Source organism: Mercenaria mercenaria, chromosome 15, assembly GCF_021730395.1.
Source record: "Mercenaria mercenaria strain notata chromosome 15, MADL_Memer_1, whole genome shotgun sequence".
Lineage (NCBI taxonomy): Eukaryota > Metazoa > Mollusca > Bivalvia > Venerida > Veneridae > Mercenaria > Mercenaria mercenaria.
The window spans coordinates 56848892-56916787 of NC_069375.1; the positions used below are offsets into that span (position 1 = coordinate 56848892).

Consider the following 67896-nt stretch of genomic DNA (forward strand, 5'->3'; position numbering starts at 1 on the left):
CGCACAAAATTAATATATTCCCAACTTCTGCCTTTGATAAAAGCTACCTAAACAGAAAGTTTGCTGACAACAGATGTACCCAAGCGTAGATTTTTATAGATATTTATGTGTTTTTAGTAACAAAGACCTCCAATACAACACAGAACCAGTTTCATATAAGCTTACTGTAAGTCAGGTTTAATAGCAGTAAATACATCCTTATTAAAGTTATAAACCGGAAACCACCTTTTTACTGATCACAGTGAAAGAAAATCTATTTTAGTAACAAGGACCTTGACCATGACCAAATGACATCAAAATAATTATTAACACAAAAAAGGTTCAGCCCTAAACCACGACCCATCCGTTCCACAGCGCAAAAGGTAACTTTGGCCAGACGCTCTGTGCCATGGTAGAATTTTCAAAGTATGCAGGTTTATTAAACTATACTGTCATTCAGCTTGATCCTACTGACCTCATGTAAATCACAACCTTGGTTGTTTTATAATCTACTTATAAGCCAGTTTGAATGTCAGTACATCAATGCTAATTAAAATTATTGAGCGGAACTGTTTATATCTTTAGCAATTGTGACATTGAATTTAACCCTTGTGACTCTATCTGAAATCTAAAACTCTATCTACTTGCAAATTATATACAAAGTTTCATTGCAATAGGTCCTTTCTAACTCAAGGTGTTGAGCGGAAAGCAAAAGTTGATGCCATCCGACCGCCCACAAATCGAAATTTACAAGTTTAATGAGAAGCTTTATTTTTTGAAAACCTGAATACAAAAATCCCTGACACCATAGTGTTAAAAAGGACAAAACAAAAGCTGATATATTGGTAGAGTAGCATTCATCCTTAATGCCATTTTCAAATCTCCATAGCACAGACTAACCCTTAATAAATCACCAATTTTCCACTAAACAATATTTTCATATCATTTTGTTTACCATATATGGTTAGATATTTTACTCTAAAAAGCAGTATTTAAAGATATCATAGACATAATCCCTACAATCCCTGTACAAATATATATGATGATCTAGATGTTGCTCCAACCTAATTGTGACGATAAACATGTTTACAAAAATAAATTTGACATGAAAACTTATATCCCCTATCATGTGTACCCTTTTTTAACCTTTAATGACTAAACATAACGTTGTGGTAAACATATAAGATGATATCTCTAATCGAGTTGAGAGCTACTGAATATTTGTCTGAAAGGCCACAATTTAGATTCCATGTACAGTTTCTACTGTAAAATTCTGTTAAAAGCTGTTGCGTTTTGCCTTTTAAGCCGTCCAGTATGTGTAAGTATAACTTAACTTGTATAGAAATGAGTCAGGCAGTTTTCAAAGATCATTCATGTAAGGCTTACCAAGTTGAACTCTGAATTGTCCAAAATATAACTTATGAGTCATTCTAGAATGAATATTTCACTTTCTTCCTACCGCTTTAAAGTTCAACTTAAACATAAAACGCAAGCACCATCTCAATGTTAAATATTTATATTTTCAAAACTTGCTAACTATGACAACACAATTAGGCCAAGCCACACAAAGACCCAGCTACACAATTAGGTATGAAGGCTTTAGTATTGCTACGTTTCGCTTCCCTAAGCATTGTCAAATATTTGCCCGAATTTGGGGAAATTTAAGTTTTACAGCTTCCACAATGTTTAGCTACGCATTTCCCTTTTTTTTGGTATGCGAGAGGCCGGTTAACAAAAAAATATAGCTCTAAGTTAATTTTTTCATGTATATTTTTTTAATTGAGTTTTTTCTTCTTAAACGTTATATGTGATATCCGGACGCTTACTAGCTTTCGTCCCTTTTTTTTTCTTAACGTTAACTTTCATGCTCATCATCAAAAGAAACTAAATTATAAATTCATTTTTTGCGTCATTTTGACTTGTCGCTTGTCCCACACTGGGTTCAAATATCGCCTGGGACGTTTAATTTCATGTGGAGACGCCATCTTAAGGAAGTTTCTATCGTTGTTTCTACCAACGTGCCCGCCCATGATAAAATACTACACAAACTGGTACCTGGGGTCTTCCTTCACCATCAAAACCTGCAAGATAGCCTATGACCTATGCTTGTGTCAGTGTGACGATGAAACCAACAAAACATGTTATAATTATTATTTGATAACAAAATATATTAAAGACATAAATTTTAGTCCTCTCAGACTTGAAATGAAACATCCATAGCCACACAGGAATGACGAAGTTGTTAATTTAAGCTTTATCAGAGGGTTGATAAGAAGATAAATAGGATTTTGAAATTTGATATTTGAATTGAATTAATTTTGCATTTATGCATGTTTTCTTTCGTTTTCTATTAAACTTTATCTTTAAATGTGTCTTGGGTACATGTATGTTCTCTCTGTATTTTCAAAGATAATATATGTATAAGTTCGAAAAGTGCACTGAACTGCCATACTATGATATACACGTACAGTTCGCTGGAGTAGGATGCTGTGTTATGTATAGAAATACTAACAATAAATGAAGAAGTGCCATTCGATCACCATCTGACTTTAACTGATCATTTATAAAACTTTAATACGAAATATCTGTAAGTTTTAGTTATCAAATTCATTAATTATACTTTTAAAAATCCTGATCTAAAATGTAAACAATATCTCTGTGGCTATTTTTGGGTTATTTCAAGGAATATGAATCGACAACATTATGTAATAAGGTAATGAGTGTGGAAGTGACTATGTGCCAGCTTAGAGATATGTAGTAATGTCTGCTGACGAATTACTACCACCTACGTCAGCCTTGCAAATTTGTAAGTTTGACTTCATAACTCTTGCGTACTACTTTTTAACTCTTACTTATGCTTCTTAGTAACTCCTACTTAGAATCTAGTAACACTTACGAAGGACTTAATAACTCTTATAGTTGACGGCTTTCTGCAAAATGGTTGTTTTAGAAACCCAATGTTTCTATACAAAGACAAGTGATACAGCTTACAGTAAAAATTCGAATTTTATCTATGAAAGCAACACTTATAATTTTCCACCATTATGAAAGAAAATAAAATAATTTGTGTCAGCCCTCATTTTTCCTGATAAGATTAAGTGTAAGTGTTCGGTTGTTGGTAGTTATATATAATGCAAAATTTAGTATTGAACCATCAGAACAACTGATGAATGAAATATACAAAACCAAAATTTAAAATTTAAATTTTCATAAAAGTGATCTAAAAATGTTTATCGCAAGATGGATTATCATCTTTACAATGTTGGGAGTTGCCATATGTCAAGAGGCGGATGGGACGTATTTGCAGACATTACTTAAGGGTCTTGCAAATTCTAACAACGTGCAGCAAGCCGGTTTATCTAGTGAAGCTCTTTTTTCACTTGTTGGCTCCGTCTTACAAGGTAACCTAGAAAAAATTATAAATGGTGTGGTGGATACATTGACCATGACACTAGATGAGGCGGCCAAAAACTACACCAATACCCTGTGCTTGAATCATACAGAATTGTTCGTCAAGGCACTGGCTCGTCGAGAAATCTGGGCGCTTAGAAGTAAGCATTTAACCTAATTATACTGTTACTGGCCATTTTATCATTTTAATTATTTGTCATATCCGATGTCATCATTATCAAAATGTATAAACAAACAAGAGACCTGATGAAAACTTCAACAGCCTTAATGTGTTTTTAATAAAATCTGCGCTTAAATAGTTATAATATTCCTAGATGCAGCAGTAGTAATTCTTACCCAAACATAAATGTTTGAAAATAAGCATAATATTTTTCTCTTTTCAATTTCAATGTCGTTTAAAACAAACATGATGTCAAGCTTAAGATGCTTCATACATAAACCTGTAGATTTAAGGACATTTAAATTGTCTCTTGGTAGATTTATATTTTGTTGAGTCAAACGTTACGAATACAAAAAGGGTATATTGGGCATTGTTTTGTCAATGGAATAGAAAAAGCCAGAGAGGACGCAATGTCCAGTGGTAACACTGTCTTACTATGAAACCATGGATTGAGTTCACACCTCCTCTGCTCCAACTAAACTTACTAACATCAGATACGGATGCCTTTCCCATCGTTTCTGAAACTAGAGTGCCTTATGTGTCTTTTCTCTATTCTCAACCAGAAATTATTAACAGTCTTCTTTGCGTGTTGCCCATACGGATTTTTGGTGGCGACTATAAGTACGTTTACAGACAAAGAAACTAGTAGAAGCTAAAACACGATCCGTTGAAAGTAATGGATGGAAGGAAAATTGTTAAAATGAATGATACAGCAATTCTTTGAATAATGCAACATTGCAGACAGAAATAAATGACAAATTGGTTCAGCAGCACTGTGTCATTCTTTACTGTTAACCTACCAATTATTATAATAAAGTCGAGTAAGATAATCCCTGTGGTAGCCGAGACAAAATGTGTTCAAAAGTCACTATAAAAGCTTTTAATTATAGTCTTATTGAAATTCTGCTGCAGATATAATAATGATTTCAACATCAGTAGAGATCAAACGTATTATGTTCACAGGCATTTCAGGTTTGACAGCATCTGTGTCCAGCTAGAACGTTTCTTTAAGTAAAATTAAAAGCTAATTAATTATTTCACTTCTTTCCGTTTGTATTTAATTCATACAGCTTCAATTCAGGCTTCAATTTTCTACGAGCTGCGAAAAGCTTGCACTTTTCATGCTTTCTACTGACAAACAGTAAAATGTAAGTCCTACTAATGTCTTTAAACTCTTAATACGTTTCAGCGCCAATACCTGAAACATTTACTAGAAAGTGTATAATTATTCTTTCGACAAATTCAGTGGTTGACTCTATGGGAAAACCTGGAACGGATCTGATGGACTTTAGTTTGAACTGGGCGGGAAATTTTGACGAATGCGTTGCTATACAAGCTGAAAGTTACACAGATCCAGTTGCAAAAGAAGGGTTAGAACATCCTTATACCGGAAAATACTGCACCGCAACAGTTCAATTGACCGATGCGGTGCGTATATGTCAAATATATATTATATATCCATATGTAGTCTCGCAAATCGATATTATGACCTATACATAGTTAAACATGTGTATAAGATTTCATTGACATTTAAATGTGTATTTGTTCGTTTTTCAGTTTGTGTTCAAGAGTAATTTTTAAAACTTACAAGTTCAAAAAAAAAGTAGAGATAAACTTCTCAACAGAAAACTGAAAAAAATAACTACAAGTCTTTTGTACTTCTTGTATCAAGTTGTTTAAAGGTATATACATGTTTGGGACAGATTTCATGTGATGAGATGCCTTTGTGCCTTCTAAAAATTGATATTTTTAGTGATGAAAAGTCGTAGAAACAAAACTTCTGGCGCAACAACTGTTATGTACTTGTACTTTTTTGTTTAAACAGACAGTACTAAGTTTTGTTGGTCCATTGGGATTGAATATTGGTATGTGCCTTCCTGATACATGTTCTAGTGCAGATGGTTCAGCATTGATGAATATTGGTAAGACACTTGAAAATTTACAACCTACACTCGCAAGTCTTGTTAATATTACTTTATGGATGAACTTTGCGTAGATGAAAATGTTGTGTTTTGGATTTAATGCTGGAAAATCAAATATAATCTTTGATTTCAGTGACCCGCCTTCTTCGACTTAACATGACAATTCCAAAGATGTACATGAGCTGTCAAGAGAAATCACTCGAGTTCACAGATAAGGCTCTTGCAGTCACGTAAGTATTATACCGTGAGTAACGTAAGTAGCGTAAGCGACAAATGTGTCAGATTGGAAAATCTATTGCTGTCATGCATAACTGTGCTCTTGTAATTGCAAATAGGAGCTAGTGAAGTATTTGTGTTTTTATTATAAATAATACATAGGTAAAACGACATTATTGTGGGAGTGCCCTTCGTAATTACGCGAAAATTGCCCTGAAAATAAATAATGATATTCAGTCCGAAGCCCCGTACGTCATCATGTATTTGTTTGGGTAATTATCCCAAAATAATGAAGTATTAACCTAAAAAGCGATAATATAATACAACACTTTTTCATATCCAACTTCTTTGCACTTTGCTCTTTAGTGATTTACGTGGTATTTCAGAATTGTAGGTTCCATATTTGCAGCTGTTATTGTGATAGCAACAACTTATGACGTCATTATTCAACACTTCCTCCGGAAGGTGACTAAAAAGGATAAAACGGTAAATGAATTATACGGTCATATGATCTGATATTTGATGTCATCAAAAGAGAATCAGATTTTCGATTTTCTGTTAAACGGTACGTAAAACTGATGTTATGTTCACTACTATGTCCCTCATTTGTGGACATAAAATAGTGGACAGTATGCTTCAAACAATAAGCAATGCATAGTATTCCGTATAGAATACCACTGAATAACGTTTATAGTGTAGTGTAGTGTAGTGTATAAAAGTTAAGGTACATTGATTACGCATATTGTAACCAACTGCACTCTTCTAAATACCAGTGTTTGTTCACTGAAATAGCAGGCGACTTAAACAATTAATCAAACATCACTCTTAGTTTAAACAATATTTATTTTCATTATAAATTATACACAAAGTCAAACAGTTTTATATAGCAATAAATAATAACATGAACATAGCTTTCTAGTCTAAGGATATGTAAACAAGCCTGTAGAGGCTTATATTAATACAGCTCCTTGAAAGTTTGTCTTGCGATGTTTAGTGTACGACTACTTAAGCAAACATATTTTGGAGAGTAGAGAAGAAAAAAAAATATTTATATATAAAAAATAAATAATAGACCATCAAAGAAGAGGGGACAAAAGAATTGTAGGATCAAATTAATACTTCAAAGATATTGAATGCTGAGTGCTACTCGTCTTCAGAAGACAACATACAAGTAAGTTATTGAGTTCGTGGATCAGACTACGATGTGAATCGCCCAGTAGCGAGGATGTATTTCTGTACTGTTGAAAAGACAAGAGCATTTTGATCAGTAGAAAGATTTTCCGACCCATATATCAAGTTTTGGTACGTTACAGGACAAGGCAAAGTTGAAAAGAATCTTTGTCTTTGAGCAGAATATTTTTGACATGCGAGAAGAAAGTGATTTACAGTTTCGATTTCACCACAAGAGCAATAGGGTGATTCAGTAATTGATTTTCGAAAAAGGTCATGATTTAAAGAACTACATCCTAGCCGTAGTCTTGTGTGAAGTACTTGTTCATTTCTTGTACCATGATAATAGTAAGAGTGGGGTTTTTGGCAGTTTGTGTTGAGTTTGTTTTTGAAAGCAGACAGAGATGGGGCTAGTTTAGTTGATTCAGGAAGAGAATTCCAGTCACGTATAACAGAAGGTAAAAAGGAGTCTTTATACAACTGAGTACGTGTATTAATTTGAGGGGTATTATTGATGTTACGGAGATTATATCTTGATTGTGTTTGACCTGGAATGAGTTGAGATAAGTAATCTGGGGCGATATTGTGATTCATTTTGTAAAAGGTTGTCAGTTTATGTTTTTTTCTTCTGTCGGCTAATTTTTCCCATTTGAGTTCAATATAAAGTTTTTCTATGTTACATAATTTTGTTGCACCCGTTACAATTCTCGCTGCCTCAATTTGTACGGATTCAATATTTCTTTTTTCTTCTATGGTACAATTGTCCCAGACAGAGTCACTGTATTCTAGGAGAGGTCGGATAAAGGATATGTATAACTGTTCAAGAGACTTTCTGTTAAGTATAAATTTCAAAGATCTTAATATTCCTAATCTTTGCCATGCTTTAGATGTGGTTGCTGTGATATGTGACTGCCATTTCCCGTTGTTGTCAAAAGTAATGCCAAGGTGTTTATGATGTTCGACAGCTTTGATTGGAATGTTGTTGTTAAGACTGGGTGATTTGCTTTGTTCTTTTTTCTTGAGATTAGGAGCGTTTCAGTTATGGAAGGATTGAAATCTACGAGCCATTTGTTCGCCCAGTTGTGAATCTTATCTAAGTCTGTATTTAGAGTATGAGCTGCAGTTAATGGATGGTCTACGATTACATAAAGACTTGTGTCATCTGCAAAGAGTCTGATGTTTGAGTTTACTTCATTGACTATGTCATTGATGTATATAAGAAATAAAAGGGGGCCTAAGATAGAACCTTGTGGCACTCCAGCGGGAACTGTTTGCCATTCAGAATAAGCGTTGTTAATGACAACACGTTGTTTTCTGTCAGAGAGATAAGACTTAAACCAAGTAAGAAGTGTACCTCGGATACCAATAGAAGATAGTTTCTGTATGAGCCCCTTATGCCAGACACGGTCAAAAGCCTTAGATATATCGCAAAACACGACCCTTATTTCTTTTCCTTCGTCTAAGGCTTTGCAGAAATCATTGTATATGTAGAGAAGTTGATTTGTGGTAGAATCACCTTTGATGAATCCAGATTGAAGTGGTGTCAAAAGCTTGTTTGACATAAGGAAGTTGTATAAATACTTATGGATACATCTTTCCATAATTTTTCCAAGACATGAGAGGAGAGAAATAGGTCTGTAATTACTAGGATTTGATGGATCGGATTTTTTAAATACTGGGGTTACATTAGCCTTTTTCCAACCTGTTGGGACATAGGAATTGGACAGAAGTCGATTGAAATATTCAGATAGTGGAGAACACAACTCGTCCATTGCTTCCTTCAGCAGTCGAGGGCTAATCAAGTCTGGGCCGGAGGCTTTAGAAGGATCAGTGTTTGATATGGCATCTGCTACATCCTGAGGAAGTATATTAATGCTGGTAAGGACGGATTCTGCTGTGAAGTGTAAGTTTGGTAGTTCTTTGTTTGTATCGTTAATGGAGGACTGTTTACTGAAGAAGACATTCAGAAAGTTTGCTTTTTCTAGGTTAGTATTGGCTATAGTGTCACCATTTATCAATGCTGGAATTGTTTGATTAGATTTTTCAAGTTTGAGAACAGTTTTAGCTAATTTGAACCAATTTTTTGAAGTAAGTGCATTTGTATTTATTTTCTCAATTATAAAATTTTGGTATTGGGTTTTTGCCTTTTTAATTTCTTTTATTACTTCGTTTCTCATTCGGCGGAATTTTTCCCAATGATAGTCGGTATTTCGCGATTTTGCTGTATTGTGAATTCGGTTTCTTCGACGGATAAGTTTTCGAATATTAGAGTTAAACCAGGGAACATCGTTAGGACGAATCGTAACGGTCTTGTTTGGAATTGAAATTTTAGCTGCTTCGTTGATGGTGGTTGTTATTTTAGATGCTACTAAGTCAAGGTCTTCATTAGATAGAATTTCTTGCCAATTTGTCGAGCCAAGAGTGTTTCGATAGGTGTCATAATCTCCTTGATCGTACTTCCATATGTGTCTTTTATAGCACTGTGTTATTGGTTTTCTCATTTTCAAGACAAGGACTATTGGGCAGTGATATCTAGTTAGATCAGGGATAAACGGATCAGTTACAAAACTGGTTAGAACACTGTTTTGGTTTTTAATGATAAAAATGTCAATAAGAGTACTGGAACTTTCTGTAAAATGGGTAGGTTCGTCAATAGTTTGAATAAAGTTGTATGAACTAATCAGGTTGTTCATTTTATTTGAGTCGGGGCCTTTCATATTATAATTGAAATCGCCTGCAATTATGATGTTTTGAATATTTGTATTGTGTGCTCTATCGATGCTCTCTTCTATTAAAGACCAATAGTGATTATTTGCATCGGGAGGACGGTAGAACCCGCCAAGTAGTAAGGACTTATTTTGGTAGACGCATTCAACACATAGTGCCTCAAGACCTGGTAAGGAAAGGTCATTTCTTATTTTTCCATGTATATTATCACGAAGATAAATACAAACACCACCGCCAAGTCTTCCAACTCGATCGCATCGGAAAGGCAGGTTGAAATTAGATATCTTGAGAGATTCGTCTTTAACATCATGTGCCAACCAGGTTTCAGAGAAGATAAGAATGTCATATTGTTGTGCCTCTGCTTCAAGAATATCTAGTTTTGGCCGGAGACTTTGAATGTTCACATGCATAATACTTAGACCACTATTCAGGATATTTATAGATTCAGAATCAGTATCACTGCAAACCGATGATTCGCCGGAGGAATCATTTGAAGGACCTGGGTTAGGATGCACGTCTCCAGATAATAGTAATGAAACAGCAGGGACAAATGAGACAAATCTATAGCAATGTGCAGGAAACAAGTATAATTTGGCTATGCAGCAAGTAGATCCAGTCGGAGAAAGAAGATTCATCCTCGCTACGCACCTCCCTGTCTCCAATTTAAGACTTACGTAATACGTTCACTAAGGGTCATAAGGAGAACAGAGACAGAGCGGCACCTCGAAACCCATCGCAGACCAGGACACGAACAAGATTTACAGAATTTTCGGGACATGATTCTGAAATCAGCAACAATCAGCATTCTTCTAGTGGTCTTATTAAGGGGAAAGGATAGATGAAAACAAAAACAAAAATGGAGAAAAAAAGAATAAAGCGGTAGGATCCATAAAGGACGAATTTAACAATGGTACATATTTCTAGAAGCATAAGTAGGAATTCTAGATATTCCGTATGAAAGATCCGGTTCATTAAAGTATTCAAATAGTTATTGGACAGAGTCATGGTTCTTGGCCTATATTGACAATGAATGATGATAAACAAGTGTACATAGTTTCAAGACTGTACCTCTTGTAGCTTTTGAGAAAAGGATGACCTAAACAAAAACAAAAAAATAGCATAAATCACAGAATTTTCTGATTACTAAAAGGGTCATAATTCTGACAAGATGCATATCAGAATCATCATCCATGGCCCACACAGTCAAATAACGATAATGAATAAGTGTGGAAAGTTTCAAAGCTGTCCTACTAACAGCTTTTCAGAAAAAGTGGGCTTAAATAAATTTTTACCTAGCAAATCATGTTCAAAAAGGGCCGTAATCTTGACAAAATGCATATCATAATTGTGGTTCTTGGCCTAATACAGTCAACTAACTATACTAAACAAGTGCAAAATTTCAAAGCTATACTTATAGTTTTTGATAAAAGGTGGTCCCAAACAAAAATACCAACCAGTAAACTCAAATTTTCTAAGAACAACGATCAAGTGACAAAAATACCTCGTATATTTTTTTCATAAAATCTGACATGCAAAAATTACGATTATATACGAAAAATATTTTTACATTAAAAACAGTTTGGGCAATAATTTAGCGACGAGAATGTCCACATACGAGAAGAAGAGAGTTGCAAAACATACTTTAAGGAGCTTCAGACATTTACATATATGTACATGTAGTAAGGTAAACATTTGAATTGTTTACCATTTGTTTTAAAAGAACGTTCAAAAAGCAGAGCGACCGGCGCCGGCGACGCATCGTAAACAGAATGTTTAATTTAGCGGCGAAAATGTCCATAAACGAGAAAAAGAGAGTTGCAAAACATACTGTAAGGAGCTTCAGACATTCACATATAAGTACAAATAATAAGGTAAACATTTGAATTGTTTAACATCTGTTTAAGGGAAGGTTAAACAAACATAGCGAACGGCGCCGGCGACGCATCGTAAATAGAATGTACAACAATCATGCACACACTAGATTGTAATCAATTAACAAGAGCTGTGCGTAAGACAGCGCGCTCCACTCTTCGACAATTTGACAATAGAATGAATATACGTCTTAATAAGAGACCTCTGCTTTCAAAGGAAGATACAACAAGGGGCATAATTCTGTCAAGAGCAGATACCACACATGCAGATGATGATGGTAAAGAAATATTTTGAATTTCAAGTCATTATCTTATATAGCACCAAAGTTTTGTCCAGAAAACGAAAGTTGTCAACAACAAAAAATGTATGAAAGGAGCAAAGGAGTATAATTAAAATTTGGTCAAAAATACAAAATAGTGTTATAAGGATTGTTACCTCTCATGCAGATGGTGATGATAAAGATACGTTTCAAGATTCAAGTCTTTATCTTATATTGTAATAAAGTTATATCCAGAAAACTAAGATTTCCAAAAAAAAAAAACTTAAAGTATGAAAGGGTTTTAATTCTGTCAATAATACAATAGGAGTTATGGGGATTGTAACCACATATGTAGATGACAACTGTAAAGAAATGTTTTTATTTTCAAGTCATTATCTTTTAAAATACCAAAGATATGTCTATAAACGAAGGTTTCGAAAAAAAAAAAAAATTACATGAAAATAATCCCAAGTGTAACAATTTTGTGACCTTGACTTGGGTATAATGGGCCCAGCCCCTGCACATACTTTCTTTGTATACTGGACAATGTTTATGTGAACTTACAGTAAGATATAAACAATAGTAACAAAGATATGACAGAAAAACAAAGGTTGCCGAAGAACTTTAACCTTAGAAATAACCAATGTATAACACAGCCCCTGCACATACTTTGTTCGTATGCTGAACAGTGTTTATATGAATTAACAGTAAGATATAAGCAATACTCAAAACAGAAAAGGTTGCTTTAAAATAACTAAGTATACTAGTAACACCTTGATGACCTTAACCGAATAGTGGAGCTCGATATCTAAATATATAATTTTATATTTATTTATTTATTTACTAACTTAATTTATTAACCTTCGTGATATTGTTTTGCTGGCAGACTATAGTAGGACTCAAACATGTAGTCAATTATTTTAACAAAAATCGCGCCATTTAAAAATACTGCGCGGTGCAAGCATAGACAAAACTCTAAGTGGAGAATATAGAGCAAAGTAACGCATAACATCACTCTTACAAATGCATTCTGATTACGCCATTTGGTTCTCAAATCTGACTCAAAAATTGAAACTAATAGATTTAAACACTAAAAGATTTGATTAAGAATTATAATTGTCACATTTTCTTTCTCATACACTATTGGGTATTTTAGCAAAAAAGTGACATTAAAGCTGTTAATGGAGTCGATAACGCCGCATATAATCACTCGATTTCAAAAGAGGATTTATCAAACGGTGATATGAAAGTCCACAAGAATGGCGAACTGTCAAACGGATTCACTGACTTGGAAAAGGCAACAAACGGTGAAATAAGTCCCGATAAAGCACCTTATAAACCAGGTACAACTCAACAGAATTAAATCATAATGTTAGAATAGCAAATGCTTCCTCGAGGAGATTTGCTACAATAGAATATAAACACGCATAAAAAACGCGCCACAAAATAACTGTATTCTTTCGTATTTTCATTATGGTAGTTATACATGATTTGCATGAAAAAAAGAGATGTACAAGTATTTAGTTACAAACTAACAGTGACATATATTAGGCCAAGACAATGTGATCAATGTCTTAACATTTTTTTGAACTAATATAGCAATATGTACAGAAATTAGTACATTTATTTACAGTTCAATCACATTTTGTTTACCTCTTCAGTGTAAGATAGTTATTAATCTATATTTTCAAAACTATTCTGAAAAGAGATTGCCTGAAAAAGTTTGCAGATGAAGTTGTGAAGTTGTGAAAACACATTTATTCAGGAAGGGCCTAAATTGTCCACCTGATAACTTGTACTATATCTGTATATTTCCTGTATTATACGGATGAATTTTACGTAGTTTTTTGTGGCTGAAAAAAATGTAGATCACTATGTCGTGATGGGTCTTTAACGCTATTATTATACCACAAATCGTACAAACAGTTCATGTCGATTAGCTATTTTTAGTTACATAAAGTGTTTTCTAGGCCCCTTGTACCGTTACGTCTCGCCATGGAAAGCGCGTTTATAAAAGTCGAGTGTTAACAGCACGTGATCCCATTGCTGACATATCTTTACTCGTCATCCCTTGACAGCGATAATAACAGCAGATGTATGCTAAATATTTACAGGGAGGGGAATATAACTTCTATCACTATGGTTTTTGGCAATCTGGAGTAAAATAGTTTTTAAATTATTGCATATACTTGATATTATTGCATATTTGGTACAATTTTCGGGTCAAAATTGCATTTCGTTGTAGTATGCCAATATCGCCTCAAGACACGTAAGCCCTGTATTATTATGCTTTTGTTGGCCCTGACCATAAGCAAATCTACATACCCTAAAGCCTTGTTCATTTTTCAAAATGTTTTGGATACTTTTTATTAGTTATCTTCTATCAAAGATTGTAGCTGTCATTTTGGATCGTATATATTCTTTTAACTGCGATTAGTTTGCCGGAAATATTGCCGTAGTAGTATAAAACTTCTGAATAGCTTAATACCAACATTGGCATGTGAGTCTTTTTCACATCTCTGCAGACAGAAATGCACTTTAAGAATTAAGTTAAAAACTGATTTGGTCCGTTGTTTTCATCAACAAGGTCGAAAAAACGTTTCAGGAATGATTATCGTAGTACATGTAGTCAACATGTATGTACTACATGTAACAGCAAAATAGATTTTCAGTGCTAAACTTCAGTGTACTATATCAATGCTGTTTTTCGTAGGTATGTTCAGGAATAACTCCATCTTTGAATTACACGCCACAAGTAGGGAAAATTCAACTTAAATTTAATGTAAACAATCGCCAATTACAGGTATACCTGAGAAGCTGCTACTCTCTTTTTCTGTGTACACAAATGCTCCAAAAATCCTGAACACTAATCAGCCAAAGGGAACGCTGACCAGCGTCAATGGAATCCGCTTCCTCAGTATGACCTGGGTTATTCTGGACATGTATATGTCATTGGGCTAAACTTAACGGGTAAGATTATTATAGCTTGCTTAAATATATTTCTTTCTTTCGTAAGGATTTAGTTAGACCTATACTATCTTAAGTACATACGCATTTTTAGCATTTGCTGGTGGAGGAAGTTCCTAGTTTAACGATTTTATTAACTATCACGACAGCAATCTTTAACTGCCGTGTGCTGCTATAAAACGTCTACCCGAACCTGGATTCAGTGTTGTTTTCTGGTCCTTTGGGATCATGAAGTCCATTCAATATATATATGTATTAGAGTTTCCGTTAATAAGGTGATAGGGGCGTGAGATGTGTTCCACATTTCATGACCTCTCATGAACAGACTCAGTCAAACCGTATATGCTTCCAAAGTATCTTTTTACAGATTTTATCACCTAAGTGATTTCAGGCTCAGTTGAGGACCTAAGTATATAGAGCAACATACTTTCCGTAAACAAGCTGGATGACTTCCTTACTTTAAAGAATTCTTTACTCAAAGCGAGGTTTCAAATTAGAGCGACAGACGATTTGACCAGGCGAACTCGCGACCTCCCGCTCTCAAAGATTATGTCATTAAACTATCGCGGCCTTTTAACCTCTCAGTTAAGTTTGTTACTGATTATTTATTTATTTATTTTGTTGGGTTTAACGTCGCACCGACACAAATATAAGTCATATGATTATAGGTCATATGGCGACTTTTCCAGCTTTGATGGTGGAGGAAGACCCCAGGTGCCCCTCCGTGTATTATTTCATCACGAGCAGGCAACTGGCTAGAACCACCGACCTTTCGTAATCCAGCTGGATTGCTTCCTCACATGGAAAATTTAACGCCCTGACTGAGGCTCTAGCCCACATCGATGAGGGGCAATTGATTTGAAGCCAACGACGTTAACAGCCTAACCACGGAGCCACCCACCCCCCTCCCCCGCTTCCCCCACCTTGTTATAAATTATGGTAAATAGACTAATATTATTTCGTATGTCATATACATTGACATTTGATCAGTTTTTTTTAGCAACTGATTTTATACTTCCCTAATATTTATGCTAAACTGTTTATGTAGTGATTAAATTAGACGAATAATATCCTATGACATGCTCGCAAGCGATCAGATATACCGTAGTGTAACTTATACAAAACTTTAGTCATTTTGCTAGAAAATCAGAAACAATTTTCGTACGTTCTTACATTAAATACTTTTATTTTTGTTGACAATTTGGCAACGTTTATTCCACAAATAGCCAAACGATTCACATTCCAGGCGATTATGAATGCAACATTGTCTGTAGATACCTTTTTCGTCCTCAGGTTATATTAAAGTTTGTGTGTTTGTTTTATTTTTTTTTTTGTGTGTGTTTTGTTTTGTTGTAAATTATTTTGTTTCTGTTGTGAGTTGCTTTCGTTTTTTCTTCTTTTTTAGGTTTTATTTTGTTTCGTTTTGTTTTATTATGAAACTTTATAAACTATGTTAGCAAACTGAAAGGATGCAACAATGCAATCCAGTGAATTATATGAAGTATTAAACCCCAAGGGTACAGATACAGTTTCTTTGAAAATATCAGCTAGACTACGTTTTTGCTTGATAAGAAAAAAATAACACTTGCTGGATTTTCTCTAAAGATCTCTTAACACCACATGTTCGTTAGTGATCGTTTTGGTAATTCATCAGAGATACTTTTAAATTTTATGATGCTAACACTTTAATTTACAATTTTTGTTTCATTTCCTAAGCACCCTTGGAGTCTCAGAGACAACAATTATGAAATATATTATTTTCTTAACATTCGTCTTCTTTAACTGGGCTAGTTTTTAAAGTTTTTGTGTGCCATACTATCATGAGAGATTTTATAATTTCAGTGGTTTGTTAGTGTCATACCTTTCGTTACGTGAGATGAAAAAAAGAGGAGGAGCGTTAAAATTCAACTGGCTGTTGTTTTACTTTCATAGATACTGGAGGTATGACGTCATATGATGATCTATATTCCAATAATGTACTTGAAACTGATGGTCCTCACGAGTTGACTTGAACAATGCTGCAATCAACATATTGTAACATATTGTGAAGTGTTGCTTCAAGTCTTAGCCCTCTATTATATATACAATGTAATACAAGATTTATAATATATATTTACCATTAAGTGTTACTTACATACTTACAGACAGGATACATGCTATAAGATTTCGTTAAAATATTGCTTTCTGTCTGACCTTTCTACATTAAAATTTATTTGCATTTTAATATTGCTTTTAGTCTGACATCTCTATACGCGCTATACATTTGTTTACAGACTCTCTTGTCTATACCTGTTACTGTTTTACATTCAAACTATGCTTCCAGGTTGACACCACCATACATGCTACTGCTCATGTTGTATGTACCAACGTTTAAATACTGGGCATACGGACCATTCTGGCCACAGACAGGCTTAGACGTCAATGAATGCAAAGACACCTGGTGGACTAATTTATTATACATCAATAACGTTTACAAAGCAGACAAACAAGTTAGGATTAAATGTGTTAAAAATAATTTTTCCGAGTTTTCATGTTGATATAATACATGGCATGTTTGCTGAATTTTCGACATTGGGTTAATATTGATACAAAGTAGAGAAACGTTATTTGGTGATATCAAGGAAGCATTTATTCACAAAACAAGCCATCATTAATTTGAGGAAAAAACTTGTGGTCTAACACATTTGCTTTTCACTTAAATCAGCTTGGTCATATGTGTGTTTATTGTAATGTGTTATATGTATCAATGTTTTGCATATTCTAGACTTATATAAGCAATAAAATATGAAATAACACATGCAGTTCTAGCAGGAGTCTCAGCGGTTTCTAGATGTATATTTCAGTCATTATATGCTTTTCAATTATAATGTTGATTAGTAATAGTATTTTTTGACAAACTTATATCTTTGTACTAGAAAATTATTGCTTGGAAATGTTGAAATCTTCTACCAGCGTCTTTGGTACATGTCGTGGTATCCCCGTATTATTGACTGCTTTGTTTTAGTGTATGGAATGGGGCTGGTACCTAGCCAACGACATGCAATTCTATGTGATAAGTCCTTTTATGCTGGTTCCTCTTTATTAGTAAGTATTTACGTTGCGCTTTTCTAGTAAGATTACTACTAAGCGTAACTATTTCCACTTTTCTAGTAAGTTTACTGGTTCTGTTTTTCAAGTTAGTATAGAAGTTCAACATTTTTGCAATGCACGTACTGGTTCCATTTTTCCTGTAAGTATTTTGCTGGTGTCTATTTGTTGTTGGTATATCATTTCATTAAAACAAAAGGTACTGCGTTACATCAAAATAAAGTATGTGAATTCATGTGTCTACAACTCAATGTCTTGTTTGTCATGTAGAAATATATTCGTGGTAAATAAGGGCAGTGAATGGAATCGGACAAACAAAACCGAACAGTTCGGTTCTGGCCTTTTTGGTGTCAAACATGTCCTTAATTATAAAGAGAATTGATGTGAGGTTAGCTATATCTCCCATTCCTTTTATGATCGTTTCGAACAGTTCATTATATATTTACAATTTACAAGAAAAATTGGAAAGTCAAGTTACTGAGGTTGTTTTAAAAGGATCTTCCTATAGATTTCAGAATAAAAGCTCGGATAGGTAGTCTTTTATCTTCACATATCATTTTAAATTGGTGAAACTGATAAAGTAGATATGGAATGTTAAGTTCATAGTCAATGATCAACTTTCGTTGGATAAATAAAACGCAAGTACTATTCATATAGCTACATCCTGTGATCACCCGGTTCAGTTTGTAAGGGACTGGCTGTAACATATTATTTTATGAAAAGAGGAAATCTGTTAAGGCGGTGAATGAAACAAATTTTGTGCAAGTTTTAACTGTATCATAAAAATACTTAATTTTACTCCCACAAACGATGTTTTAGGTGTTTTTTTTTTTTTTTTTTTTTTTTGTTCTTCATTTTATTTTGTTTTGTTTTCGGGAGGGCGGGTATATAGGAGTAAATGCTTGTCGGTCGGTCGGTCTGACGGTCCGTAATTTTTCATGGTTTCCGGACAATAAATAATGAATGGCTTGATAGGTTTAAATGAATGTTGGTACACATGTGTAACATCATGACATCATGAAATACGGGTCAAGTAAGACTTAGTAGGTTAAAGATCAAGGTCACAGTGACCCAGAACAGTTAAACCGTTTCCGGATGATAACTTGAGATCGCTTGAGCCTAGGATCATGAAAATTGATAGAGAGGTTGATCATGCCAAGCAGATAATCCATATTAGTTTTGGTGTCAGAAGGTTAAAGGTCAAGTCCACATTGACCCGGAACATTTAAAACGTTTTCTGATGATAATATGAGAACGCGTAAGCCTAGGATAATGAAAACTGATAGAGAGGTTGGACATGCCCAGCAATTAACCCATATTGATTTTAAAGTCAGAAGATCAAAGGTCAAGGTCCCAGAGACCAGGAAAACAGTTAAACAGATTCCACATGATAACTAAAGACCGCTTGGGCCTATGATCATGAAATTTGACTGGAAGATTAGTCATGATCAGCAAATGACCCCTATTGATTTTGAGATCAGTAAGTCAAAGGTCGATGTCACAGTGACCCAGACCTTTTTTTCCAAATAACTAGAGAATGCGTTGGTCTAAGATTACATTTGATACTGAGGTCACTTAAGACTACACAGGTGTAACATCATAAATTACAAAACAAGTTCGACTTTGGCTACAAACCAACATTTTGTTGACGTAGTTATGGCCTCTTTCAAATTTAACATTTGCCAAACTCATGGTTTTCAGACAGTAGTTCATGAAAGGCTTGACATATTTAAATAAAGTTTGGTAGTGTAACACAGGTTTAGGTTCAACTTTGCCTACAAACCACCATTTTTAGTTTTAGTTATGGTCCCTTTCTAACTTAAAATTTGCCAAACTCGTGGTTTCCGGTCATGAAAGGTGACAGAATAAAATATTTTTGATACACAGACATAACATCATAAAATATTTGTTGACGTTGGCTTACTTGGCCTACTTCTGTGACCGGGCCGTATTGTGTGAATAGCATTCGTCACTCCTGTGACAGCTCTAGTTTAATATAAAGACGTTTTAATGTTGCAATAACTGAACTGGTTTGTCACAAAATGCTGTACTACATGCTTTGCTACAAAAACGTTTCTGACAAAGTATTTTCTGTATTATCTTAGCTCACCTGTAGCCGGGGCTGTTGCGTGTCTTGCACTAATACTTGGAAACTTCATAAGCGCAGGCATGATATCTAGTCATAACAATTTTCAAGCGAACATAGTGTTCGAGTGAGTATGTTTATATATAATATATTTAACAATATCTATAATCTATTGAGAATTTATGTGAGTCATGTAGGAAAATTTTTCATTTAGGAAAACGGACATTGAGCAAAAATGCAACAGTATTCAAAAGTCGACTCTGCCTGTTATCAAGCTGGTTTTAAAAGTAATACGTGTAATTGTTTTAATGTAATATCCAAAAACTTTCCGACTGGTTTATTTCTTGTAATTAACGTTTTGCTTTGCGCATATATTATACCTGATGTCTCTGCTGAATCGTGCTGTATTTAGCCATTTTGCTGGTTAGTCTTTTATAAGGTCAGTCAGTGTTTTTGCTCTGTAATATGATCTTTCCTGAAGTCTTAATCCTGTGACTATTTATACAACAGAAATATTGGTAAACATTGAGACATCAATATTTCTGGGTTTGTAGCTACTCGTAATCAAATTAATATTTAAATAACCAGTCTGCATACTTGAATTGGATGAATTTGTTTCATACTCATGTCATCCGCATCCGGCTAAATTCTTTCTCAACTTATAACACACAAGTTATTTGTGAAATATTATGTCGTTATTTTATTATATGCAGATATATCTGAAATAATAACTTACACGAATAGACTTAACCCATCTGTCTTTTGTATATATGTAGCAACTGATATCGAAATGCATTTTAATAATAATCTTCTTATTTCTAGTCAAGATCAAACGGTCGGTATGAAGTTGTATATTAAACCATGGAATCGGGTTGGACCATACGTTGTCGGCTTCTTCACTGGATATATTTTATACAAGACAGAATGCAAAGTTAAGATGTCGAAGGTTTGAGCTGCTTATTGACACATTGCCATTTTGACTGTAGATTGGGAATTATTTGCTTTATCAGACTTTGTAGAAATAGCATGTATATGGACTAGTTGTAATAACTGTGTGTCGTTGATAGTATTTGGATGGGTCTTGCTTCATTTCTGCTGGACATTTCCAAACTATCATATTTGAGTTATAGTTTTGATTATTTCTTATAGCCAGTTTCTTGATTTAAAGGTAGTTAACCTTGTTGGATGGTCCGTAGCAACAGCAATGGCAGTAAGCGTGTTATATGGACTATATACATCTGACGGTTCTCCTCCTGACTTTTCAAATAGTGTGTCTGCCCTGTATAACGCCACATCTAGAACTGCCTGGGGATTGAGTGTTGCCTGGGTGATATTTGCCTGTGCAACAGGATACGGAGGTAAGTGGTTTCCTCGTACGATGCCGCATTTAGTATTTCCAGGGTATTGAGTGTTACTTTGGTGATATTTGCATGGGATAACTTTAAGATCTCTGCCCTGTATACGCATATATATTAGATCCGTTTGTGTATGTTGACTTGATGATTTTGTCTTTAAATACGGATTTTATAGGTTGTTGTTTTAGGAACGACTTTAAGATTATCAAGTCTAGTTTGTAAATTTAATGATATGTTGTGATGATAATTATGCCAAAAGATGAAATATGAGTTATACATGTCTCGAGGCTAAAACAAAACCTTTGTGTGTATTTTAACGGTATTTCAACACCAAGTACTGTTCCTATGTAGAACACAGATGATTTATGTGTAACAAATGAAATGGTTAACTATTTTACCACGAATTCACATTTTCAAACGGATTCCATTTAATTTACTACTTTTGTACGGTAGTGAACATCAACTCATATTATCGATCGACTGGTTGACCATCTTCGAATCAAATTCTCTTTCGGTTCATTCCTAACATATAACATACTTTTCCCCTTAGATGCACCAAACCTCGCACCACCCCCACCCCCACCCCACCCCACGCCCATCTAGCTTACAGAATATATATGATTCTACCGATCTACCCTCTCATATCAGAAATAAATGCTGGATTTGCAACGATGGTCTTCCTCAAGTGCTTAAGTTGGAAGGCCAAAGAACCACTTAACCTTTATTGTAACCAAACAAAAAATAACAAACTATATGCGAAATAGACAATAAACTAATCCGTCAGGGCGTGGTATCGTTTCATCGTAGCCCACTTACGAACTTAAATACTTTATGTACAAGCATTTTCCACAGAAAATGAGCGCTCTTTAGTATTAGGGGCAAAAGACGTTTTGCTCCTATGGTGGGATACTAACTTTTACTTACTGCACATACCTTGCTCGCATACCTTTGACAATGATATAACGAGCTTAATTGAAGACGCTTTAAAAGCCTCTCTATCTTGACGAGATATAATTTTCGAAAAGACCTTTGCTGTCATTAATTTTTCTATTCAGGTCTTAGTCCATTTACATTCTGCGCTTACATGATACGTATTTCTTGTGTACAAAAAGTAAATAAATTATGAATTTATTAAAGGACCTGTTTTTGCATTGCTGTCATGGCGTGTTGTTACATCTTTATGATGACTTATATTTTGTGCATACCTATTGTAAATGCCTTGTAAGAAAACAACATTAGTTATGAATTAATTACAGGGCCTGTGAATGCATTGCTGTCATGGCGAGGTATAATACCTCTTAGTCGACTTACATACTGCGCATACCTTGTACACCCACTCGTGATTTATGTTTACATCTTCAGTAGGAGAACGATGATGCATTGGTATGATCTTGAAATGGTTAGTGTGTACATGATCATCTGTTTTTGTGTTTACTTCAGCAGCTGTACTACAAACTGCAAGAGTCGTATCAAAACGTAATGTACAGCTATGCGTCAATGCTACATATAAATCTTCTGTAAGAAATATAACTGTAGGTGACATATGTGATTATCTGTATGTGACAAATATGCTTCTGTTAGTGGTCTACACACAGTCTCAAGATAACTGACTGTATAAAGTGGTATTGACTTATAGGCGAAGCCATAATCATATATTGACTGGCTACAGTGTTGTTATAACATTTGGACGTCACTATAATGGGTTGCTGTAACCAGAGTTTGGACCAAAACATTGGAAAACAGTGACTAAATGCTGCAAATTGAATTTTATAGTAAAACATTTATTGGCTTTATGTCTGGTCAATATAATGATTTATCGTAAGGTGGTCGGTAAATACTCATGTCAACCTTTTTAAAAGGCACTAATTGTATATAATACCAACTTGTTTTAAAAAGCCTTATCTTTAACGGAAAATGTCATATAGGTAATGAATATGTGTTGTTGAGCAACTAACGATACATATTTAAGCATGGGCCACTTTCATTTCAGATTTACCTTTTCTTGGGACATCTTTGTGTATCTTATGCGGCTGCCTTTCTTCTTTCCCTGGCGTTTGAATGCCCAATGATTGGACTGGAAAAAGTGTTGCTAGGCAGAAAGAAAAACAGCTAGACTGCCAACTACAGTAAATTTTTAATGCAAAACTCGTTAATTGCAATCAATCAGTATGAAGCGATAATAATGTGTTGATCATTATGGAATTGAATCTGCACATGGTAAACAACAGCCTCGTTGTTACACTTTTCTGTAGCCATACATTTTTTATGTTTTATTGATTTTGTAAATATACTATAGTCATATTTATTGTAACACATTGAAGATAACCTTGGAAACAGAATGTCGTCTGAAGGAGGGCTTTTCAAACAGGATACCTAAGCAGCTTTATGATGAGTTTGCATAAAAATCCCAATGTTCATGCACGGAAGATGTCTTAGTGCATGAACATTGTTTTTGTTGTGTAATTTACATTCAAATAAAGTGTGTGTGATTTTCAGAAGTTTAGGTCTAATCCGGCAGCGGGTAAAACGTCCCCCAATAAATTAAAAACAAAAACAAAATGAATGAGAATGTACATGTAGGTTATGTCAATGCCCTCCATAAAGTTGTTTTCATGTTTTCAAGAATCGATGCCATGAAAGCAGAGAAGAAAGAGTGTTTAGAATAGTGTGCTTTAGATTTTAGATTTATAATGATGTAAACCATTTTATGTCAGAAAATACTTTGAACTGAAGTATAAAGTTCAATCCAGTAAGAAATAAAAATGACCGAAATAACTGTTGTTTGAATTTGTAAATGATTACATTTGATTTGTCGTAAATAAAGAACTTCAGTATCTCAAACAGGACATTCTGTTGCATTAACCCTTACACTGCTAATATTTGTATAACGAAATTATCAATCTTTTAATTTGGACAGTACATGTACCGTTAACTATCAAAAGGGGTGCTTACCAAAAAGTTTCTGACTGAATGGCGAATATTGCAGACCATGATCAGACTGTACGGACGTGAAGGCTGATCTCGGTCTGCACTGGTCACAAGGGCAGAATCACTTGCCTCCAGCAGTCTGAGGGTTAAAACGAAATACCCACCTTTAGATTCAAGTTAGTAAAGAGACAAATTTGAGCCGGAAAATTTATGTCATGTTCGTTGATATGACGCTTGTAGACACTGATCAAATAGGAAACTTCGAGAGATTGCATTTTTAAACATGGAGCAACTTCAAAAATCACCTTTTGCTGTTTTGCATAAGAAAGCAGCCTCGTCATCTGAACGTGTTGATTTGTGTAAATATGGATGTGCATGTTAGGTCATTTTGTTTAATATAGAAGTTTCTTCATTCACTCCTTATTGATTTTATCTAAATATAAATGCTCGCAGAAACAGTACCGACAACTGTAATAAAAGTTTTCAGTATGAAAAACTTTTCTTAACTTTCTGCATACATGTACCTGCTTGCCTTTTCATAATTATTTTGGAAGTGCCACGTAATCTCATTAAATAATAAATCTAATTAATCAATGAAGTAGTTTGGAAGAGAAATGTGTTTTGATCACAACATTTACGGACTTAGATAATCTGGTACTTTTGTGGCAGCCCGACATTAATTTCGTAGGTACAATCGCAGCCGAGATCCAAGCTGCATTGCCGCTCTATTTAAGTTGTAATCTTTTATTACACTTATTGCAAAATCTGTGAAAGAGCAGCCTTCTGAGATGCTGAATTATCAAAAAGTTCAATGTATACATATGCAAGTATTTCTTGCCAGCTGTTTCGTTTGCAGCCGTGACACAAATAAACGATTCCCGGAAAGCGAGATATCTATATTATAAACCATTTAGTGTTTGGAGATTACCCATGAGGTGAATATTGGTTTTAGAAATATGTACCTCAGAGACATCACTATTCATAACATATATACTGAATACTGAATTGTTGGAAATACCGTATACAAAGTAAGCTTTTTTGGAACTACACATTTTGTCTCGTACTGCAGGTACTTTCGACTGTCCACGTTCTATTTTGTAGAACATATCCAAGTTCACTTCCAGAACTGCATTTGATATATAATAAGAAAATAGAATAACCTTTCTTCAAACCCTTTTTTACTTGGTGTGAATACTTTGGTATACTTCTTATGACAAACAAAGGCCATTGAGGCGTTAAAAGGCTAAATCAAAGCTTCAGTCAGGAGAATCTTTCTAAACACTTTACAAAGTCAGAGATATTGATGCTGTCGTTACTGGACATAAAGAAAGTGTAAGTGGACACCATCATTACACAGATATACATAATGTATTCCTGTAAGCCTGTGTCGCCTGCCGAAATTATTTTAAACAACTTACTGTGACCTCCACGTTGAATGTACTCCAATTAATTTTCAGTGGTTTTGTCTCGACTCACAAATGAAAAATGGCATAATAATTTTGATATTTATCGAAAAGGGCTTCCAATAATTGATGCAGTCTCTGCCTTATTGTTTAAAAAAAAGTATAGGAAACTATGTATAAACACGATCCGACAATTTACTCGGTATGTTTGTTAAATTCGGTTATAGAAACGTATTTGGATTCATTTAACATTGTAAATAATGTAGACCTAAACTTTGTATACATTTTACCGCCTTTTTACGCGACGTTGTTTTAACGACGTCACGTCCGTTGTTTTTATCGTTATTCTTCCCTGATGAAGGCTTAACGCCGAAACGTTTGAAGTTTATCTTTATCTATGAACAAACGCTACACGTGTTGTTGTTGATTTTTCCTGTTTATTAATTGTTTTAATAACTATAATAGTCTGATCTTTTCGAATTACATCTCTTGAGAAGAGTGGTAGAATTATTGTCGAGAAAAATAAATTTATGTACTTAGTAGCATGAGTTAGTTCATTGCTGTTTAAAGGGTAGTCAAAATAATTTTTCCTAGACAGCAGACATTTAAACGTTTGCATTGGGCCGATAAACTAAGAGTATGTTTGGTAAAAATTAAATCAGATGTGGAGGAACACAGTAACATTTGACAAAGAGGCTTGAAATGAAACAGAGTCAATTCTTAAATTGGTTAAGTTTTAGTAAAATCTCTAACAATAATACGTTTTACCTGCAAAGATATGCATACAGCCATAGGAGTTAATGGATAGTCCATAAACTTTAACTCTCGAGCTCAGCAAAAGTATTACCGACCGTTTTCAACAGTCATATTTTTCACCCATACATGTTAAATGGGTGAAAATTTATCTTTTAAGAAAGAACGAAGCACACGGATTTTACATAAATGCTCCCTCCGAAAACAATACATTTGTTAAACCAAATCATGAAAGTTTTTTAAAGATTTGTGATAAACGAAGATAAGTGCGTAAAACTTAGGTATTTGGAAATGTAAGCCGGGTTCATTCCTTAACAAAACTTGCAAGTTGAATTGCAAGAATTGAATGGAAACTCTACCTATCCATTTACATCGGTTTTTATTTTTCTAGCGTTTTTTTTTTTTTTTTTTTTTTTTTTTTTTTTTTTTTTTTCTTTTCTTTTGAACAGCGGGGTACAGAAGAGCCGGTTATCCACAGTGCATGATATATAACTACTATTTTTGAAGAAATAGTAACTATGTAAATTACCAAGGACGTAAATATCTTCTTCAAATACATGTAACTGCATAAATATGTGGATCACTTTTTTTGTTATCGAATGTAATGTAGACGTAAAAGAGAACGGCTCGGCTTGTATCAAAGGCCATCTTATGAAATTTTGTCGAAATATAAAATCGGTATGTCTTGAGCTCGGACTGATTTACTAAACGCTCAAGGAAGCTACCTTGTGCGTTTAACTAATGTGAGTAAGGTTGCCCTATTTGCCAATCGTTGCGCTGATCGCAAATTGGATATTTGCGCTGAGCGATTTACAAATCGCACATACTGGTTATTTGCACTTAACATTTGCTCTTCTACTGCAAGTATTATTACGCAAAGCCATCAATATAGGTTTGAGAAATACATGTCTTAGAGCTCATGGAACAAACACGCTCATCAAAACTATTTCTTTTTGGTGCATCCGTCGAATTAAAAAGGGAAAATAATTTTCTAGCGATTTTCTTGATAGAAATATAAAATTCTGCAAATCGAAAGGAAAATATCGTCATTTACGACATACATGGCACTAACAAAATGCCATCACAAATACCACAGGCCTCGGAAAATGATAATTGCTAATATTTTATTATGACATTATCAAAAATATGAAAGTAATAATGCAAGAATTTGCACTTTTCAAATACCATTGAGTAATTTGCTATTAATTATCGTAATTAGCCCTGGCACAACTCTCAATTCTCGTAGGAATGGTTATATCAGATTTGTTTTTAGTAATGGCGACAACAAGTTTGGTGATTAGTTTTCATTTAGAGATCAGTTATTTCACTGGGGACTGGGAAGCAGCAAAACAAACAGGCCGAGATTAACTGAGCCGCACCACGAGAAAACCAACAGCATCCGCGCAGTCTAGTCAGGATCCATGATGTTCGCTAACGGTTCCTCTAATTGCAATAGGCCTTGAAAGCGTACAGCATGGATCCTGACCAGACTGCGCGGATGCTCAGGCTGGACTGGATCCATGCTGGTCGCAAATGCAGTATGTTGGTTTCCTTATGGTGAGGCTTAACTGTTACACCCCTATATCAAGGCCGTGAATTAACTGTTGCACAGTTTGATTATCTTCATTTTTTGATAAACCTATTCTGGAATAAAGTTTTGAAAATCTCTTGTTAAATTTTAAAAATTATGAAATTATTCGACATCCTATTGTCTCTACGAAATATTTTGAAAAACAGATGTATACGTCAACCTTTTGTTTCTATGAAACATTTTGATGAAAATACTTACACTGTCAGTCACTCTACTTTTTTCGATAATAATTTGAATGCCACAACATTATTTCTCAAATAAAATGCTGGAAAATTTTTATATTATTGTATGATTTTTTTTTTAAATATTTAATCGTTTACAAAAATCATTTTGTAAATTTCATAGTCATTGTTTTGTTTTCTTGTTATACATTACATTACATTCTTTAAATGATAAGAAAACGTTGCTTTTGAACTTGCTTAGAATCCAGAAACTGTGACTGTAAATTTCAATCATGAAATATGAGTCATATTTGATATTTAGACCCATTTTCAGAAAAATATTATATTTGCATCATATGGCATTTGATTTATATTAAGTGTTATGACACATAAATAGGGAACATGCCTTTCGGACTGTAGAATATTAATATTCTTATTCACTTCATAAAAATACGGCAGCATTTTCCTAATTCAGAATCCTGTTTTTTAAACATCAGTGATGCTATATGTGACAACTACGTACACATTTTCTATGTTATATAATAGAATAATTTATTTTGTTTTGGGTTTAACGCATTTTTTCAGCAGTATTTCAGTCATGTAACGGCGGGCAGTTAACCTAACCAGTGTTCCTGGATTCTGTACAAGTACAAACCTGTTCTCCGCAAGTAACTGCCAACTTCCCCATATGAATCAGAGGTGGAGGACTAATGATTTCAGACACAATGTCGTTCATCAAAAAGTGGTAAAGTTTATTTCAATTCCAACAGACTAGAAGCCCATGAGGACATAAACATGCACATTTATATGACGAACAGTGAAATCAGCATGTATGAATAAACCATATGTGTATATGTGTCTACATCTATACATTTGGAGAAGGTTACACACTAATAATAGATTAATATATAGAGGATATTTGTTTGTTTTGAGTGAATATGGAATATATCTCACTGAGAAGTGAGAAAATGTGAAAATTTTCTCACTTCGAGGTGAGATATATTCCATATTCACGAAAAACAAACAAATTTTCTTTTTATTTTATGCTCAATTACGTTGAGAAATGCATTTTGCAACTGTTTTAATCTCAGAGCGGGAAACAGACGCGCGTAAACAGACATGACGTCAGACGTGCTGTGACGTTATAAAGACGCATGCAACATAAAGATCCATTTTGTTTTATATTTTGCTGCATAACGGTATGAAATTCTCTTTAAGTAAAATAATTTGAATCGAGAAATATACTATAAAGAACAAAGTGCGACTATAATTTTCATCCTGTTTTAAGCAAATAATTTAAAATTCATACACAATGTATGAGGGGGCGGAGCTCATATCTCTCACAGTGTGAAAATATAGATTTCATATTTTCACAGTGTGACCGATGAGATATGAAAATATTTAACTGATAGAATACAGTATTTCATTAGTTAGCATAAAATAAAATTATATTTATACATAGTATCTACTAATAATGAACTGAAAAAAAAATATTCCAGTCTTATAGATTCAGATATATTGCTGTCTTGAGTTGGTCCTTAACGAAACGAAACAAAAGGAACAACAGACAGGATAATCGTAATTCTTTATCACGAAATTACTTCTGCGAAACATACAAACATATCTAAATTACAAGAATATTTGTTTTGGCTGGAATATTTTTTACGGGAAAACGAAAAATATTGTTACCGATACATATTTGCATTTCTTAAAGTAAAAGCATGGTATTCATATACTCCTAATTTTTTCACGACTGACTGATTTTCATTATTTAACAATTCTATTAATTTATACATGTTTGGTCTTCTACAGAATTTTAATGGGATCTATTGTTTCCTCAAATCATTATACAATGTACATTCAAAAACAAAATGAAATTCATCTTCTAATACATTGCAAATATGACATCGTCGTTCATTTACAGGTATACTTAATGATCTAGCCCAACGACTTGCCTCTATCTGTAGCCTATGAGAAGAAACTCTCAACTGAACAAGTGACTGACAAAATTTATTAACAGAAAGATATTCCAAGTATGGTTGAAATCTAAAAGAGGCTATGTTTCGATAAAAGAGTGCACGTGTAGAATTTTCTAGTCGATCGTGCCAATTTTGTATAAATTGATCATTTATTCTTTGTTTAGCCATGCTTAAGAATAGATTAGTATTACCTACACTTTGATGAAAACCTAAAGAACATAACAGATTTTTAAGCAAAGAACACCGATTAACCTTATTTGGAGCATTTTCTAAGTCATCTTTTAACATTTTGTACACAAGAATAACATATTTATTTTCACATGTACACACAATTTTTGTCCAGTATTTAATAATGTTATAAAAATATATACATTTAAAACTAATTCTAACCAGTTCACCATATATAAAATCATTCTGTGTGATTTTCTTGACTCCTAGCAATTTCTTACAAAATTTAAAATGCATTTTTTCAATTGATAGATCTTTTGAAAAGCCACACACTTCACTGCAATAGTTCAAAATAGGCGCGACAAGTTTGTCAAATAATTCTAGCTTATTCTTTGGAGATATATAAGTAAATTTATAAAGGTATTTGTTTAATTTAAATACTGCTTTTTGAGCCTGTCCAACCAAAGTGCTTTGAGCAGTGCTCAATGAACCACCACACGTAAAAACGATCAAATAGTCACGGAGAACATGCGCCCCGCCCGAGGATCGAACTCGCGACCCCGCGATCCGTAGACCAACGCTCTTACCTACTGAGCTAAGCGAGCGGGTTATATATAGAATAAAGTGGAAGGAGTGTTGACATTCGTTTGAGCGAAAACTCCTAGCATTCCATCGATGTCGCTTTGCGACCTTAAAAAATATCTCCATATTGTTACTCTTTGGACTGTGTTTATACTGGCTGGTCCTTTGGTATTCAACGTTCAAAGTGTCATATTAACGAGAGTTCCGTTTACAGCGTGAGCGTATTGCATCTCTAATGAAATGATGCGATCAAACAGTAGACCTTAGCTCAGCTAGGACAGGAACAAGGTCTAAAACTATTATTTTACTTAAAATTCAAATTAACAGTATCTTATATATTGTGATATTTATTTTAACTTGTCTTGAATATTTGATGATATTTGCACTTAAGTATTTATGATCCTTGGGAAAATATGACAACAGTAGAATTGTTATTAAAAGTAACCGTATATTTGGTTACCTAAGCTTAACTGTATTGATGATTGCATTTATTTCAAGATGTTTGAACTAATTTCTCGTGTCAGCTGATAACACCCTAAGTATACCTTGAGAGCAATAAGAATAACAGGTTATCAGTTTTGAAACATTTCACACTGATAACAGCAGTGCACTATATAGGATCAGTCCTATTTCAACATGTTTAAACTACAGGGGTCAGAAAGAAGCACACGCTAAACTTGTTATTAATCATGATATTTCAAAATAAGGCGCATGTTTAGAAACTGGGTTAAGGTTTTCATTAATGATTAATAATACAGTTTTGAAACATTTCACACTGATAACAGCAGTGCGCTATATAGGATCAGTCTTTTTTACAACATGTGTTAAATTATTAGGGTCAGAAAGAAGCACACGCTTAAATTTTTATGTATCATCGTGAGATTTCAAAACAAACATGTTTAAAAACTGGGTTAAGGTTTCAATTAATGATAAATAATACAGTTTTGATGACAAATATCTATAGCATAAAACTACCAAAATATCCTTTTGATACGGTAAACATGTCTTATCACCTTAGCGATCTGGATAATAGTTATATATACATTAGTTATTTCAATGGTGCTTTGGGAACAGTCAAAACTGTATTAACGAAACATTCAGTTTTGAATCGATGAAACATCATAGGACTGTCTAGATAAAACTTAGGTCAAGTTTGATAATGGTTTGATAAGTTAGGACCAATGTCACTTCTAAATATTGGTCGTCTAGCTTTCCATTGATGTCTCTGGGTGAACAATTCTCATAACATGAGCGAACTGGAACCCATGTGAGTGATAAACAGCCATCTTGGATCTCTTTGTTAGTCTCCTTACCATCTGTGACCAGATGGGTATAAGCTTGCCCTCCATCCGTCGGTAATAATAAAATTTGGATCCTATAATAGCTGAATATGTACTCGCGCATATTAATACATGGCAACGTCGTATGTGAATAACTGGCAGTGTGAAGATGATGCATGTTATTATTACGTAATTTAAAAAAGCAATGAGTGAACTCAAAGGACCATAACAGTAACTCTGGCTTGGCCCATTCTCGAAATTATTATCTTAATAATGCCGCAAAATGCTTTTCTAGAACATGTTTAGATTCATTTCGTATATAAATTATAGACATACCAGGATATGCTTACATGTATGAACGATTTGGCTTCCACTCTCCAGCAGTTACTGCATGGGGTATTGTTAGTTGTGTGAAGTTCACACTTCGCAGTTCATACTTCAAAGTTCAGACTTCATACTTAACACTTATTACTTCACAGTTCATACTTCGCAATTTACACATTACAGTTCTTACTTCTTACTTCATAATACATACTTCAGAAATGTGAACTGCGAAGTACATGTATGAAGTATGTACTATGAAGTAACCACCGGGATTTCTCAATTAAAACATAAGATATTAATATGATTTTAGGAACAGTAACATTAGTCGAATAACATTGAATACATAGCATAGGTGAAAAGCTCTTTGATAGGACCAAAACTAGCCATGGCTTGACTGTTGTAAGCGTTAAGTAATGTCTAAGAATCAGCTTCTAAAGACGTAATTTTGTAATGCTCAATTAAATCAAGGCTTTGTGTAAATTCATTGTCTTTTGATCGACAAAACTCTTTTTTATGTTCTTAAGTATTACTTTTTTATTGAAAATATTTGAAAATATTAATCTTTATTTTAAATGATACTCCTAAACACTTTTTTCTTTTAATTCTAGTAATGTGTGTGTTTAAAGTGCTCTGTTAAGTAAGTGTATAACATTTATACACCCCTTTTGTTCTGCTTTTTTCTTGGGCCATGTTTCAATTTCTTTTCGTAGAAAAGTCCTAAGTGAGAAATGATACTTTCACAATAAGTGTTTGCAAACAACCGACACCTACTGTATAAATCCCACACGATAACACAAACGATAACATATTTGATATTTATGAATTTTCTTAATTAAAACGTTTTGATACAGAAAATAATTTTGTATAACATTACAGTATGCATTTCACTTCTTTCATTGACAACCTTTTTGAGTTCAACAATGCATGACAACTGTAACAATCAAACAATAATATAAACATGCTGTCGTTTAAATTATCGTGCGGGAGTAGTAGTCGTTTCCTTTCATTTGATATTAGCTTTTTTTAAAATCCCAAACAAATCTCAAGTTCAACTAATGTAGATAAATTGAAGAACGTATTAAGATAAAATTAATGCCAACAATGATAAATGATGAAATTGTCTTTAGCAATGCAGGAATGAATGGTTTGAGTGTAGCTGTACCCGTTTACACTTAAATATTTGGGTCAACTGAAGAAGATATGTAACATTATAATGATAAATCGGTGCACATTCTCTAATTTGACTGAACTATATGACAGTTCTTAAAAGTAGAATATAAAGTGCTTTATGAGTTAAATAATGCAAAATATCAACATGTGCATCTTAAATAGGAATACATTATGTATAATATTGTCTCTATATTTATGCCTTTATACAGCCAAAGGACAAGGGAATTATTTTCAAATGTTGCTACAGGGAGTTTCTAAGTCACAACAAGTGCCATCTAGTGATAATATCTTATCGACCGTAGGATCTCTTCTACAAAACTACCAGGATCAAATCATCGACTATGCCGGGCAAACGTTGACCAGTGGATTTGAATCCTTGAGCCCAAATACCACGGGTAACCTCTGTCTAAATCACACGGAATTATTCATCAAAGCACTACTCCGCCGCGAGAACTGGGCGCTCAGGAGTAAGCTTAACCTTAAGGCTTTCTAATGTGTTTTTGATAAAATTATATCTTAAGTATTCGTGTTTGGTTTTCACAAGTATTTGTGCAGCTGCGACACACGTTCTTGCCGAATGACAACATGTATATATGGAAACATGGGGTTACGTGCCTATAATTATTGAAACTGCCCATTTAGCATTCGAAGTACATAAATATATTATCTTGTTGTTGGAAAAAATATTTTTGTTCTATTATTAGAATAATATCGAGTAAGTGTCCTTTTTTCCTTTCGTTGACGTTTATTTGCTGCATAGCAACGCAAGAATGCCCAATGAAATCTTTGTTGACGTCTGACATTCCTAGACGCTTTCGAGAGCCCTATAAAATTTTGATGAAAATCATAAAATTAAATGGCAAATTTATTTACTATTTAATGCATATTAACTGAGAAAAAATATAAGATTTTGCAATGTCTTTCATGAATGTTCATCTTTTTATATGTTTTGTTTTCGTTCATATCTTATCATTTCTATTCTATATTGCCGGCTATGAAACTAATACACTCAATTATTGTCCAGTTAACGCAGTTAACGGAAGACTTCAACTGAAAAATATATAATTTTAAATGGTACTGTGCTATATTTCTGCCTTAAGGACGTTTGCTTTTACATGGCAACATCTCTGACGAAAATATTAGCAAAGGAAAAGTTCTAAAGAAATAAAAGAATGATATTTTTAAACGCGACTGCTAAGCAATGAAAAGAAATTGCGAGTAGTTTTGGTTAACATAACGACTTGTTTGTTTAAAACATTGAAATCCACGTTTAATGAGAATTCGTAAATTCGCATTAGATGTGAGAAAATCGCGGCTGCTGATATACAGTATGTGTTTTGCCAAATGGTTCTGGTGAAATATGTCTCCATGCTCAATGTCTTTGCTAAGAAAAGTGGTGATTATTTGATCAATATAATTTTGTTTATTGTAATAGCAGATTTCAACCTGTTTTAATGCACACAACGTCATCTACATTAAATTGTATGCAATGTATCTTCCTGTTCTTATATAACTATCATGTATCTTCTTTTATCTTACATGTTTATTATATTTATCTTCATATATATCTAGCATGCATCTTCCTTTATCTGATATATTTTAAATTACTATATTGATATTTTATATTTACCATGTATCTTCCTTTATAGAACTTTGTATTCACTTTATTTACTTTATCTGTTATGTTTACTATATTTATCTTTGATATGTTTACATTTGTACCATGTATCTTCCTTTATCTTAACATTTCATAATGTGTCTTCCTTTATCTTATGCCGACCATGAATCTTCCTTTGTCTTTTCCGCTTATTACATATCTTCCTTTATCTTTTTATCATGTACCTTCCTTTATCTGTGTACAAGCCTTTACAATATTAATCTTAGATATTTACTATGTATTTTTCCTTTATCTGTGTATTTACTTTATTTATCTTATATATTTACCATGTTTCGTCCTTTATCTGTGCATATGCATTTACTATAATATTTATCTTAATAAGATATGTTTACCGGATATCTTCCTTTATCTGTGTATTTACTATATTTATCTGATGTGTTTACCATGTATCTTTATCTGATATGTTTACTATATTTATTTTATATGTTTACATTTGTACCATGTATCTTCCTTTGTCTTAAAATTTCATAATGTGTCTTCCTTTATCATATGCCAGCCATGAATCTTTCTTTGTCATTTTCGCTTATTATATATCTTCCTTTATCTGTTTATCATGTACTTTCCTTTATCTAATACATCCTTACATCGCTCACGTTTAGCTGATAACGGTCAAATAGGACTATTGAATATAGCAAATATTATCCTATTTCACCTTTTTTCAGTGGTAGACGCATTCGGTAAACCCGGACCAGGAATCCTAGACTACAGCGTTAACTGGGTAGGAAACTACGATGAGTGCATTGCCATTCAAGCCACTGCCTACGAAGACCCTGTCGCGAAAGAAGGGCCAACTACACCGTACACCGGAAAATACTGCACTGCATCATTCCCTTTGGGCCCTCCGGTAAGCGAAAACATATTAAGTAGCTAATATTTTGTTTAGAACATTAAATACACCCTGCATAATGCAGAATGCACAAAAGAAATGCACATTAAGAAGTCGTCAAGACTAACCCAATAATCTGTCGCAGAAAAATAGAATATTCAGACATGGAATGCATTGCTTATCATGCTTATAGAAATTACGCTATTCAGTAAATTTAGATTAAGAGAACTGGATTCCAGATGTTGGCTAAAAATGAACTGTTTAAAAAATTGAAGTTTGATCATATTAAGAACATTGGAACATGAGTCTTTGTTTCTAAACTATCTTACAATTTTATTTTATTTTCACTGTTACGGAACTACACTTGAATGCGAAAAAATATGTATTGAACGTCACTAGAAATTCTTTTGAAAATATGCTTATAAAAGATGTATAATTATTAAAATACAAACATGAACATATATATATATATATATTTATACGCTCCATCGTACTAAAATGTAAAGGGAATCTGTATTACATCTTACGGCTGCTCAACCTGGAGATAACTGGTGTAAGGGACTCGGGATTCTTACTCATACACAAGCGAGATATGCGGCTTCTTCTATCATTTATTTTCTGACAATTATGTGCATCTCCATAAATGCCGTAAATGCCGTAAATGCCGATTCTCTACAATAAATTTAAAAACAGATATTCAAACAAACGTACAAGAAATTTATACAAACAGCATTCATACAAACATTCAAAAATTACATTTAATAAAAATAATAAATCAATTCTTTACTGCAAAAATGGACGTTTTAAATAATAACAATATTTACTTAATGATAATTATTTCTGAATAAAAAATACAAAACCTTACCAACTTTAGTATCTCAAATAAATTTACTTGAACAAAGTAAATTTCATCCAAGCTCCTTAACTCACGTTTAAACTATAACAAACTAACGGGCGGAAACGACGTCAGACGTATACTGGACGTCACGTACAAATTGACGCCAAACGTCACATTTAGCGCCATGAATAAAACAATAGATACAATTTAATATTCAGAACGTCAGGTTCTTGCAGTCCCCGCCATGAAATTACTTAAATTTCATCAAATACATGTACATATATAAACAAAAAATGTCATTGTTTTACAAGTCACAATTATCTGAGTACCTACTTAATAGTATATACGTAAAGCGTAATTCGAGTTATTGACTGTAAACATTACTGTGAACTCTCTAACAGACATAGTCTAGTGATAGGTTTAACTGATTCTGAATTGCGAGTCCTTACCACACAGCTACGTACATGCCCATCCCGACCAATATATAGTTTGGTAACTCTGCCTAGCGGCCACTGCCCTCTTGGTACGTTGTAATCAGCAACAAGTACGACATCGCCTTCACGTAGATCAGTTTTCACTCTATGCCATTTCTGACGTATCTGGAGTTTAGGTAAGTACTCACGAATCCATCTTCGCCAGAATACATCGGACAAGTATTGTATTTGTCTCCACCATCGTTTAGAGTACGTATCAGTTTTCTTGCCTCTGGGCATGCTTGAATTGGCTTTAAACAATAGTAACATGTTAGGTGTAAGTGCCATAGGATCATTTGGATCATTACTCACTTGTGTTATCGGTCGATCATTCATTATTCTCTCAGCTTCCGCCATTAACGTCACCAGTTTTTCTTCTGTGAGTAGTTGCTCTCTAGCGATGGCCTTTAAAATAGAACGCGTTGACCGAATCAGTCTCTCCCAAGCACCGCCCCTATGGCTGGCATATGGAGGGTTGAAGTGCCATTCAATTTCATGTTGAACCATGTATTGTCCTATTTTTGACTGGTTCCATTCTTGTATTGATTGTTTTAGTTCTCTGTCACCGCTTACAAGATTCGATCCGTTGTCGCTGAATACCTTTTCAGGAATCCCACGTCGGCTGGTGAAACGCTGAAAGGCTGCGATAAATGAATCTGTTGTCAGACTATAGGCAATTTCAACGTGAACTGCTCTAGTTGCTAAACAAGTAAATAGACAACCATATCTCTTCGTATGTGAGCGTCCCGACTTAACTAACAGTGGACCGAAGTAATCTACGCCTATGTAGGTAAATGGTGGTTTGTCTGGAGTGGTTTGTTCTGAAACAAGTGGTGCCATCTGTTGTGTCAGTAGTGGACTGTGTTGTCGTCTGCATATAAAACAATTCCCTATTGTCTTTTTTACCGAACTGGAGCCACGTATTATCCAATACTTTTCCCGCGTAGCTGCAAGCACCTGCTGAGTTCCCACGTGACCATTGATGTTGTGGTAATGTCTAACTATTAGCGTAGTCACGTGATGTTTGCTGGGTAGAATAACAGGATATTCTTGGAGATTCTCCCGTCTCACTCTCCCATATACTCGTATGAGACCGTCATGTAATATTGGATTCAAAGATGCGATTCTACTATCCTTCTTCACTGGATTATCCATTCTCAGTGCTGAGAGTTCTTCAGAAAAGTGTCCTTTCTGTGCACATTTTAATATGTCTCGTGTGGCGTTCCGTACTTCTATTACTGTAATATCGTCTGTGGGTACTTGTACGTCATGTTTTAGGTAACGGTGTCTGCAATAAGTTTTAAATCTTTGCAGCCATACGAATGCTCGTTGTAGTTTGGTCAAGTCAGAGTAACGCATGATAATTCTGTCAATTTCTGTATCTGTCGTTGTAGTATTTATTACAGCTTCCTTCTTTACTTCCGTGTCATCTTCTGCTACTTCCGGCGCATGGCTATGGGCAGGCCAAGCAGTTGGATCTTGAAGAAGGAATTTAGGACCCTTAAGCCATGTTTGTAGTATTTGTGTATCACTTGGGTCGATACCTCTAGACGCAATGTCGGCGGGATTCGAACCGGAACCAACATGGCGCCATTGGTCAGGTGACGTAGTTTCATGAATGACACTGCGTCTGTTACCTACAAACGTTTTGAAACGTCGTGATGCGTTATTGATATATCCCAGCAGTATTGTAGAATCAGTCCAGAACACGGCTTGGTCGATTTTCATGTCGAGGTCTTCTGATAACATTGCATACATGCGGCATGCGACTACAGCTCCAGACAGTTCTAGGCGAGGTATAGAAATCTGTTTCATTGGTGCAAGGCGAGATTTACCGAGGACTAAGGAACACATCACTCTGTCATCTTCATCCACCATACGTAGGTATGCGCATGCGCCGTAGCCTAACTCCGAACCATCGCTGAACATATGCAACTGGGTGTTCTTTATATTTCCAAAATCTTTTGGACGAAAACATCGACTGACAACAATATTTTCTAAGTATGGCAAACTGGCTAACCATCTTTTCCACTCATGGCAGTGTGTCTGTGGTATTTCTTCATCCCATCCTAGTTTCTCTTTGCAGAGTTTCTGTATGATGGCTTTTGCTTGTAATGTTACTGGAGATGCAAGTCCTAGTGGATCGAATATGGAGCTAACAACTGATAATATTCCACGTCTCGTCAGAGGTTTATCTGTCAACTTAACCTTGAAACTGAGTGTATCGTCGTTAACATTCCACATCACACCTAAAGCACGATCGCTAGGGAGAGAGGTACCAGGTTCAAGCTTGACGACTGATGGGGCACGCTCTGCCTCAGGTATCGAATCTATAACCTTCCTACTGTTACTGAGCCATTTGGTCAACCTGAAACCACCTAAACTCATTAATGATTGTAAATCTCTCGCAAGTTTCACTGCCTTCTTTTCAGATGATACGGATTTTAAACAGTCGTCCACATAGAAATTTCTGTTAACTGTTGATATAACTTCCGGTTCATAACTATTAGCGTTATCAGCGGCTGTTCGTTTAAGTGCATATGCTGTACAGCTTGGGGAGGATGTAGCACCGAACAAGTGGACTTGCATACAATATATCTTCGGAGGTTTGGTTATGTCCCCTCCAGGCCACCATAGGAAGCGAAGAGCGTCGCAGTCATTTTCACACACGCGCACTTGATGAAACATTGCCTCGATATCAGCAATCAGAGCAATTTTCTCTTGTCTGAAACGGGTTAGTACTCCAACTAGATTGTTCATTAAATCAGGACCTTGAAGTAATTGGCTATTCAATGAAATACCCTTGAACTTCGCAGCGCAGTCAAATACTACTCGGACCTTCCCAGGTTTGTTCTCGTTTGTAACAGGATGATGAGGTAAATACCAAGTTCGATTTGTATCTTCTGTAGATGTTACTTCTTTAGCGTAACCCTTTTCTATATAATCAGTTACTGTCAGTGCGTATTTTTCGTGAAGTTCTGCGTCACGGGAAAACTTCTTTTTTAATTGGTGAAGACGCGCATGTGCAAGTGCCAGGTTATTTGGTAAGTATGCATCTTTATTTCGCCAGGGTAGTCCCATCTTGTAGTGGCCATTTTCGTATGTCAGAGTTGATTCCATAATAGATAGAGCCTTCTTATCTTCCAGGGACAAAGAATCTTTCTCATTGTGAAGCACGTCATTAAAATCCGACGTCCACATGCGCTCAAGCTGTTGTTGCAGCATGACGTCACTAGATTGACCATAGTGAATGCTCACTGTTCCCTTTCCGTTATTTTCAATATTTCCTGGAACAGGACCACGAACTGTCCAACCAAGCCGCGTCCTAACTGCGTACGGCTGATTACTTTCTCCGGCGCGAACTTCAAGGGGAACGTGTGCGTCTGCTGAATCCGTGCCTATTAATAACATGACGTCAGTGACGTCGACACGTGGAATTTTCAAGTCAGATAGGTAGGGTATTTTGCGAGTATCTTCCGCAGTAGCAGCAGACCTAGTAGTAATTGGTAGCCTTTTCACCGACCATACATTGTTAAGTTTTACTTCATCACCACCGGAAACAGGTTTCACGTGCAGGTCAACTTCCTGTCCTACGGTACTACTGGCAACGGAACTTATGGTGGATATTTGAAAGGTAACAGGTTTCCCAGGATAGTTTAGCTTTTGCAATAACCGTTCATCACACAGAGTCTTATCCGCGCCGTCGTCAAGCAACGCATACGTCTGGCAAGAGTTACCGTTCCTAGCTATTACAGTAACAGGTATAATCCCTAGACATGTTTTTAAAAATGACCCATTCGTAGCAGCACAATTTACAGACGGCTGTGTAACTGTGTGGTCAGACTCGGGCTTTACCCAAGTGTGTAACAATGTATGATGCTTAGAGGTACAATCAGGTACAACACATTGTTTTGGTTTTCTACAAGTATTTGAAAAATGTTTGCCCTTAAGACAGTTAAAACACAATTTCAACTTGCTAACAAGTTTTCTTCTCTCACCTAAATTCATAGACTCAAATACTTTACATGTTGACAAATCTGAACATGTCTCTGAACAACAATAACATTTACGTTCGAACCTTGGTTTTTTATTACCTGTTCGAGTGGTTAACGTGGTCACTCTGCCTTTAACATGAGTATCTGATTTACAATTGGTCAGTTTGTCAACCTTTGACTGGGACTCGTTTTTTACGAGATCAAGGCCATACACTGAACATGCGACACGGGATTTTTCATCTACAAACTTTGTTAAATCAGTAAAGCAGGGTTCTCTGCCAGACTCAATAATAGCGTGCGCAACTTCTACCCATTTTGTACGTAAATGCATAGGTAAGCGTTTAACAATACGCCTGAGATTTTCTGAGTTATTTACATCAGAAATAAAGCCTAATTGGGACAGGGTTATTTCACATTTTTGCATCTCTAAAGCTAACTGAGAAAGTTTATCAACATCGGAGGCTTTTACCTGAGGGCCGTATACTAAACTATCAATATAACTTCTAGCAATTACATGAGGCTTACCATAGCGAGTTTGCAAAATTTTCCTTGCACGCCTGTAACCATCATCTGGATCAAGTAAAACACAGTCCTCAATACAACTTTTAGCCTCGCCTACACAATACTGTATAAGATAACTTAATCTTAACCTACTGTCACTGATTTTTTCCTCAACATTTGTTTCGAAGTTCTTTATGAATTTACAATAATCTGTCACTCTTCCGTTAAATGTCAACAGTTCCGGTTTAGGCAGATTAAATCCTTCCTGCAAAGTGGATGCCAACCTGTGGAAAGCCGTATCTATATTTGTGGATGTCAAATCTTTCAACTTACCGTTGGTTTTGTCACGAGAAATTACCGTTTCTGCTGAATCCTGCCCGCTAACGGATACGTCACGTGCTACTTCCGGAAAGTTCCGACCACCATTATTATCAGGACATTCGATATCTTCCTGCCAGACAGATTCCTCGATCCTTGCTTCTTCTAATTCGCTCTCTTGTTCAAGTAATTGCCGCTTGTTTTCTAATTCCCTTTGCTCTTGCTCTATTTTTTGTTTTACTCTTAGTGTTCTTAGTTTATGTTCTGCAATCAGTCTTTTAGCTTTTGCATTTTGTAACTGCGCACGAGATGACCGTGCTGTACTCGTTCTGCTAATCGTAGATATATTATCATCTTGACCCGACTGTAGTGACTGTTTTTGCCACTCGGAATAATGCTCGTTGAATTCCGTTAGATTTTTCTGCTGACTAGAAAAATTCGTCTCCAACAATTCTATGATAGAGGGTTCATCACATAATTCCAGACAGTGAAAATGAGCGTTTTTATACTGTTCATATCTGTCACATAGATTTTTGTATAAGTGTTTTACCTTTTCAGCGTTTTCTGTAGACACCATCTGTCTCTCAAGTTCATTGTAAATTTTGGTCAACTGTGCGAGGTGCGCAGAACGTGACTTCTTTGCCGAGGTAAACTCCGCAGTTTCCATCTTTCGATCTCTCAGGAACCAGTATCTTTATCCAGAATCTTTTCAGGACACCAGTTGAGAATTGTAAGGGACTCGGGATTCTAACTCATACACAAGCGAGATATGCGGCTTCTTCTATCATTTATTTTCTGACAATTATGTGCATCTCCATAAATGCCGTAAATGCCGTAAATGCCGATTCTCTACAATAAATTTAAAAACAGATATTCAAACAAACGTACAAGAAATTTATACAAACAGCATTCATACAAACATTCAAAAATTACATTTAATAAAAAAAATAAATCAATTCTTTACTGCAAAAATGGACATTTTAAATAATAACAATATTTACTTAATGATAATTATTTCTGAATAAAAAATACAAAACCTTACCAACTTTAGTATCTCAAACAAATTTACTTTAACAAAGTAAATTTCATCCAAGCTCCTTAACTCACGTTTAAACTATAACAAACTAACGGGCGGAAACGACGTCAGACGTATACTGGACGTCACGTACAAATTGACGCCAAACGTCACATTTAGCGCCATGAATAAAACAATAGATACAATTTAATATTCAGAACGTCAGGTTCTTACAACTGGTTCGTAAAACCACAGATATAAATACCACATTTTCACTCATGACACCAAAACTGGCTTTTCTTGGAAGCGAACTCGAAAGTGATTTAAACATATTAAATGCTTTCATCATGATCGAGTTAAAACAAATTAGTACAGACCAACAGTAACCTAAGAAATGTAATGATTATTTTCATGAGTTGCATATCAAAACATCTGGAATAGAATCGCTTGTTCTGTCAAAGCACTATTTCAACATTTAATCAATCAATGCAGCAATTATTATCTAATGCGATTATGATTTTCACAATATCTGGAACGATTTCAAAGTAAATGCACAGAACATAATTATGAAGTTTTCATGTAAAAACAAACGAATATAAATATTTTAAGATAACACGTTTATTTATAATAACATGTATTTTATTTTTACCCCAGTCAAGCTTGGGACAACTTGCATTAAAATTTGGGCTTTGTGTTCCGGATTCGTGTTCCCAGGAAGACCTCACTGGGATTGTTAATGCAGGTAATATAAAATTCTGTAAACGAAAATGTCCATGGCCTTACAACATTTCAACACTCAGTACTTGTCCTCTCTTCAGATTTGATAGTGTCATGTTCTTTTTTTTTTGTTCTTCTTTACAGTTTATCGCGTTATAGTTAAATAGATGTTTCCCCACTGCATGATTTAAAAGATAAATTATAATGATAAACATCTCGAATATTTAGAAATGTTAAATTAACGTAATAACCACATTAATGTCCATATAATTTTTGATCTGAAGCTAACTGGTACATGTAATTAATATCAATCTCACTTGATTTTTGTCAGAATACGCTGTTTCAGCCTTGTGTCATAGCTTTTAAAGAGTATCTTTTTTGTTTACTCTGTAACCGCCTATCAAAATACTAGTTCCATGATTTCAGTGGCAGACTTGATTCCCCAGAATATATCAAGTATTCCATTACCGACAGCAAGCGTTACTTGTCAGGAGAAGTCGCTTGAATTTACAGACAAGGCTTTAGCTGTCACGTGAGTTTGTACTAGATATACTGTTATACTTTCTTCAGTTTTCAAATTGAAATGGGCAATTTGATTGTAACATTAGTTTAATAAACATTTTAAACAGTTTTTTTTTGTTCTGCCATTTTGAATTATTGTTTTAAAGAAGCATAAACGTGTATTAACAAGCAGTGTGTTCATATGTCGCTGACACACATTTTTATATATGCGCGATCCATCACTTAAAACACAAGCTTATTTCGGTTCTATAACACGTACTTAAACCAACTTGTAGAGGAAATTAAACACTTATTGGCAAAATATTCCTTTAATTTATTTTTTGTTCTCTTCTTATTCTGTTACAGCATAAAGGCGTTTTTGTTTTTTGTAGAAGCATCTGCAAAATCCCTTAAATCAACCGATTCCCCGGGATTTGTTTTGCAGATATTGCAACACGTAACAGCATGACATAGTGTTACATTTGCAATATTTAGTCATAAGACTTTATTCATTTATCACCTTAAATAAAGTCGAAATAAATTTTGTTTTACTCAAGCTACTGATATTATAGGCCAGGAGACTCTGATAAATATTTGGCGTAAATGTAAATGCCCAAGCCGGTTCCGATACAAAAACCAAACTGCGTCGGTGGTTTAAATGGCCGAAATGTCTACTATTTTGCTTCACTGTAGGGACATTTTAAAATTATGATACAGAGACTGAACCAATTCTCTGGCAATTATGTTTTTCTTAAAATTCTTTTGACCATTTTGTCTTGAAATAGTTTATTAGCCTTTTTACACAACTATCAATTCTAAACCACGTTTCAACGTCTGTGTAGGGTCTGCTTACAGCAAGAGATATGTAAACATAATTTATTTTAGGATCGTGGGTGGCGTATTTGCAGCTCTGATTTTGATAGCAACTGCTTACGATGTCATCGTGCAGCATCTGTTGAACAAACACGACAAGAGTCACGTGGTACAACTCCTAATAAATATTATTTTAGAATAAATGAAACATAAGATGTTAATTTCTCATGTGTTCACATAAAAGATTTTTTTGTTAAATATTTCTCTTTGTTACTCAGTTCTTCACACGTGACTAAAATCGTAATACTATCATGTTATTCAATCCATCGAATATAAATCTTTTTGATACTCTGTATCTGAGATTTTTTTTAATGTAAATGAATACAATATTATAAGCAAACAAGTCATTAATATATCCCATTTTATCTAGACAACTTGTGATCTCAAGTCTTTTAGAGGAATAGAAAATGGTGCTTTTGTGCAACCTGTTATCAAGGAGGGAATGACAAATGGGCATACCGAAGTGATACAAAATGGAAAAGAGAAAAATGGTTTCACGGATATAGAAAAGGCTGCAATAGGCCAAAAGAAGTCATCAACATCACATTATAAACCAGGTATCTCCTAAATACTAAATCAAAACAAACTGACCTAATGAACTGAACACATGTAGTGTTTAAATTAATGAGGTGTTATCAGACATTGTCTTATTTTTTGGACATAGTCTTATTGTATGTTAATATTTATAAACTGTAAGCATGGACAATAATTATTTCCCGTAATGTAGAATGATATATCTTAATGTTATTTGTGATCTATGTTAATGAAAAGTTAGGCCTATTTCAGACTTTTGTTCCTTCTACATAGAAGTACATGATATGGAAATTTTACATGTGCTTACAAAAGTATGTGGTCAAATATAATTGATATAAAATATAGAAAAGAGTACGGATTTATTTTTTAATATTTGTAATTTCTTTGTATTTTAGAGCGTTCATATACTACAGCGCTTTTTCCTTTTAAATAAATTATATATATAGTTTCCGCAATACATGCTCATCCACAATCAACAGCATTCTCCGTCAAAAAGTCATTAATAAGTTGTTGGCATTGTATTTCCCCTATATTTATAACGATAGAATCTGAAACTGTTTATTCTAGATTCTATAGGTTAGAATGGACGTCAAAACAGGATTATGACGTTGATAAATACGGGCTTTAGAATTTAAAATCTCAGTTGCTTATAATTTCAATAACGCGTATAAACGTTTAAGCTATGTCATATATTAATTATTACAGGTGTTCTTGGGCAGCTTCTACTCTCTTTCTCTGTATATACCAAAGCTTCGAAGATCTTGAACACAAGCCAACCAAAGGGAACGCTGACGAGTGTCAATGGGATTCGCTTTATCAGCATGACCTGGGTTATCTTAGGTCACACGTATGGATTTGGAGCTGCTGGACTAAGTAAGCCCAAGCGTCATTTTACTTGTCCTTCATTTCTATTAACTTCGATTTTTACAGGAGTCTGACCATATTTTGTCTTTTATTGAATTTTCGACATTACACTTTTGTACTTCATAAGACTAGCATCCTTGAATATTCTTTTGAATTTTAGGCTGTATGGGATTTTATGATTCCATTTGTGAATAACATAACATTTTGTGTTTTTACATTTTATAAAATGTATTTTGCAGATTAACTCTGTAATGTGCACGAATTGAAGTATTTTCCACGCTTATTAGATTATGAACAAAGTTAAATTGTAAATAAGTTTTCATTGTCATGTACATAACTTTTATCTTATTCTACGTAAACATTTTTCTCGACTTCGTCAACCTGTTAACTAGTCATTTTAACTTTTACAGGCAATGGGGCAACATTCATGCCGCAGATGTTCAAACGATTCACATTCCAAGCAGTGCTAAATGCCACCGTCTCTGTGGACACGTTCTTTGTGCTCAGGTACATGCATATGTATGGAGTTTATCCAAAGCTTGGATGTGTTTTTATTTTAATATTGTAAAGTCAGTCCATACAATAACGGCAAGGATTATTTATGTGTTCTGTATTACAATATAAAAGATATTTAAAGTGTTTGGGAACATCTGTCATAAAACATATGTTACAGCTAATGATTACATTGTATGTAGAGATAGACCCTAAATATTTCAACGATAAAAATACAGTAAATAAAGTCTAGAAATTGATTTCCATGTCCCTGAAATGACCACAAATAATTTTACAAAATTAATGTGAAATTTATGATAGATTTGTCAATATCAGTAACAGAAGTTTTAATATTTAGTTTAAAGTTGTGATCTGCAAAGGATGATATATATTAGTTTACTTCTCTTGCAATTACAGAATTGAGTGAAAAATAAGTACGGTTTAAGACACAATATCATGTCTTCTTTTTTGCAAAATAAAACATTTAGGATTTATTGATATGTGTTTGTTTAACCCTTAAAAACCTGCTTTGAACATATGATGTTGTCAGTTTCCTTATGGTAAAAAAAACCTTTAAACAAGCCGATAATTATGGAAGAGCATTAGTGCCAGGTGTATGTTATTTATTAAGTTGAAATTTCGAGTTACTTAGTCGAAATTTCGAGTTATTAAGTCGAAATTTCGAGTTATTAAGTCGAAATTTAGAGTAAATAATCTCGAAATTTCTAGTTACTAAGTCGAAATTTCGAGTTAGTAACTCGAAATTTCAAGTTAGTAACTCGAAATTTCGAGATAAGTTACTCGAAATTTCGAGTTAGTAACTCGAAATTTTGAGTTACGTATCTTGAAATTTCGAGTTACTAAGTCGAAATTTCGAGTTACTGACTACAATAGTTTACGTTGATGAATAGGTTCTGGCCAAGATTAGGTACCTGGTGTATCCATTGGGTAGCCCTACAGGGTTTGCTCATTGAAAATATTACTATTTAAACCATGTTTATTTATTGATTGATTTTGTTGGGTTTAACGTCGCACCAACACAATTATAGGTCATATGGCGACTTCCCAGCCTTTATGTTGGAGGAAGACCTCAGATGCCTAAACCATGTTTAAGTTTTGAAGGTTTTCGACCTAGTTTGAGCCCATATGTACATGAAATATAGACATACCCTAAATGAAAGTGTAGTTATGAGTCTGGCCAAGATTTGATACCTGGACAGATCTAGATTTTGAGGAGAGGTCATAGAAGGAGACCGGGAAGTATTCAAACTTAGAATATTTCACTAATTTGACCATATCTGGATGGTTTTCGACCTAGTTCGAGCCCCTACCACATGAATATACTATACATGTAAATGGTGGGTATATATCCTGGATAGGCCTACAGTTTGAAATCTAGAGTAGCTATAGAGGCTATGGTATGTCATACATTGTTGTATGGTAGTATAGGTACAAGTCCCTACATGGTCGGTACAATATGTGGATGTGTAGATAATTGATTCCACTTCGAAGAGTCAAAAGTCGTCCATTACATTTTCGGCCTTTGACAGACGGACTGAAGTTCAAATTTTGTGGATGATGAAAGGGCAAGATAGTAAACTCGAGTTACATAAATGGAAATTTCGAGTTACTAACTCGAAATTTCGAGTTAATGAAAAAACAAAATTTAGTAACTCGACTTACGTAACTCGAATTTTCGACTTATTAACTCGAAATTTCGGGTTAGTAACTCGAAATTTCGAGTTACGTAAGTCGAAATTCGAGTTACTAACTAGAAATTTCGAGTTAATAAAAAAACGCACCTGGCACTAATGCTTTTCCGTAGATAATAAAATGAAATACCAGTAGTATTTTATAGTGCAGATAATACAGTTTTTCTTGTATCAATATATCATAACAGAAGCACTTTTCTAATTATACAGAACAGGTAGGATTAGTAAAGGTGCAATTACATTTATCTCTATTTCCTATGTCTGCAATTTAAACTGCATGACAAACCCTTTTCTACAACTTGCACGGGTGCTTTTAATGAAAATTGAAGGACGTATAAAACACATTCTTGACATGAATCCTAAGTGTAAATGTAATAGATATACATCGACAAATGTTATTTTCATATGAAATAGCCAAGTCTTATTTTCCATGCGTTCCCAAATGAGATTAAAATAATAAAGGAAGATGAAATTATCTAATTTGTCTACAATATCTTCAGCGGTACATTTCAACTTTTTCAGTGGCTTATTAGTGTCATATCTATCGTTGCGTGAGATGAAGAAAAGAGGCGGAGCGTTAAAATTCAACTGGCCTTTGTTCTATTTTCATAGATACTGGAGGTAATAGACATGTAACCTAAAATTGTTATAGCAAACTTTAAGTTATTTAAAACTTGCAATCTACCTAATCGTATATGATACAATCACTTGCTGGTAATATGTTACAGCATTTTATTTTTGAACATGGGTTAGTATTGACTAAAATGGAATCGGAGACACTTGCTATCTTTTGCACATCTAAAACAAAAGTGGAAATATCCCGAGCTTACAGGCTTTGGGTTTACATTCAAAATAGCATTAATATTTTATATAATAGTGTATTGGTGTATCGGAACTGTCAGTAAGTGTATATTTATTCTTATTAATATTTTACATAGGACTGATAGAAATCATCAGAATTTACAATTAGTTTATTTGCATTCTAGTAATAGATTCAAATCCTAGTTAAAGGCTTTACTTTCACCTGTATGTTTGACTAACACAAATTTTGTCCTCTACATCTGATTTATGTGGGGAAGATATCATACATTTGTGGGAGTGCATGTAAATTCGGCAACGAAATCAGAAAATGAAATGATATAAAACACATATTAACACGACTAATTAACGGATTCATTTTAAGATTGATTTAATGATTTATTTTTGATAAACAAAGTATGACTTTTATTGTATATTTTCAATAGTTGAATACATTTGTCATGTAAGTTTTTACGATACTATAAACCTTAGAGTAAATTTCAGTTTAAATCAAAATGTTCATATTATATCATTTAGGTTGACACCACCGTACATGTTGCTTTTAATGCTCTATGTTCCAACCTTCAAGTATTGGGCAGATGGACCATTCTGGCCTCAAAATGGAATGGAAAATGAAGAGTGTAAAGATACGTGGTGGAAAAACATGCTGTATATTAACAATGTGTATGACTCGGAAGTAAGTCAACTATACACTTAAGTGCCTTACTTTTTCAATTTTTTTTTTTGGTATGAAACTATTATCAAATACATAATCATGTTTTAGTTTGTGTGTCACCTTAAGACAGAAAATAATTTCCTTTTCGTTTTGTTTTGTACATTCTTATCTATAACTAGCTTTTAAATATTTCTAAACATTCTGTACCTCAACCGTACACAAAAATTTAAATTCATACAGTTTTGCGTGTTTAAGTATGACTTTTGTTGGGTAAGTTCAATGTTTTCTGAATAAATTAACTTGATCAGTTTAAAACTATTAACTACTTTATATACCGGAATCTATTCACCGATGATACCGGAGATACTGCTCAACTTGCTCGGTCAAATTATCCGATGAGTAATACATTCATTAATATGAATTTCTTTTGATACGAACATATTTCCCAGGTCCGGATGAGTTCGTATAAAGCGAGTTTGACTGTATTTTACGAAACACTTGATCTTATGACGAAAATTATAATCTTATACATGGAAATGAAATGAACAATGTGATTTGTAACATTAAACATAAATATTCAAACATATTTTGTTACAGAAACATTGTATGGGTTGGGGATGGTACCTGGCTAATGATATGCAGTTTTATATCATTAGTCCAATCATGCTGGTTCCACTTTTTTAGTAAGTAAATCCTTTAAGCTTTGCTGGTTAAGTAAACCGTTCAGGTTTATTACTTTTGCACCTGAGATTTTATATGTGAGCTTCGCAAAAGGTTCTTTAAAAAATCCAATGCACATTTCTTTGCCCTGTTTTCGGTGCTTACGAGGGATCTACTTTTTTCTATATTTTATTTACTGCACAGCAGCGGGTGTAAAGTGCTGTGTGGCGGCCGTAAAAAGTTGCCCTGACTTCATCTCAGTGTTGCTATATTTTCTGGTCCTTCGGGATCATTGATTTCAACTCATTTAGATTTGAAGATTGAATACCGCTTAAGCCGGTGCTAGGGGGCGTGGGCAGTGTTGCACTTTCCATTACTGCTCATGAACAGACTCGATCAAACCGAGTCTGCAATGTTCACTATTTGCCTTGTTTTCGGTGCTTCCGAGGGATCTACTTTCCAGATTTTATTTTCTTCATCCTTATAGTATTTTTGTTTGCATTTACTTCCGTTTATTCACAATGAAATGCAACATGTTACATACTGGTGTCAAGGGCCTATCGTTAGCTGTACAATGCCATCCTGATCATTAAGTTTGCTTTATTGTAGAAGTCGTAGTGGCTTAAAATCCTGTCAAGTTTCCAGAGTCTAATAGTATGCAGATTGAAGATTTATTAGAATTCTTGATATACATTTATATCTATGTAGTCCTAATACTCGATTCGTCCATTCGATGCTTCTACATCATATTATGCTCAGTCAAAGGAATCTTTACCATTAAACTATGATAAATAACTGGTAAACGAGGAAAATCAAAAGCACGAATCGCAGTTCCGTAAAAATTATTTAACATCCCGAATAGCAAGTTTTTGGAAAGGACAGCTACTTGAACTTACAATATCATATGCGTCACTGAATACAGTTTGTCTTGCTTGTATTTCTCTGCTTGGTAAACTGAATCTCTTCATTTCATGAATTTCTCCATGAGACTCAGTTCTGTAAAAATACCTAACTTCTTGTTCAGCATTTTTATGTAGAGGATAGCTTCTTGAACTGACCAATATCAATATTATCAGCGTCAATGCATACAGTTTTTCTTACTTTATTTTCTCTGCTTGCTTAACTGATTCTCCTTTAATTTATTTCCTACGCAATATAAGTCTACAAATGAATGAAAATAGATTAAAAGTGTGTGGTTTATTTTAATAGCACATTCTCTTTAAGGTATTTTAATTGAATAACCAAGTCAAAGTATCATTAAACTGATGAAGGATACAGTATTTAATTCATTTCCTTTAATGTCGACTGTCAGTAATGCTGGCTACGAGGCGAATACACTCGAATAAGTCGTCTATCTGCATAGGCTCTTGAAACGTGACAGGACCTTAAGCCGCTATGACCTATACAATCAAGCAAACTTTATGATGAAGGTGCCATTGTAAAGCTAACATTATGCCCTTGGAACTAGTATGTGACATATTGCATTCCAATGTGAATAAACGGAATTAAATGCCAACAAAATATTATATGAACGAAGGAAATGTCCGTTGGAGTTTTGTTCAAAAATCTTTTGTGAGGCTCGCATATACATCAGAACTTTTGCTTCGAGAATATATCATGACTATCTAAGCACATAACCAGCAAAGTATACTTCTTAGCTGTACATTGTAATATTAGTGAAACAATGCCGATGTATATTATGTGTAACATTATGGACAGATATTCGTAGCATATAGCGGAATCTTCATATAAAACATGTGTAACACTCTAATTTGAGTTTCCGTTAGTATACTAAGTTACAGTGTACAGCTAAGATAGGTACTATGCAGGTGGTGTGCTTCAAGTTATTATTGCAGCAAAAGGTCTGATTTTATATGTGAGCCTTACAAATGATTCTTGAAAAAAAATCCAAGAGAGCCAGTTTGGGTAAGGGTGAGGGGCTGACAAATATAATATAATTATAAACATCTAACTGCCTTTGGTCTAAAACTTGATTATTATTACTAGTATCATATCATTCCGGAAGGCGAAAAGACGACGTTTGTCGGGGTGACTTTCGGCGGGGCGACATTCGGCGGGGTGTCGTTTGTCGTTCTGTCACCATAAAAATGTTATTTAAATGTTATACTTTTTATAATAGAGGAGTGATTTGGAAAATTATTATTCAATGTAATTTTGCGAATTTGAGCAGTTTTATTGTGATAAATGATAGTACTAATAAATTATAATTTCAGTTGTTAAATGAAACGACGCATACATTGAGGTTGTATAGATACGGAAAAATGTATTAGTGACCAATAAGGAAATTTAATATTAAGTGTACAATATAGCAGGTAAAATCGAGTCATGATTGTATATTTACTAAAATAGATGCAGATATTTTGAGAGCACTATTTTATTTAACATTTCAGTTCTCCTGTAGCCGGAGGGGCTGTTTGTCTTCTGTTGATACTTGGGAATTTCATTTGCACTGGCCTAATATCGAGACATTATGGTTTTCCCGCAAATTTTATATTTCAGTAAGTATGTGTCAACGTTTTCTCAAGAAATAGATAAAGTGAAGAACTAACTCCAGAAATATACCTTTTACTTAAAAACTAACATGTTTCGTCAATTGGACTTCATCAGAGTATAATAACAAAACAGTATGACGTCACAGGAAAGTATGACGTCAATAACGACGTCAAATGACGTTACCCATTTTGGCGTAATATTCACATATAGTTTAGGATCGAAAATTGATACTTATTCCCTGCAAAAATTGCAAAGCAAAAATAATATTAATACAGGCAAGGAAAACTAACTAATATGCAAAAATACATTAGGAAGAATCTGTGTGATAAAATGAAAGACTAAAATAACATTTTGGCATTTATGCCATGAGGCCAGGCTGTATTCAATGTTTGAATCCAACGACTCTCTTTCAAGAGCCTAAACCAGTCATGTTTTACCAAGTCGATTGGCATGAAAGAAAAATCACTAACAGAGTGATTTTCAGAATTGAAATGTTCAGATACATTTGTAGGAGTATCAGGAAAATGTCTAATATCAAATGTATGGCTGTTAATTCTTTGTGGACATTTCTAATGTGTTTGTCCCACATATTGTAACTTACACTTTTTGCATATGATTAAATAGATGACATTTTCAGACATGCAGTTGACATTTTGTTTAACATTGTAAGTTTTCAAAGTTTGAGAGCTTGTAAACTGTGCAGATTCAGTGATATTAGCGCAATGAGAACACCGTGTTCTATTACATTTAAGAACACCACCATAGACATCAGGCTACTGTGAACCAAGATTTCACTGACATTTGTAGATCGCTTGTAAGCAATGACTGGTTTGCATTTAACCAGGTTCCGTATACTGCTTTTCTCAACATTTTCCCAGAATAATTCACGGCCCTAAATCATCCGCCCAACAGTGCTAGCCCTGGCCATCATAAATTAATAGCCACATTTTTTTCCGAGAAAAAATTAATAGACTAACTTGGCACAAGCGTAATTCGCATGCGCTTTCGCATTTCAATGAAGCTAGGCTAAGATTCTCCCTCAGCTAATATAAGGGAGAAGTGACAAGATTTTAGGGAAAATGTAAAATAGTTTAATGCCATGACATTCAAGTTGAAAAAGGAACTAAAATATGCTTAATATAATGTTACTATTTTTATTATTTCCTGTCTTTGTTTAAGTCTGTTGATTTAAAGTAAATAACAAATTCACTCAAAATGTCAGTGGTTTTGTTTTCTTATCCTTGTTAACCTTGTGAATTTAATGTGATTAAACTGCAAATTAAAGTGTTTTTTCTTCACTCTTGCAATGATTGCCCAAACCAAGAAAACCCTTTGAATACAAATACAATTTAAAAAAGTTAATTCCATATCAGCAAAAAAAAAATCAACTCCCAGTGCTATGCACTCAAAGTCACAGTCACTTTAAATAACAGGTGTTATGCTGGTTCTGAACTAAATTAAACATGTCAATAGCAGTGACATCACTATGACATCACATGGAATACACGTCTTCTTTGATCTGCTGGTGTCTTCTTTGATCTGTTGATGTCGGCACACATTAAAAGAAACAGTTGTCAAACAGGTTAAACCCAGTTTCTGATGGCAGGTGTAAAAAATTTGGGCAAATTTAAGTTATGTTATTTAAGTCACAGAAAGTGTCAGTGATAATATTATGTTTCTAAAGTCTTGGTTTTGAAAAATACAAGTAAAATTAAGTGGATTTAAGGAAATTACTGAGCCAGTCAAGGTAAGATCTTTCTTAAGGTCAAAAACTTGGGCCCCAAGTTACATAGCTAAAACAGGTAATAACTTAAATAGAGATTGATGAAAGAAAAGTTCCTGCTAAATTATTTTTGAAACCAACTATGGATTCGTAGATGTTAATTAGCAATGTAGGGACAATAAGCGAAGCCATCTTCAGCCAATTATCTGAGACACATCAGGATTGCTTTTGAATTGATAATATTGACAGATGGATCTCCCATGTAACTGTCTCTGTAAAAAATACAAATTGACCCTGTGGTTTTGGAGATGACCTTTGAAGAATTTGTTGATATATTAAGCTTTGGATGCCACATTTTATAATGGAACTGAGCGTCGCCTCTCAGGAACTATTCCTTTAATCTCATTTAAAAATCGGAGCAATAGTTTAGGAATATTCTTTTAACATTGCAGCTAGTGAACATTTTATACGAACCAATTTCTACTACAATACACTAGACCAATTATGAAAAAGAACCGAACACAAACAGTGCAGACGAACGTGCATATTCCGCTAAAAGTCCACTAAACAATTAAGACTAGTTTATATCACACCTGAATTACAGTACACACTGGTACAGGTTCATTTGCATATACATGTGTACTCAAATCTTTGTTATTATATCTCACTTATAAGATTTTTAGTCTTTTGAATTAACTGGGACGAGAGAAGCTTTAGTCTCCGAAAGTAAACTTTTATTCGATGATTCAAGTTTGTGAACACATGTGTGAGACAGTTTTGAAATCTAGCTAGAAGATTTCTGACAAAAAGATATTCATAACTCCAAAAACTAATATATTGGAAAAAGTATGTGCGTCTCATGCGACCATACCTTTTGACGAATCGAAAGATTTAAACAATATTTTAAGAGGTTTTTCCAAGGGACGCATTCGCGAATCAATTTCTATGTTTATTTAATCTATTCTTATCATCGTCTGCAACTTTTTGCACCATTTTCAAAATCTTAATCATAAAATACAATATTAAGCGTTTTTTCTGCCTTTGAGGTTTTTGCGTTGATACTACTTTTTTATCTAACTGTATTATCTGTTTCTTTATTAGACCGGATGATCAGAATTTCATGCCAAAGATGTACTTTACACCATGGACACGTATTGGACCATACGTTGTTGGATTTTTTACCGGTTATCTACTGTACAAAACAGAATGTAAAGTGAAAATGTCAAAGGTTTGATTTTCTAAACTTATGTCACGTAAATTGTATGTTGAGTGTAGTTCTTTTATTTGTACAATTGAATCGAGAATTATCTAAAGCAGTGAAACTTTTGTAAGTTTTAACTATTTTAATTTCAGTTGTGCATTAAAGAACGCTGAGGTAATCTACTTTTGTGCACAAAAAGTTTCTAACGCACGATTGATATTTTGGTAATTCCTTTTACATAACTTGGCATCTGTAAAAACATAGAAAACTTTCATCCATGGTTAAGGAAAAACGTTTTGCTTTTAAACTGAATACAGAATGAAATATTCCACTCTGCAACATTTGTGTGTTTTGGCGAATATTTATCAGACATAATATCATAATAACTGCTATTTATCCGTGATTTGACATATTTTTCCATATGCCGTATATATTGCTTTGAGTATCAGTGTCGTTCTTTTATTGTTTCCGATTTATCATACATTGATGCAGTACAACTATGACAACAAAAACAATAAAATAACTGAGCCGTGCCATGGGAAAACCAACATAGTGGGTTTGCGACCAGCATGGATCCAGACCAGCCTGGGCATCCGCGCAGTCTGGTTAGAATCCATGATGTTTGCTTAAAATTTTTGTTATTGCAAAAGGCTTTGAAAGCGAATAGCACGGATCCTGACCAGACTGCGCGGATGCGCAGGCTGGACCGGATCCATGCTGGTCGCAAAGTCACTATGTTGGTTTTCTCAAGCCGCGGCTCATATATACTGTAACAGCTGATGAACATGATGGGCTGGACAGTAGCAACAGCGGTAGCAATCTCAGTTCTTTACGGTCTATATACACCTGATGGAACACCTCCCGACCTTTCAATTGCGGTATCTGCTTTGTACAACGCCACATCTAGAACTGCCTGGGGACTGAGCGTTGCCTGGGTGATATTTGCCTGTGCAACTGGATACGGGGGTAAGATTTAAGTATGACACAAATCCTCTAGAAATGTCTTGGGATGAGTGTTGCCTGGAAGATAATTGCATGAGCTATGGGATAGGTAATATGGTTAACTGTCTACCCTGTAAATTCCTGCATCTAGACCTGCATATTGACTGAGCTCAGTGGCTGATATTTGCTTGGATATGGTTGTAAGTAATGTTTAATTTTCATACACTGGAATCTGAAATTCCTTTCCAATTGAATGGTAATGAACTTCTGTTATTTGTTATTAGACAAAGAATTTTAACTGCAGTAGTGTTTGTAAGTCAAAATGGTACATGCGTATAAAATGGTACGTATAAGTTCTACGACAGACGCAATCGTAAAGTTCAGGTAACGAACATATTATATGCAGGGTAAATACAGACTCATGCAGATTTTTCAAGTCTCTGTGAGCTCCTGAACGGTGTTTAAGTAGTTGTGTAACACTCCAAACATGCATATTCTAAGATACTGGCCCTCTTTTGTCATTCAAATTTGTAAACATATCACGTTATAGCCACAATAATATTACTAAAATATTGGAATGTGGTACGTTGCATGGAACTTGGATAGAAAGATTGCCTTATGGTTGTCAGATATTCGTCGTCTTACTCATACAGAGCGATGCATTGTTAGTGCCATTTTTCAAAAAAAAATGAAAACAAAGACAAATATCAAATAGGGAATGCCTCGTACCCAAAAGGCAACCTCCCACAAACGAAATCCACAGCACGCACGCACTCACGCACGCACGCACGCACACACACACACACACACAAGATACATTTATGTAAATTCCTCTCAGACAGTGCTGAAAAGCTATGTCCAACACCTTTAATCAAACAAATGGTATATAGGGCATTAAGAAAATGAAGGACTAACAATGTTTCGACAGGTCATGAAAACATACGAAAAAATCAACTAAATCTCAACATGCACTGATTTTCAAGAAGACACGTTTTTATACAGAAGTACAACAATACAGGCAACCTTAACTTTGGTTAATTTTCATTTCTATGTATTAGTAATTTACACTAATCGGCCGAAATAATTATGAAATTTTACAAAACGTGAAAATGCGTATGTGTATCCTTGCTAACATTATTGCAATATAACAATATATCTCACTGTACATAAGGATTATCTAAAACATAACAGTTTATTTAGTAGACAGTTTTGAAAAGAAAAACAAGACAGCCGTATAAATTCTTAGCGGTTTATTTTCAAAACAAGTAAAAATCAAATTATTATTTCAAATATCTAAATTATATGCGGGCCGGACTATGTGTATTATAAGAGCCGAGGAATTAAAATAAATGCGTTTACTGGCATTACCTTCACTATTTTTAAGGACAAAAGTGCGTATGGGGTCGGTGTGAGGCGTACCATCTCTTGTCTTGTCAGTAAAATGTTTTTCAATTTGTTTTAGGTCCTGTAAATGCATTGCTGTCTTGGCCTGGTGTAACACCTCTAAGTCGGCTTACATACTGCGCCTATCTTGTTCATCCCATCGTGATGGGTGTTTACGTCTATAGTAGAAGGACGCTAATGTACTGGTACGATTTGGAACTGGTAAATATCTGCCTTAGGCTTTCGCACTTTGTACTTCTACATATGTAAAAGACGATGATGTATGTTTTAGTGATTTTTTAATGGTACGTATCTAGTATGACCTTTGTAATATGTACTCTATAATAAAAGGTCAGTAATACTTTTGTATTGGTACGGTGAGTGAAGATAATGCGTATGTATGCTAAGGGAAACACTATGTGGTTTTCACATTTTTTTACTTCTTTTTCTTTTAAAGATAAATAAAAGAGTTTGTTCATTTCAATACCTGTTGGTTTGATCTTTTTAAATCAAGGCTTAAGCAAACAAACAAAAGTATGCATTGTTCTCTTTCAGATTTATCTTTTCCTCGGAAATATCTGCGTATCCTATGCTGCAGCGTTTGTCATTTCCTTGGCATTTGAATCCCCAATGATGGGTCTGGAGAAAGTGTTGCTGGGAAGGCAGAAAAATAGTTAATAAGTGTCCTAATCAAAGACAAATGCTAACAAACTCTTGCAACACTTTGACTCGGTTTATTTTTGTAAGCCCATGCCTGTTATTATGCCTTTTGCAAACAATAAAAAAATAGCCAACAACTGTAATGATTTGTTAATCAGGGTGGAGGAGAATGAGTAAATAAACATTTGGAGAATTTATAAGTACATTTATTATACCTAACATAAATGCCCACTGCAAATTTCCTGTTAGTTTAACTTGATGATACACCATAGTCCCCAGTGATTTAATATCTAATGCTAAAAATCGTTATTTTGGTTTTCTGTCATTCATTAACTTAATATCACATGCGCAACCGTGCTATTTTTGTTTTCTGCGATATTCTTATATCTCGAGGTGAACATTTTTCATTTCACCCTCTCTCAGATATGAAATGCAATATTTATATGATATCATTGTCTTTCCTTTAAAACAAGCCTTTAACTCTTTTAGATGTCTCTTTTTTCAAAATTTTGTGTAAAAACTTCTGAATTTTATTTTTTTTGTCAGCGAAAGTACGTACTAAATATGATAGTGTATGTATCATGAACTATCTTTTATTTTACCTGTCACTTTCAAATACGTACATTCTGTTAAGTGCTAGCCACGCCCTTGTGTACGCTTAAAGATGTTAAGACTTTCTGCAAACGGTTAGCGTTAATACTTAAATTCCTTGTAAAGTGTCATACAATCGGCCGAGTTTTGTCTTTATTTCCTGATTTTTTTTGTCAGTAGTATCAGCATCTTGTTTATACAGTTTTCCTTTCCTGATTATTGTACATTTGTTTCCTTGGAAACATCTAACAAGTCCATTCTGCTTCTGATGTTTTCCAGTTGTTAATAAATTCGACAAATTTATGTATCTTTTAGTGACTATGGCTTAGAAATAATTAAAAGTGAATAAAATCATTTGATGACATGCTTTAATTTCCTTATAACTTTATTTCGTAAGAACACACATTTTTATCCTTATAATCAAAAAGTACGTTTAGAACTTTTTTAAAGATATTGACATAAGAACAGGCGTTGCCGTAGATCATTTGTGAGGACTATTCCTATCAGGCTAGTATTGTTGCTATAAATGTCACAACCTTTCCCTTTCATACAATTTAGAGTAAATGTCATGGATCAATAATTTCGATAAACATCAAACATTTTAATACCGCATTTTTTATGGAAATGGGACGCAAACGTTGCAGACCTCAACTGATGTTTGCAAGAGCACGACTGTAAGTACCTTAATACCATAGTATATTTCTTCTTTATTATTTTAATCAGTTAAAATCTTTACAAATGCAGGAAATTTGTCATTGAAAAGTGTATTTTACTTTTATGTTAAACATCAAATTATCATTTTATGAATATTGTATTTTTTCTTTATTATTACACTAAACTGAAATGCTCATAGACGTTTAGTTTATTCATCGGCAATTGTAAGTAGTTTTTATGTACACGTATATGTTATTCGAAGCTCAAGTAATCTACGCTTGTACATGATTCTTAATATATCATTCTAAGTGAAACGTTTCAGAATGCAAGAAACAGACTACATTTATCTTAGAATTATCTTAGAATGTCAAATTTGTCACTTCTGTAGATATACTGCCCGAGATATTTTTTCCGAATGCACTTTATTTTCAGTGAAAGTACCCTTTCATCGCCGACAGCTCTTTATATAATAATCTATAGCAGACCTTTAGGGTGTAATATGCAAGACCTCACGTACCCCTGGAACTAGCATGAGTGGAAGACTATTATGAAATGCACTGAAAATCTTCGATGATGTCAAGAAACAAGAAAAAATAACAACACCTTACCAACAACGTTGTTCTGGGGAGTTTCCATTGTACTGATTTTTTAACAGGTATCCAAGTACATGTATGAGGTAAAAGCCCAGTTAGCAACGATACTACTATAAGTACAATCCAAATACTGAACTCTAGCCTTTTTAGAAAATATGTTACACGGTAATTTGTTCAAAGAATCTTCATCTGCTTCAGTGACCAAATCGTTTATATGTAAATACCATTCAAAGTAGCTGTTGATCGTTAAAATCCCATTAAATTACAAACGGTCTCCGAGTCCATATATCAAAACAGTTTGTCTTAATTGCAACAGCTTCCTATCTTACCTTTGAAGAATGAAGAATGTTTCGGAGATGTATTCTATTCCATTTACGACAACAATAACAGCTATTTTTATGAAAGTTCTTACGACCACTTACGACCGAAGTAACACATTATTTCAACATCACAGAAATCGTACTATCATTAAGTGGATTAGTATTAATCACTTCCATGATTTTGGTTTTACTTGTACTTAAAGGATCTTTGAAAACGCATCTCAAGTTTTTTTTGAGCCTTGCAATATCTGACATTCTGATAGTTTTGTTGCAGTTTATATCTATCTTTTATAATTTTCCAATATTTCTGAAGACGTATGCAATTCACAGCAGTCCGTCATTTATTAGCATGGCTTTTGTTCTTTTATATGTAATGGCTCAGTATGCTGGACTCGGTAGAATGTTGGCTATTTCAGTTGATATACTAATAAAGATACGGAAGCCTTTACGATACAAAATTCTAATGTCAAAAAGGCGTGGAAATATCATTATAATATGTCTGTGGTTTGTTATACCTGCGATTTTCATATGTATGTCATCAAGACAAACATTCTGACCAAGTTTCATAATGATTGAGTCACAAATGTGGCCTTCAGAGTGTTCACAAGCTTTTCCTTTGATCTGGCCTACTGGCCTAGTTTTTGACCCCACATGACCCAGTTTCATACTTGACTTTGAGATTATCAAGACAAACACTCTGACCAAGATTTCTAACTAGATGTGTGTCCATAGGACAGAGGTGCCCCCACTCCATTCACTGTAACATGGTTTTATGACTCGGGTTAAATATTTTTTAAGATGTTTGCAACGCAAACTTTTAAGAACCTTATGTGTATTTTTCACTTAGTTAACCGTAACTCTGGCCTAGCTGAGTAAAATCCTAAAGAGAACACTTCACAGGCTATAAAACAATCCTCTAATGTTTTCTGATTCTAGGTCAAGTACATTTCAACATACATGTTTCACTTTTTTTGAGTAAGTCTGGACAAGAAGTCTGGTCTTGTGTAATGAAAAAAACTTAAAAAACAAAATAAGTCAGGGGCCATATCTCCTACACGACTGAATAAATCCGGACGCGAAACCCAAGGTGCACAACTGCACATGCTGACCAACAATTCTGTAAACTTTGGTGAATCTAGGTCAAATACTTTTGGAGCTACGCGCGACACAACATTAAAATGACCAATGTTTTACTAAGTCAGCGGCCATAGCTCCTACATGACTCAATGAATCTGGACGCAAAACCCCAGGTGCACAACTACATATGCTGACCAACATTCCTGTAAAGTTTTGTGACTCTACGTCAAATACTTTTGGAGCTAGGCGTGACACAACACTAAAATGAGCAATTTTTACAAAGTCAGGGGCCATAACTCCTACACGACAGAATGAATCCGGACGCGAAACAGTGTGGTATCTCCTGCAATATGAGCCTTCCCATTTTACTTGCTTTGCCATCAAATATCGTCGCTAAATAAAAAACGTAATGTTGTAAGAGATTATATGTTAACATCTTTTGCATAAATGTTGTATTTACTATTGCCTGCATGTGTTACAATACCAGAGTGGATCACACGTGGATGTAAAATATAATCACTTAATTATGTATAATTTTGTTGTTTCTCTTCATAATATACAATAAAGATCTGAAAGTGATGTTGTATTGCTTCATCTTGGATCCAGTTTTATATTTTAGACACATGTTTGCAACTATTTGTATGGTTTTCATTAACACATTAAAGGGCTAAATTAATTATATTTTCTGTAATTAGAATCTATATGATAAAGTTGTAATCAAATCATAAAAGTTTATTGCAGAATAATGTACATAGACAGAATAAGTAAAAGAAAAACCTGCCTATATGAAATTTATTTAACAAATTCAAGTGTTCATAAACAGTTTGAATAAGCTTAAAATATTTCTACCGTTCGTTCATCTATTTAAAACCATGAACCTATACCGAGAATAAAAAATTAATCTATTGAATTATTACTTAGAACGATTGAATTATTACTTAGAACGACAGTCCTCCCATCAGGTCAAAGTTTGAGAATATGTATTAATATTTAGTGCAGTTTATTATTTAACGAATAATACATGGCGCACAGGACAATCATCAGTCTGATAAGTAAGTTTATGAACCATAAGTAACTATGGACTAACGTATCATTTATTATGTGTTATATATCATACAAACTAATTTCAATCATACAATGTATGTTATGTTCAAATTGCACTCATTAGCTATTTTGTAAAAAAAAGACGGCGTCCTGAAAACAAAGACATGCCGTTGTAGTGGCTGTTGGGCCGTACACCTTAATTTTCAATTGACTGGAGCCTTTCCAAGCATTGGTTCCTAACTGTTTGTACAAAAGTATATTATCTTAGTACAAAACCTATGCTAGGGAGAAATGTATAGAAAATTACGAATTTTCACAACAATTATTTTGAGGTTGTTTGACTAATTTCTGCACTGTAACAGTGACAATTATGGTCAGTCAGTATCAGGGACGACAATTAAAAGCATACATTATTACCCGAATGTTTTATATAATTAAGCAGTCCTCATTGTTAACATATCCTTCCTAATATCTATGTAGTTAGCACTGTTGGCATCAATGCCTTCTACATTTGTATGATTAACTGTTAACTTGCTCAATAGTGATATCACAAATATTTCACCCAAAACCTTTTTTATTCAGTATTTAATTGACATCATCTGACATCACCGAAGCACCGCTTTTATACGAGGAGTGTTCGATATGAATTGCTTATTGTCCTCTAGCTCGATATCCACGTGGGGCACGATAAAAACCAATACCTACCTGTAAAGGGTTATTCAATACCGACACAACGGTGTATAAATGTACATGTTAGACTAAGTGTAAGACATAAAATTTGCCATTTGAATACACGCAATCATTGACCACTGTAGTAAAAATGGTTGGTAGAAGCGTCGACAAGAAAGATGAAATACGGGCTTACATCAAAGCTCGCTCAAAACTTGGTTGTTCTTTGAAGCAGCTGATGACTGAACTTTCTACTGCTTATTGACCTTCTTGTGTGTCTTATGACACAGTTCGGCGGTGGAAAAAGAAATTTGAGTCTGGTGTAGAGTCCATCAAAAATGCACCGAAATCAGGTAGGCCAAAATCTGTATCTCGTAAAGAAATCGTTTCCAAAATAAAGGAAATCATTGAAGGAGATGCCAGATTTACAGTTCGTGATATTGCACGAAAGGTAGGCATATCACTATCAACTGTTCACCTTATTTTGAAGAAGCATTTGAAAGTCAGAAAGATTTCTGCTAGATGGGTGCCACATCTGTTGACTGATGAGCAAAAGAGGCAACGGGTTAAAGTGGCCAAAAAGCTGCTTCAAATGTTTCCAAAATATGACAAAAAGCAGTTTGCCAATGTCGTCACAGGTGATGAAACCTGGGTCCATTATTTTGAGCCCGTCAGAAAGGTTAGCAATAAGATCTGGGCCACTAAACACAGCAAACGCCCAATAATTGCCAAACGTTCTTTGAGTGCAAAGAAGGTTTTGTATGCAATCTTCTTCTCTGGTGAAGGAGTCGCAATAAAAGTGCCGGTGAAAAAGGGCAAAAGCATCACCGGAAAGTACTACAAAGACGTAGTACTGAAGAAACTGAAAAAGTATTATCAGAAACGACGCCCTGCCACTGGTTTTAAACATGTCCGTCTTCTACATGACAATGCCCCCGCTCATACCTCCGCAATAGTTACGGCGTTTTTGAAGAAAGAAAAAGTAACTGTTTTGCCTCACCCCTCGTATTCCCCAGACCTTGCCCCATGTGATTTCATTTTGTTTCCGAAATTGAAATCATTCCTTGCTGGGCGGAAATACCAGTCCCGACAGGCACTTGGATCTGCCATTCATCAGTACCTTATTACTGTGCCCAAATCAGCGTACCGTGACGCCTTCAAGAAGTGGATACATCGGCTGAAACTTTGCATTTCTAGCCACGGGGAGTACTTCGAGGGCATGAAATGAGCTCTTTTGGGCTAACTTGAAATTTGAAGTCTCCAGATAGAAATAAGCAATTCGTTTCGAACATCCCTCGTATGTAATGGGTCAGTTGAATTCGTGACCATGGTTTATCCGCTCAAGGCTAAAGCATAAAATGTCGGGCTACTCCAAAGAAGCTCGGGAAATCGATCAAAGCATTCATTTATTTTACTTAACTGTATCTTATTAGAGATAATTAGTAAGATATATAAACAGTGCTAAAAACCCATTGAATATAAATGCCTATAAAGATCACCAATCTCGTTTACTCGGAAAACCTATCCAGTCAAACATACGCTATGTTTAATATGACATTGCTTAGCAGTGAAAACTGCATTTTGATGTGAAAAGTCTCGTTGTAAAGATCTTTGGTGCAGCTAGACGTGGGAGTGCCTTGATTTGGTGCTAGGCGGAATGAAAAGTCCTGGACAGTCTCATGAATATAATCATGGCCGTAAAGTCATAACTGCAATTTTCTTGTAAATGATGGAATTTGGCGACTGCAAATGTGTACTTAAAAGTGAAATGACTCGTTGGCATTGGCATAGGAAAAGCCAGACGGGGACATCTTTGATATGGCGCTAAGCGAAAGGAAAATTCCTGGACAATCTCATTGCTATAAGGCTCTCAAAAACATGGCCGTTCATTGATAGCTGCAATCGTATGGTAAATGATAGAAATAGGGCCTTCTGGAAAACAAAATATAATAAGGCTTGAATGGAAAACTGGCAACGAACAGGAAATTATTATTAGCAAAATAGTTAAATATAAGGTGGACACCTTTAACAAGGCATATCTGAAATATATGATTTAAAATTCTGGCGGACAAAGGATTGAAAATTTTGGAAATTCCTAGACATTCTGTTATATGACTTATGCAGTGTGACACCAGAACATCTAGGCTTAAACAATGGAGGTAAGAAAAGTGTTACCTCACCGTTTATATTTTCACAAACCAGCTAAATATAGATGCATAGTTGACCTTTTCCGTTTTATCTAGCTTCAAACACTTCATGTAAGGCTCTCATAATCATGGCCGTAAATAAAATGCAGTCTCTTGTAAATAATGGCATTAGGTTCTGTAAAACAAAATATAACCAGGCCTTTATAAAAGAGATGTCACAGACAGACAACAGACAGACCAGTATTATTAACACATAATTCCATTTCAACCAGCTTCAAATACGTCGGGTAATATTTCAGAAAAGTGTCACCTCACCGTTTATATTTAAACAAACTGGCTGAATATGGATGGATGGATAGATGATCGTTTCCGTTTAAACTAGCTTCAAACTCCTGTGATATTTTAGATCTGCCCGGCTCAAAAGGGTTCGGGACATCGATCTAAGCATTTATTTATTTTACTCAATAATATGTTATAAAAGGTAATCATTAGGTCTATAAACAGTTTTAATAACCCAATGAACATAAATGTCTGTAAAGTACCTAAATCTCTTTTACTCAGAAAACGTACCTTGGCCAAGATACGCTTTGTTTAATGCGACACTGCTTACGAGTGCAAACGTGCAATGTAATGTGAAATATCTCATTGGAAAGGGCATAGGAACAGCTAAACGGGGACATTTCTAATATGGCGCTAAGCAAAAAGAAAAATACAAGAGAGTCTCATGAGTATAAGACTCTCATAATTATGGCCGTAAATTGATAATTGCAATCTACTGGTAAATGGTGAAATTTGACCTTCTGTAAAACAAAATATAATCAGGCCTAAATAAAAGACAGATCACATACAGGCGACTGACAGCCCATTATTACAAATACCATGTTGAAATAAGGAGAAAACTTTTTATAAATCATATAAGAAATATATTATTGAAAGTTATAGCGGGCAAAAGATAAAAAAAAAATTGAAAATTCCTAGAAAATGTTCTTATATGATATATATAACGTGACAACATAACACTTAGACCTAAACACTGATGTAAAGAAAAGTGTGCCCCACCGTTCGTTTTTCACAAACTTAACATAGATGGGTAGATGGCCGTTTCCGTTTTAACTAGCTTCAGACACCTCAGGTAATATTTCAGACCCGGCTGGCTCAAATAGCTCAGAAGCTGAACTTCGCATATATTTATTTTACTCAACAAAGCCTTATTAGAGATAACCAATAATATCTATCAGCAGTTTTAATAGCCCATTAAATATAAGTGTCTGTTAAGTACACCCTTTTTTTACTCTGAAAACGTACTAGGGGCACAATACGGTAATATCTATTTTTAGTATTACACTTCCTACCAGGG

At 34.5% G+C, this 67896-nt stretch overlaps 2 protein-coding genes across 2 annotated transcripts; both read left to right on the top strand.

Annotated features, from left to right (window-relative positions):
* Positions 1–11375: 11375 nt before the first annotated feature.
* On the top strand, positions 11376–23966 carry LOC123565969 (nose resistant to fluoxetine protein 6-like). Its single transcript, XM_053524258.1, has 13 exons — positions 11376–11456; positions 12873–13059; positions 14520–14672; positions 15826–15976; positions 16526–16624; positions 17007–17215; positions 17388–17398; positions 17688–17767; positions 19968–19983; positions 20530–20802; positions 21025–21214; positions 22468–22610; positions 23202–23966. The coding sequence occupies exons 1-13, from the start codon at positions 11376–11378 to the stop codon at positions 23322–23324; spliced, it is 1716 nt and encodes a 571-aa protein (XP_053380233.1). The 3' UTR covers positions 23325–23966.
* A 9620-nt stretch (positions 23967–33586) lies between these two features.
* Positions 33587–60362, top strand: LOC123566030 (nose resistant to fluoxetine protein 6-like). Its single transcript, XM_053525323.1, has 16 exons — positions 33587–34017; positions 35891–36072; positions 43849–43936; positions 44338–44443; positions 45298–45394; positions 45656–45842; positions 46525–46692; positions 47094–47190; positions 49410–49508; positions 50223–50382; positions 50959–51044; positions 53433–53540; positions 56360–56486; positions 57236–57425; positions 58864–59006; positions 59340–60362. The coding sequence occupies exons 1-16, from the start codon at positions 33681–33683 to the stop codon at positions 59460–59462; spliced, it is 2298 nt and encodes a 765-aa protein (XP_053381298.1). The 5' UTR covers positions 33587–33680; the 3' UTR covers positions 59463–60362.
* The last annotated feature ends 7534 nt before the right edge of the window (positions 60363–67896 follow it).

Coding starts and splice junctions, on each gene's coding strand:
- LOC123565969 (XM_053524258.1), top strand. CDS start 11,376: ATGTCCATAAACGAGAAAAAGAGAGTTGCAAAACATACTGTAAGGAGC. Junction 13,060..14,519: donor TAAAGCACCTTATAAACCAG/GTACAACTCAAC, acceptor CGCCAATTACAG/GTATACCTGAGAAGCTGCTA. Junction 16,625..17,006: donor TACTTTCATAGATACTGGAG/GTATGACGTCAT, acceptor CTATGCTTCCAG/GTTGACACCACCATACATGC.
- LOC123566030 (XM_053525323.1), top strand. CDS start 33,681: ATGCAAAATATCAACATGTGCATCTTAAATAGGAATACATTATGTATA. Junction 34,018..35,890: donor CGAGAACTGGGCGCTCAGGA/GTAAGCTTAACC, acceptor ACCTTTTTTCAG/TGGTAGACGCATTCGGTAAA. Junction 56,487..57,235: donor GTAAAGTGAAAATGTCAAAG/GTTTGATTTTCT, acceptor ATACTGTAACAG/CTGATGAACATGATGGGCTG.